Source organism: Nyctereutes procyonoides, unplaced genomic scaffold (assembly GCF_905146905.1).
Source record: "Nyctereutes procyonoides isolate TBG_1078 unplaced genomic scaffold, NYPRO_anot_genome, whole genome shotgun sequence".
In the NCBI taxonomy this organism is placed as follows: domain Eukaryota; kingdom Metazoa; phylum Chordata; class Mammalia; order Carnivora; family Canidae; genus Nyctereutes; species Nyctereutes procyonoides.
The window spans coordinates 13,275,551-13,347,314 of NW_026575046.1; the positions used below are offsets into that span (position 1 = coordinate 13,275,551).

The 71,764-nt window shown below is 42.6% G+C and overlaps 2 protein-coding genes across 2 annotated transcripts; one reads left to right on the forward strand and one right to left on the reverse strand.

The window, feature by feature from the left end:
• Nucleotides 1-8,645: 8,645 nt before the first annotated feature.
• LOC129509741 (60S ribosomal protein L21-like) lies at nucleotides 8,646-9,122 on the reverse strand. Its single transcript, XM_055325579.1, has one exon. The coding sequence runs from the start codon at nucleotides 9,120-9,122 to the stop codon at nucleotides 8,646-8,648; it is 477 nt and encodes a 158-aa protein (XP_055181554.1).
• A 14,273-nt stretch (nucleotides 9,123-23,395) lies between these two features.
• Nucleotides 23,396-44,874, forward strand: SUB1 (SUB1 regulator of transcription). The gene is made up of 5 exons (XM_055325547.1): nucleotides 23,396-23,471; nucleotides 26,016-26,088; nucleotides 27,949-28,071; nucleotides 40,066-40,174; nucleotides 41,866-44,874. Exons 2-5 carry the CDS (start codon nucleotides 26,017-26,019, stop codon nucleotides 41,943-41,945), a joined length of 384 nt encoding a protein of 127 aa, XP_055181522.1. The 5' UTR covers nucleotides 23,396-23,471; nucleotide 26,016; the 3' UTR covers nucleotides 41,946-44,874.
• The last annotated feature ends 26,890 nt before the right edge of the window (nucleotides 44,875-71,764 follow it).

Here is a 71,764-nt window from a genome sequence, read left to right on the forward strand (position 1 = left end):
CTTTAGCATTTTGCAAGGAGGTTACTCATCAGCTGTTTGTTTATGGTCTCTAGTGATTGTTTTGCACATTATCAATGAGTAGCGTGCAATTACATCATTATAATGGCAAGTATAAATGGAATTCTCAGTAGGGCATTTCTGGGAGAATAGATGGCCTCTTTCTAGGCCCAGTGCCCCAAAGAGACTCCACAGTTAGACAAACCAGTGGCTGCAGGGAGATGAGGGCCCTGTGGTCATATTGCCAAAACTAAGGGCTTCTAGCAACCCTCCTTCAGGCCATTAGCCAACAAATCTCAAATGTTGATGGCACACCAAGACAGGTTTGCCAAGAAGACCCATCTGAACCTCTTGCTACCCATATTTCTGATCCAAATTATTCATGACAAACCTCCCTTCTCCTGGAATTGACACTGAATTAAAACGATCCCAATGTTCTGGATGTAATTAAAACCTCATTTGTTCATGCATTTTTAAACAACAGCTTTTATTGAGATATGATTTACATATCGTAAAAGTCACTCTTTTAAAGTGTACAGTTCAGTAGCTTTTAGTGTATTCATGGAGTTATCATCTCTACTCTTGTTTGAATTTTAGAACATTTCCATCACCCCAAAGAGAAACCTTGTACCCATTAGTGATCATGCACCATTGCCTCTCATTCCCCATCTTCTTCTGATCTCTGTAAACTACTCTTCTACATTCTGACTCCAACTTTGCCTCTTCTGGGCATTTGATACAAACAGAATCATACAATGTGGTCTTTTGTCACTGGCTTCATTCACGTTGAAACATGTATCAGTACATTCATTCACTTAGATTTTTTATTTTTATTTATTTTTTAAGATTTTATTTATTTATTCATGACAGACACAGAGAGAGAGAGGCAGAGACACAGGCGGAGGGAGAAGCAGGCTCCACGCAGGGAGCCTGATGTGGGACTCGATCCTGGGTCTTCAAGATCATGCCCTGGGTAGAAGGGGGCACTAAACTGCTGAGCCACCCGGGCTGCCCTTAAAAATTTTTTAATTGTGGGGGCACTTGGGTGGCTCAGTGGTTGAGCATCTGCCTTTGGCTCAGGTCATGATCCAAAGGGATGGAGTCCCGCATTGTGGTCCCTGTGAGGAGTCTGCTTTTCCCTCTGCCTGTGTCTCTGCCTCTCTCTGTGTCTCTCATGAATAAATAAATGAAATCTTAAAAATTAAAAAAATAAGTTGTAGTAAAATACACATAACACAAAACTTATCATCTTCACTCTTTTTAGGTCTATATTTCAATAGGGTTAAGTGTGTTCATGTTGTTCTGCAACCAATCTCCAAAACTCTTTCAACTTGCAAAGCCGAAAATCTATATCCATTAAACAACAATCCCTCATTCTGCACTCCTTGTGGCTCCTGGCAACCCCCATTCTCTTCCTGTATCTATGAATTTGACTCTTCTGGGTGCCTCATGTGTGTGGAACCATACACTATCTGTCTTTTTGTGACTGGCTTATTTAACTTAGCATAATATCCTCAAGGGTCATCCACGTTGTAGCATGTGTGAGGATTTTCTGCCTTTTTAGAGCTGAATAATATTCCTCTGTGTGTGTGTGTGTGTGTGTGTATAATATACCAATCACACTTTGTTTACATATTCTTCTGTTGATGGACACTTGGGTTGCTTCCATCTTTTGGCTATTGTGGATAATGTTCTGATCATGGGTGGCTGCTTTCAATTCTTCGGGAATTGAAACAGAATTGCTGGTCATATGGTAGTTCTCTTTTTAGTTTATTGAGGAACTACCATACTGTTTTCCATGGTGGTGGTGGCATCATTTTACATTCCTGCCAGCAGTACATAAGGGATTCAATTTCTCCTATATGTCTCCAACATTTGATGTTTACTGTAATTATTATTTTTTGACAGTAGTTATCCTCGGGGGTGTGAGGTGGCATTCATTCATTTTCAATGCTAGCTGGGAAGAGGGGCTGTCAGCAAGAGAAAAATATATACAAGATAGTAGACATAATCTTTGCTTCAATCTTAAAATTCAATTAGGGAAGTAAGATCATAATTTTAATTTTGACATTTTTAAAGCAATTACAATGCTCCAGGCACTGTGCTAAATGCTTCTCTAATCCAGAACATTTTCAGCAGCCCTGTGTGGTAGGTCGGATTACCACCATCATGGAGGACAGGAGCCTGGGATGTCCCAGTGCTTTGCCAGCTGTCTCCAGGTCAGAGTTGAAAGCCTAGATGAACCACCTCTCATTCTGAAGACTCTGTTCTCTCTCTAAATCAGAGGATGAGGTTAGCTTGATCTTGTTAGCCCAATCTTGCAGGGCTGGAGAAACTGGCGTGGCCTGCCGAGGTAAGGGCAGGTGGTGCTAGGCTTACACTGGAAACGTTAGTCATCTGTTGTTACACACTTTTACCCACTGTCTAGAACTGGAACAGAATTTGTAAGTGGAAGGGATGGAGAATCCACCTGTGGATGTTCTCTCTCCTCCCCACTGTGATTTTTTATAGAGGAAGGAAAAGGACCCCCGAGGTCTCTAGCCGATGACATCTAACCGATGTCATAGAGATGGATATAGCAGGAGAAGTGAAATACCAGGAGAGGTGGCGCACCAGGACCTGAATGCTGGCCTATTGACAAATCTGATTCTTGTTTATTCTAGGACCATGTTGCTGTTTAATGCCCCCACCGAATCTCTATTCTCTCTCTGTCTCTAGGTTCCCCACATTGCCACTGAAATAATTTTTGGCCCAGACCTACTTGAAGGGGCTCACCAACCCTCCTAACTTTGAACTAGTGACAAAACCCAGCAGGCCCTCATAGAGGGAATGGGGGCTCCAGCAGGAGTTATAGTTTTAGAACAAGCATGAGCAAGACGAGAGTGGGGAGGCATGTGGAAGGCAGAAGCTATCATTTATCCAGTTGGGTTCTCGAGACCATTGCAGAGGGGCTCCCTAGGGGCAGTCACCTGTATCTCAGCTCTGATTCAAGCCCTCTTGAATCCAGTTCTATTCCTCTAGGCAGGATTTTAGGACTACAGTGATGGTCAATTTTATGTATCAACCTGGCTAGGCGATGGCTGTATTAACCACAAGCCTAGATGTTGCGGTGAAGGTGTTTTCAGATGTGATTACCATTTAGATAAGTAGACTTTGAGTAAAGCAGACCACCCTCCATAATATGGGTGGGCCCCATCTAATCAATTGAAAGCCTTAAGAGCAAAAATAGAAGTTCCCCAAGAAAGAGGGAATTGTGTCTGCCGTTTGCCTTTGCACTCAAGACGGCAACATCAGCTCTTCCCAGCCTGCCTTGCAGACTTCAGACGTTCCAGCCTTCACAATCATGTGAGTCAATTCCTTAAAATCTCTCTTGCTATCCATACATGTGCGCACACACACACATACAAACTCTTGGTTGTGTGTGTATGTGTTTTGAGAACCCTAATGCAACTACCTCAATGTCCAAAGATATATGGCCTTGGTGCTCCTGTAATTTGGTATTAGGGTGGAATTTACAGCTGGTGGGGGTAGCTTAGCTCTCAGGCCCCGTCTCATTGGGGACAAGGTTTTAGGAAAAACCAAAGGAGGCACAGAAGGAAATACATTGCACACGGACAGCCCAATTTAAACAGTACCCACCATCCTTATAGCAGCTTGTTTTGAAAGAACCTTTTTTTAAAAATCACGGTCTTTCCCCCCCATTATAGCTTTTTGTCTGTTTCCCTCTCTGATGCTGTTTGTTTTTCTCACTCTTGTGAGGCATCTGCAAGATACCAGCCCCCATCCCCGGGCTTATTCATTGGCGGGGGTGGGTGGGGGTGTCAGTCAAGGATGCAACGGTCCATCTCTGTGCTCTAGCAGAGCTCATCACCCCACCGGGTGGACAGGAGACAGCAGGGGAGGCACTTTACTGATTTTCAGAGGCTGGCTTGAAGCAGTTGAAATTGAGGTTCTGGGAGGAGAGAGCTGCAGAGGCAGCTGCAGGCAGAACCAGTAGGAGAGGGGATGGGCTGGAAGCAGGAGAGAAGATGGGTTGGGCCGGAAAGCCTGGCCTCCTTTAAGCAACACCATTACCTGGAAAGCCACGAGACAGAGTGCAAGGGCTGCAGAGGGGGATGGTCCTGACAGGTGATGTCTCTCCAGGGGCCCTGTACATCCTCTCTGCTGACAGAGGTAGTTAGGGGCCTATTGTCCTTGGGAACGTTCTGGATGCAAAATACACAAGAAATGGCACTAATCACTTTCCTGCCTTGTTGTGAACATCCCGAGAGCTGCTGTGTGTGGAAGCACCCGAAGCTATACCAACAGCACCCATTTTACCATTACCTTTGATACCTGGAGAAAATGAACTCCTATAGCCAGGTTGCTATGCCAACTGGAACAATACATATGTCATCTCTCTATATGCTTCTCTATGGATAGACAACTATTTATAATTATCTAATTATTCACTACATTATAAATTTTATAAGGTTATTATTTGGGGCACCTGGGTGGCTCAGTCGAGTAAGCGTTTGCCTTGGACCTAGGTCATGATCCCAAGGTCTTGGGATCAAGCCCCACATCAGGCTCTCTGCACAGCAGGGAGTCTGCTTCTCCCTCTCTCTCTGCCTCCCCTACCCTGCACGTGCTCTCTCTCTCTCTCACATAAATAAATAAAATATTAAAACAAAAAGTAATTAGTTATAGCCACTGGCATAATTTTCAGACAAGAAGGGAACATTTGCAGGTGAGCGTTTGTGTACAGAGATGTGAGGGTACAGTAAGGCCCCTTGCTCCCTCCCCCTACACTAAGTCAGGGCTCCTACATAACATGTAAAATATACCATTGTAATATACTTCCGGATATAATTTTAGGATCACTCGAATGATGAGTTATTGCTCTGTGATACGTCATCTTTCTTCTTATTCAGAATTCCCAGGAATGAATGTCCTAGGATGGCAAAGTCACTCTGATTAAGTCAGCTCCCCAAAGCTGCAATTCTCAAGTGGGGAATGTTTTGCCTCCTGGAGGATATGTGGCAATGTTTGGAGCTGTTTTTTGGTTGTCAGGACTGGGGGAGGGGTGTCATTGGCATCCAGTAGAAGCTAGGGATGCTGCTTCCCATTTTATAATGCACAGAAGAGCCCCACAACAAAGGATTACTTCTCCCATGGGGCACCCAGGTGGCTCAGTGGTTGAGCATCTGCCTTTGGCACAGGTCGTGATCCCAGGGTCCTAGGATGGAGTCTCGCATCGGGCTCCCTGCGTGGAGCCTGCTTCTCCTCTCCCTATGTCTCTGCCTCTCTCTCTGTGTCTCTCATGAATAAATAAACTCTTAAAAAAAAAAAGAAAAAGAAAAAGAATTACTCCACCCCATACGCAATAGTTTCTGGGTTGAGAAACTCTGCCCAAGGGCCAATCAGCAATCCTCCAGACTGGCCCCTCTTCCCAGTCTTTGTGGGCAACAGGCATATCCCTGGGCTTCTTTCTTCTGCATTTTAGGGACGCTTTGTCCTTTCCCTGGGATAACTTCCTCAGGAGAAACAACATGTTTTTTTTTTTTAAGATTTTATTTTTATTTCTTTATTATGAGAGACACAGAGACAGGCAGAGACACAGGCAGAGGGAGAAGCAGATTCCCTGCAGGGAGCAGGATGAAGGACTCGATCCCACGACCCCGGGATCACAACCTGAGTGTGGAAGGCAGATGCTCAACCACTGAGCCATCCAGGTGCCCGCAACATATTTTTAAAAGTAATGAAAACAAGCACTCCTGTTCAGACTTGGAGAGCTGCAACCCTTATTTCTTCTTCAGCTTGCCTCGTTTCACCACCACGTTAACCTGTGGGGCGTGCAGGGCCAGTCCACAGGAGGAGGCTCACACAGGGCTGTGAGGTCCCGGCCTCCTATGCAACTCCCTTAGTCCTCAGAGAGACCTGCTTGAGGTCAGGGGGGCCCCTGTGCAGGAGGGGATCCAGCCGGCTGGGGCCTCCTTTTACATCTTTGAGGGACATGGACTGTGAAGGGAGTTAACTGAAAGCAAATGGCGGGAAACCAGCGTCTGTTTGAGGGCTCCCCTGCGTGAGGGAACGTCTTGCTTCAGCACGATTGTCTAGGCTCAGAAACTAAAGTGTCTGCAAGGGGCAGGAGGAAGGTAGGAGGAAGGTTGATAAAGTATACAGTTTAAAACGTCATCCTGGGGTCCTGGGATGGAGTCCCGCATGGGCTCCCCTCAGGGAGCCTGCTTCTCCCTCTGCCCATGTCTCTGCCTCTCTCTCTATGTCTCTCATGAATAAATAAATAAAATCTTTTTAAAAAATAAAATAAAAAAAAATAAAACGTCCTACATTGTTCAGGTGTTACCGGTCAAGGCCCAGACAAGCCTTGCTCATCTAGAAGCTCCCCAGGCCTGGGTTTAGGAGAGGAGCTAGCAAGGGGCCTAGGGCACGGAATGCACAGAGCCGCTCCCTCTTGGGGTCCTGCGATTTCAGGGGCAGTGCAGCACCACCTTGAGAGCGCTCCAGCTAGCTCTCTTGCCTCCCCTCCGCCTGGCCTGTGGGTCCCCCAGCTTCAGAGGGGCAGGAGCTGCCTATGCTACTGGAAAGGGTACAGCAGGTCACAGGATGCTTGTGAGCAGACGTCCCCAGGGGCCTGAGTGATCTTGAATCTCCTTTTGTCCAGCTTTAGAGATAAACCCTCACAAAGTCTCCTGGTCTCAGATTCTTCCTTCCAGCTCTGCCCCAGCCTATTCTTAGTCCGGATTATTTGCCTTGCTTCCCTGGAATGTCCGCAGTACTTTTCTCATTTCCAAATCGTGTGTGCTCCTCTTTCTGCCTAGCCAAGCAGTATCTCTCTTTCGACCCTCTGAATCCTATGGTTCGCCGTGAGCTCTCTTAACAATAATTTTTTTTTTAATTACAAAAAATGTGTTGTTGAAGTACACTTCACATACAATCTTATATTAGTTTTGGGTGTACAATGTACTGATTCAACAATTTTGTGCACCGTGCTCACCATGACAAGTGTCATCGCCATCTGTCACCATACCACGTTATTATATTTTTTACTATATTCTCTATGCTGCACTTTTCATCTCCATGGCTTATTTATTTTACGACTGGAAGCTTGTGTCTCTTAATCCCTTCCATCAACCTTACCTACCCACCTCTTTCCGTGGTATTGATTACGTGGCTCGATTGTTCTCTGTATTTAAGAGTCTGGTTTTGTTTGTTTGTTTTAAGATTCTACATGTTACTTTAGCATTTTATTCAAAGCACTTGCCAATGCTGTCATCCTTTTTCTCTTGCACTTATTAATTTATAATGTACTGTTTGTGGCAGGCTGAATAATGGCCTCTGAGGATAGCCACATCCGAATCCCTGGAGCCTGTGAATGTACGTCACGTGGCAAGAAGGACTTGGCCATCGTGATTCAGCTAAAGACCTTGAGATGAGGAGGTTTTCCTGGATTATCCAGATGGGCTGCAAGTGGGATCCCAAGGCCCCTACAAGACGGAGGCAGAGGGAGAATTGACTACAGCAGGAGGTGTGATGTTGCAGGGACTCCAGAGGGGGCCATGGGCTAAGGACTGTGAGTGGCCCTCAGAAGCTGGAAGCCAAGACGACCGGGGAACATGGTCTCCTTTCAGAACCTCCAAAAGGAAACATCCCTTCCAACACCTTGCACTTAAACTCCGTGAGACGTGTGGCCACCACAACTGTAAAAGAAGAAATCTGTGTTATATCACCTAGTTTGTGGTTATTAGTTTCAGCAGCGATAGGAAGCTGGTATGCTATCCTTGTGTTCTGGTAAACAGTACGCACGTTTTTCTAGACTAAACATGCATGAAGGAGTCAGTGTGGTTTGGGATTAAGAGTAATGGCTCTGGAGCAATCAAACCTGGGTTCAAATTCTGGCCGCCCCTTGTAGTGGACATTTGCCAATGTTTTGTCCCCTCAGGCTTTTGGACTTTCTTCCTCTGTGAGGCAGACCGTGTGACCTAATATTCATTTTCCACTTTCCATTACTAAGAGAACTCTGATTTTGTGAATGTGGAACACGTGACCGTCTTAAAACCAATCACATTTCACTCTCTCCTTTGAAGCTACAGCAGCCACTGACAGTTCTGGCCTTGTGGTCCTTTCTAGGAGGGGCTTCAGAGGAAGCTCTTTAAAAAGGATTGATTCTGATTAGCATGAGCCTTTGCCCTTTGACTTGAAGGCCACAAGCTAAGGATGGCGGAGTGGAAAGGTAGACATATGTGGGGTCCCAGGTGGAATCATGGAGACAGCATTCCAGCCTGATTCTCACACTTCCAGGCTTGTTACTTTGTAGGAAGAATAAGCCCTTTGTTTCGGGAAGCCTCTGTTTTCTCTTTGTTTTTGCTTTAAATATTTCTTTGGGGGAGGGGCTATCACACTTCTCTTAGGAGAAACATTTTACAGTTTAGAGGTCTTTTTTTTTTTTTAAGGTTTTATTTATTTATTCATGAGAGACACACAGAGAGAGGCAGAGACACAGGCAGAGGGAGAAGCAGGCACCACGCAGGGAGCCCAATGCGGGGACCGGATCCCAGGACCCCAGGATCACCACCTGAGCCAAAGGCAGATGCTCAACGGCTGAGCCACCCAGACTTCCCTCTTTTTTTTTTTTTTTATACACTTTATCATGCCATGAATTTGTAGGGAGTGGGTTTCAGCAGCTTAAGCTCCTTTCTGTTGGTTCTCACAAAGTGTGCTTCTTGGATGGAGCCACCAGGCACTTCAGTTGAACCCAAGTAACTTCTCTTTGGCTTCCTTTTTTTCTGGTCCTTTTCCTTCAGAGGCTTCAGCAATCTATCTCTGCTCTTAGAGTGCTTAATATGCTCACTACGCACATCGATTCTCTTGGCAAGCCTCCTGCCCTTAACTTGTTTGTTTACAGCAATGCCAACAGCATGCTGGGTACCATTGTAGACTTTTCCAGTTTTGCCATGGTAACGTTTGTGGGGCATTTCATTTTGAACAGTGTTCACTCCCTTGATGGCCACCGTATCACCTGTTTTGTACACTTGCATGGATGCGGCTGAAAGAACAAATCTATCTTCCAAAAGGCCTAGAGAACATATAGCCGGAGCCCTTCCTCTTTTCTTCTCGTTGGTCATCTTGGTGTGTTACTGGAAGATGGAGGATCTGGCTAAAAGGCTAACCCACTGTTTTTTTTTGTGTCCTCTATTACATTAACCCTATGATTTATCATTTCTTTCACTTTATGGAACTTAGCCATTTTTATCTTTGATTCTAGTATATTCTAGTCTGTTGTACATGTATCTGTGACCAGACTCTAAACTTCTTGAAAGAGGCAAATTACCAGCGGGTAGGAACATAGTCTCTGGAGTTCCATAGCCCTGGCATATTTGTTAGGATAAGTGGTACCAGTGGGATAGCAGACAAAACTCAAGTTTTCTGTGGCTCCATGCAATAGAAGCTTATTGTTCACATGAAGCCCTTTCTGGTGTGCACTGTCATTCAGGGAGCTAGGCTCTGGCTGTCTCATAGTTCTTTATTGCCTTGTCTCCCCAAAGTGGTTTTCCCACGTGCACCGTTAGGAACTTGGACAGATATAGCTACTCATTAGATTGAGCTGTAAGAAACTGATGATGTTTGAACACAAAAATAGCCTACAAAATGGCAGTTTCACATGATTCTGCTTAATTTTACATGTGTGATTTTAAGCAAGAGACTCTAAATCCATTTCCTCAGCTGTAAAATGGGGTACCAATACTCCCTCCCTCTAGGGAGGTTATACAGATTAAATAAGAGGATGAATGCAAAGGACCTAGTAAAGGGTCTGACACATAGTAGGTGGCTCAAAAGGCTAGTGCTTAGCTCAGGCTCTTTGGCACATACTAGCTACTCTTTAACTATCTTTAAAGAAATTGAGATACAATTCACATACCATAAAATTCACCTCTTTAAAGTGTATAATTCAGTGGTTTTTAGTATATTCATAAAGTTGTGCAACAATCACCACCAATTCCAGAACATGTTCACCATCCCAAAATGAAACCTCATATCCAATTAGCAGTCACTTTAATTATCTTCTAACTGCTACTCTAGTCCTGGATTCAATAATCTCTTTTCCTTAATATTATTATTTATTAACTTACTTTTAATTGAGGTATAGTGGACACACAATGTTACACTGGATTCAGGTGTAAAACAACATGATTCGATAACTAGATGTTACGCTATGCTCAACCCGAGTGTAGCTACCATCTGTCACCATCCAAGGCTATTACAATACCATTGACTGAATCCCCTGTACCTTTTATCTCTGTGACTTTATTTATTTCATAATTGGAATCAATTATTTTTTGAAAGAATAAACTTTGTTGAGAGTACCTTGCTTAGAGTACTTGGTTATAGGACTCACTCAGTATTTATTAATTTTAACTCCTTTAGAGTTAAATAAACATTACTTGTTTATTCATCAATTGAGAGCCCAATTTCATGTGTGTGCGCATGTGTGTGTTAAGTGTATATAATCATGGACATCTCACATTGAAGCTCAGGAAATCAGATTCTCCTACACCAGAATAATAAAAAAGACAAAGATAACAACAACAATAATAACATGGGTAACAATCCTGGCTGTGTATTTAGGAAGACATAAGGAAGTCATTGCGATGCTGTGCGGCTGTGGGGATCTCTACCTCCAGGTCTGGGAGAGAATCATGGGAGAGAGTGGAATCCTTCTCGAATGCAGTGACCTTCTTCATACTCCTCCGCTCTTGGATCCTCAAGAGAACAAACAGAACCAGTGTTTAGGAGGGTGCCTAGAAAGTTCCTCAGTTGTATTTAATTTTTTATTTTAGAGCACTCTACAAATAGCACTATTTTGGGCACACACAAAGCAGGGCAAGTCAAAATGAAATAGTCTTTCACAGCTAAGAATGTCTACTTTCCACACCTGTCAGATTGGACAGGATGTGTCACTGGGGGAGTTGGCTTGATTCTGTTCAGTCACAGCTGTAGAAGCAGATGCATTTTTGCCTACTTTACATTCTTAAAGAAAGGTCATCCTGGAAAACAACCCACTTGGGTATTTACATTACTCTGCATGGTGGATGGTTTCAATAGTTAATCACTGAACTATATTTATTTTGGAGACGGTTCATTGCTCTGATTTCGAAACAGTTCTGCTGTTGCACCTGCTGTGGCTACCAGCGCATTGTTCCGGCTTGGGTCCTTCCTTAAAAGTGTGAGCTGCTGTCACCTCGGAAGGAGCAAGAAATACTGTGCCACTATATGGAAATCAAAATAGTTCCATTATTTTAATTTCTGATGCCTAGGAATGAACAGAGAGATACAAGAAAGGAATCTTTAAATGTGAATGTGACCAATCTGGTGATAAAACATTTTAAAAAATGAATAATCAAAATAAAACTTGCAGACCAAATGGAGGAACAAAAGTGAAAATAAAAACAGCCCATGGTGGGTCAGTGGGTCCTGCCAGCTGGTTACACAGTTGTCTGGAATCACATGGAATACTTAGTTCGACTGCTGACAGAGCAGGAAACTGAGAGGCAGAAAGGTGAAATGACTTGCCCTAGCCCTATTCTGGTGGATATCACGACTGGTCTCTGCACTTGGCTGTTCAGCATTCTTTCTGTCACCCTATACAGCCACCCATGTGTCAATTCTGAGTGACAATAACACGGAGTTTGGGCACCTGTAACTCTTACCTTGAATTCTGCAGGCTTAACACTTCTACTTAGCTTATGAAGTCTGGAGCAACCCTGAGTAGGTTTGGGAATCAAGTAACAACAAATACCACCCTTGAGAGCATGGACTATGGGTTGTGCTTGATATTTGGGATGCAGGCAGTTGAGATCAAACTCTGGTCCCTTTACTCACCAGCTGTGTGATGCTGGTGTCCCAGGGTCGCCTTAACAAATTATTACAAACTGGCTGGCTTGAAACAACAGAAATGTATTCTCTCACAGTTTTGGAGCTAGAAGTCCAAGATCAAGGTGTCAGCGGAGTCATGCTACCTGTGATGGCTTCAGGGAAGAATAATACTTCCTTGCCTTTTCCTAGCTTCTGTGCCTTCCAGCAATCTCTTGGCCATTGTCTTGTAGACACTTCATTCCAGTTTCTGCCGAGGTCATCACATGGCTTTCTTCTCCATTTCTCTGTATCCAAATCTCTGTCTCTTTTCTCTTATAAAGACACCAGTTCTTGGATTTACAGCCTGCTGTAATTTAGTATGATCTCATCTTAATTGGATCACATGTGCAAAGACTCTATTTCCAAATGAACATTGTACATCCACAGGTACTAGGAATAAACCAGTAAACCAGTTTTGGGTCTGAATAGCAAAGAATTAATAAAAATTGCATAAATAACCTAAATAGATGTAAATTTGTGTAGTGTGTTTAAAATAGGCAAGTTTAAAAAAAATAAAAAAAATAGGCAAGTTTTATAACAAAACTATACTGGAGAAGAACCATTCAGTTTCATAGAAGACATCTCATCTTAAAAAAAGATCTAGATTTTCCGGGAAGAGACATTAGTAATCTGAGAATATACTTTTTGCAGAATCTAATGTGGTAAGGGATCTCCAGAAGTTTCTTTAAAGGTAAATCTTGAGCAATGGCGAAGAACAAGAAAAAGCAGAGAAGTAAAACAGCAGAGTTGTTGAAATTGCCAATGATATTCTCAAAAGAATTGAAGTTCTTTTAGAGAATAAATAGAAAAAATATCTGGAGAGGAATCATTTACAATGACTTTTAAGTCATTTAAATTTTAAATCATTTAAAATTGTTCATTCATGTTTTCCATTAAAAATAAAAAGATGATGTCACTGATTTCTTCACCTTGCTATGTCTCTCTGTGTGTAGGTTCCTGTTTTCCTTATTTGGCTTTTTTTTTTTTTAAGGTTTTATTTTTAAGTAATCTTTACACTCAGCATCGGGCTGGAACCCACAACCCTGAGATCACAAGTTGCACGCTCCACTGACTGAGCCAACCCCTTCTTATTTTTTTCTATGTTCCAGTCTGACATAGTTAGATGTGCTTCTATGTAACTCCAAATATTTAATTTAATTAATATCTAATTTAATTTATTTTAGCTTTCCAAACTATTTAAGCTTGCAGTCTAGGCCTAACAACCTAGCAGAAGTCACTGAAGCGCATATGTCCACCTAAGGTGTTATTAAAAAGTAGAACTTTTGGGATCCCTGGGTGGCGCAGCGGTTTGGCCCCTGCCTTTGGCCCAGGGCGCGATCCTGGAGACCCGGGATCGAATCCCACATCGGGCTCCCGGTGCATGGAGCCTGCTTCTCCCTCTGCTATGTCTCTGCGCCCCCTCTCTCTCTCTCTCTCTCTCTCTCTCTCTCTGTGACTATCATAAATAAATAAAAATTAAAAAAAAAGTAGAACTTTTAACAAACAGAGAGAGATACCAGAATCTATATATCTATCTTTATTCCTCAATCATAGTTAAATGTTTGAAACTGAAAGGAAGAAGTTGACTGCTTTTGAACAACATGTATTTACTAAAGATAGAGTGATGTAAAAAGACCACAATTCTAAATGAGATAAAGTAGCATTGCCATGTGGACCCTGATCTATAGGTTTCTGTGATGGTCCAGATCCAATATCCTACATAGCCACCCTGAACTCCATTATTCAGAGGTATTCACTAGATTAGTTGGGTTGCTCAATGCAGGCATCACTCAGCCCTTCGGTCTCTGGTTAGGTGGCTTAACAGGGCTGTGGCAGATGGAGTTCTTGTTTCAGCAGAGACTCTGACAGTATTTGATTGTCATTTCAGTCACTATGCTACCCTGTTGGCCGATATGGCTCATGCTGTGCATACAGATAGTCTTCCTAGGGTGTGATGGCCAATCAGCGAGGTAAACTGGGCCCTAGGGTTGGGCCCTAGGTAAAGAGGAAAATGAAAGAGGAAAATGCTTGGATTGGATTTTCTTTCTTTCTTTTTTTTTTTTGGATTGGATTTTCTTATTGGTTTCTTTCTTTTTTTCTCTATTCCTTTTTTTTTTTTTAAGATTTTATTTATTTATTCATGAGAGATACAGAGAAATAGAGAGGCAGAGACACAGGCAGAAGGAGAAGCAGGCTCCATGCAGGAAGCCCGATGTGGAGCTTGATCCCTGGACTCTAGGATCACGCCCTCAACCAAAGGCAGATGCTCAACCGCTGAGCCACCCAGGCATCCCTCATATTGGTTTCATTGATTATCAAAGGCAACATAGGATGCATGTTAAGTATGGAGCCCTCCAAAAAAGTTTGACTAAGCCATACAACACCTAAATGAACAGTCCTCCATGGTAGTCTCCTTGGGAGGTTATATACTTGTTCAGTGATACCACATTTATGCTGGAATTCTTCTTCTTTTTTTGAGGGGTGGGAGTTGCCACCAGGGCCAGTTAGTCATCCATATAAGGATATCATTTTATTATGAATGTTTTAATGACTCATATAATCATGGATCTGAGACTTCTTTTGCTCTTTACAAATAAAAATTGACCTCAAATGCTAAATATTTCCCGTTACCAGGGACAAATAAAAGACCATGCTTTAAGCTTTGACAGCTATTCTCAAAAGTTCTGAAAGTTAACTCTGACCAATGTCAGAGTCATTGTGATAATCACATAGCTTCTAAGAAGACTTCTGAAGGGGAAAATATTCATTTGGATGTAAGTTATGGCATATTTACTAGAAACTACACCATTTTATAGGGTATTCAATATGTCAGGTATAGGTAGTAAGAGGAGTTATGCTATTCACCCAGTAAAAATGGTATGTATATTTTTGTCATTATAAAATGCATTCTTCTATAAAAGGTGATGTAGCATTTCTAATGAAAGTTTGATCTAAGAATAGCTCTACTACCAAGTTCGGAAAAGTCACCCTAGGGGGAAAAATGCTTAGCAGTTTGTATTTAAATAGCCTCCTTAAATATATTCCTGTTACTCTTTGCATATGACCTTACATATAATTCATATTTATTTATAATTACTTGAGTGAGAAGTATTAAACTTTGGGAACTATAAATTATTAACTTCTTAATGTTCTACTATGAAAGTTAATTTCAGCAGATAAATAGGGGGGAAAAAAAAGCCTGTAGTACCCTGTTTGGTAGAAGAAAATTCGTGTGAGAAGGGCATAGCCCCACACATTCAGGAGCAAACACAACCCTCCCTCTCACCCCACATTCCTATCAGTTTGTCCATTTTGGTCTCTAGCTGTCCACAGAGGAGGAATTTTACTCTTTGCTTTTGATTGCTGTTGGCTTTTTTTTTTTTTTTTTTTTTTGATCTGGTGTTAGGTCTCCCTGAAGCCAGGCCTGCATGACATTGGGTGAATATTCTTTTTTTTTTTTAAAAATATTTATTTATTCATGAGAGACACACAGAGAGAGGCAGAGACATAGGCAGAAGGAGAAGCAGGCTCCCCATGGGGAGCCTGATGCAGGACTCAATCCTGGGACCCTGGGATCAGGATTTGAATCAGAGACAGATGCTCAACCACTGAGTCACCCAGTTGCCCCCATTGGGTGAATATTCTCACTAGTTCCTTCCCTCCCTGTCTCTAGATCTAAGTTCCCAGACTCTTAGCAGGATAGGAAAAGGAGAAAGAAAACTACTTTTTCAACCTTCCTCAAAGCCTGTGAAGTTTTTTCTCACTGTTCTTCCTCTGAGGGATGTAGCTTGTAGCCGGTGAAGATAGATATTTCCAGTGTCTCCTCTTAGGGAGAGGGTGCACCACCCTGTCATGTTGTACCCTCCTCTCCCTTCCCACTTGTCTAGCATCCTTGCACCAAAGGGTGCCCCGGGCTCACTTGCACTTCTTTCCTCATCTGCATGCATGATCCAGATGCCCTCTCCTAGGTGTTCCTGAGACCTCTAGATGTCCGAAGACCCCAATACTTTAATATTCAGATGGAATGGTTGTCACTTCACTTGCTGCAGGATCTCCAGTAGTCTTGCTAAGTTGTCTAAAAATCTTCTGGAGGTCTAATCATTCTGTGCTGTGGTCTGGTTCCCTATCTTAGCCTAGATCCTCTTGACCAGGGAGGTTTTCTATGATTGCGTTTCAGTCACTATTCATTCCATCTAGTGGCAGAAACTTCATCCTGGCCAATTTCAGGTTAAACCCCCGATTTCTTCCCTTCCTACTGTCTCCCCTTCTAAATTCTGTGCAGGGGTGGGGTGGGCTTATGCTGCCAGAGCATCATGAGTGGTGGTGGTGGGATCCAGCCTATTTCCCCCATCTGCCCATGCAAGGTCTTCAGTTAAGAATGGTCATGTCTGGTTCTTGTCTTTCTTGCTTCTTCACACTGGTGTTTGTTGAGATGTCCTTTGTTCTGTGCAGTCTATTCCGATCACGGCTGGTGGGATCTCCTTGCCCTGACCGCAAGGCCTCCACAGATCTCCTGGTTGTCAGCTCCACATCTGGGCAACTCTTGGCAAGTGAGGAAAACATTCTGCTGAGTCCTGTGGCACCTTGGTGGGCCCGGGAAATGAGTGAGGCTGGCATAGGCCTGCCCTTCTTGGCAGACAGACGTCCCTACACCATGTGGGGGTACAGAGGACTTCTGGGAGCTTTCCCACCTGACTAGCAAGTCCCTGGTTTGCTTTGCTCTCAGATCCTCAAATTCTCTGGGGATCTTCCCCCAGGGCTGGTCTAGAAACAGGGCATAGGAGTACTTCTCAAAGACACCAAAGATAACTTTTATCTCATTTCTCTCTGGCTCTCCCTTTCCATAATTTGGAGAACATCTCCAGGGGGTTGGAGTAGGGACAGAAAGAACAGGATTTGACTAATTACATATTGTTTTAAATCTATAATTTATGCCTGGAATCCTAAGATTTCTTTTAAAAATTTTTTCCCCTTTTTTATTTTTTAATATTTTATTTAAATTCAATTTGCCAACATATAGTATAACACCCAGTGCTCATGCCATGCCATCAAGTGCCCTCCTTAGTGCCCGTCACCCAGTCACCCCATCTCCCCACCCTCCTCTCTTTCTGCAACACTTTGTTTCCCACAGTTAGGAATTTCTCATGGTTTGTCTTCCTCTCTAATTTTTCCCTGCTCCTTTCCCCCTCCTTTCCCTTACCCTCCAGCTCCATCTACGTCGAAGCAAATGGTAGGTATTCATCCTTTTTGATGGCTGAGTAATATTCCATTGTGTATATAGATCACATCTTCTTTATCCATTCATCTGTTGAAGGACATTGTGGCTCCTTCCAGTTTGGTTATTGCAGACATTGCTGCGGTGAACCTTGAGGGGCAGGTCATTTCACTACATCTGTATCTTTGGGATAAAAACCCAGTAGTGCAATTGCTGGGTCGTAGGATAGTTTTATTTTTAACTTCTTTTTTTTAAATTTTTTTTATTTTTAACTTCTTGAGGAGCCTCCACACTGTTTTCCAGAGAGGCTGCAGCATCTTGCTTTTCCACCAACAGTGCAAGAGGGGTCCCTTTTCTCTACATCCTTGCCAACATTTGTTGTTTCCTGTCTTGTTCATTTTAGACATTCTTACTGGTGTAAAGTGGTATCTCACTGTGGTTTGGATGGAATCCTAAGACTTTAAAAGTCAAAAGCCCAGAACACAGCCCAGTACTCTGCTTTAACATCCTGCTCCTCATGGAATGCTGTAGCTGGGCAAGTGGGAAGTCAGGAAAGGGTAAGGGTCAGAAAGTGGGAAGTGTGGGGAATGGGCACTACTCTGGGTAACATTTCAAAATAATATCTTGCCGCCTGAACAAATCTTCTTCTGAAGTTTTGGAAGCAATGAGTAACAGGGGGGTTCTCAGCGCAGTGCATGGCAGGGAATCACTGAAAAGTCCACCCCGACCCCCTCCAGGGCTCTAGGAATTTCTCCCATCTCCTCAAGCTCTGGTCTTCCAGGGCAAATAAACTGGTTCCCTCACTCTTTCTTTTCTCTTTTCATCTCTGCTCCCCAAAGTGCCTCCCTTTCTGTCTACCTACAGATACTCCAAATTCAGCTCAGTTTGTATCATCCACTTCTTCCAGAGCAAGACCTGGAGTGAGGAAGGGGGTCCGTTCACATCCAAAGATTCCAAAGATCCAAAAATCCAAAGATTCCCTCTGGGACTTTTCCTATAAAAGGAACAATTCCCAGGACACTTGGCTGGCTCAGTCCAAGGAGCTTGTGGCTCTTGATCTTGGGGTTGTGAGTTTGAGCCCCACATTGGGAGTAGAGATTACTTACAATAAAGAAATAACTTTTTTTTTTAAAGGAGCAATTTCCCACCCCGTTCTGTATAAAGGTACATGAATTCACCTCCCTCCTATTATTTGAAAACAACCACAGTCCTATTTTGCTGTAAATAAAAAAAACTTCCTTCCTCTTTCACCTACATGTAAACATTGATTTTTATTACTGTTTTGAATTATATGCATATTTTTTTAAAAAGTGGAAGTCACTTATTTTCAAGGATTTGCTAACAGTTTCACCAAGTTTCAAAACCCAAGAAAACAGCCAAGTACATTTGCATGCAAAGCCTCACATTTCCCTGCTTCTAAAAATTCATACTTCCTTAACAGTTCTCCTCCTCCCAGAGCTCAGAGAATCGAAATCCAAACCGGCTGCAGGCATATCGCCCAGTTCGCTCAGTGACACAGAAACTGAATGAAAACTTTTGTTAAAGGGGGAGGGAATGGAGACACCGAGGACGCTGTATTTATATGTATTGGTGCTGGATTTACCTAGAATAGTAAGCAAGATTTTGAAGGAGACCAAATATGCCATTCCAGAATATGCCTCGAAATTGATATCAAAACTATTTTGAGCTAAATGTACTTAAAAAAACAAAACAAAACCCATCAGGTACAAGAATGACACTGACTATCCCCCCTTTTCTAACTAAATGCTGAAGATAAAACCCCCATATGGAAGATGTCTTTCCCAAACCAGAAGGAAAGTAACGTTCTTATCAAGACAGGATGTTGAGACTGAGAGGATTCTGTACAAATAGGCCCTGTTCAAATTCTTATCTTTCTTTAGCCTCCCCACATAACTGAGTTACTTTTCCACAATTGCCTCTACTTCAACCTAATATAAAGGCTTGTAGATTTTGCGACTACTTTGAGTGTTCATTTCCTTCTGTGGGCCGCAGTGCCAGGCGAAACTTGCATTAAATTTTTTTTGTATGCTTTTCTCCTCTTTATCTTATGTCAGTTAAATTCTCAGACTCAGTGAAGACCCTAAGAGGGTAGAGAGAATCTTAAGCAGACTCTGGGTCAGTGGATAGCCTGTCATGGGCCTTGATCTCACGACCCCAAGATCATGATCTGAGGCAAAATCAAGAGTCAGATGCTTAGCCTACTGAACCACCCAGGCGCCCCACAAAATATATATTTTTAAGGAATTAACTTGTATTTTTTGTCTACATTTAATCTTTTAAAAGTCAAATAATCCTAGAAGGGAAAGGGTCTGGAGACAGATGTTTCACTGGAGTGTTCAGACTTAGATGCAGCTTTTGGATTCAGCTTGTTCCTCAAACCCTTCACACAGGCCATACATGCTCCCTCCAGCTTCTCCAGAGAAGATACAGCTCCCTTCTTCTGTGTGATGGGGTAGATGGGAACCACTGATCTCCTTGCTCCACATATATAGTCCCAACCATTCCCTGCCCCCTCAACCCTTCCATGGCATCTCAGGCCTAGGATTTTGAGCTTCTCTAGGATTCTGCAGCTACTTTGCCAACTCCTTTGCCATTCTTCTACCTGCTGTTCTTTTTCATGTTTTGAGATTCTGAACCATGTTTCCTGCTAGGGTGACCCTGAGAATGCACATCTCTGTTCTACTTATAGGGAGTGAGGTTGACTCAGGGCCCGGTGACTCAGGGCTGAGTACTATTTTTTACCAAGTGTTGCTCTGCTGGGGTCGTGGCCTCTGCTCTGTTCTGGGTACCGTGTCCTCTCTTATACACTGAGGCCCTCGGAGTTTATTTTTTGGTAGTCACCTTGAGGCCGCACAATTTCACAGTGGTACCATAATCATAAAGAAGGAAGGTCTACTCTGTTTCCTCTGTATTTAATGCAGGCAAATGGGTTTAAAGCAAAGTCACTTGGACCCAGTGGGTTTAAGTTTAGAACAGCTCTTTCTTCTCCTTATTACTCCTGGTGGTCTTGTTGGACTCAGACATGTGCACAGAGAGCTCAGCAGGGGCCGAGCCCATAGACAGTCACTTTGATATTCTAGAAATGTATCACTTCTTATTTTAGGAATCAGAGAAACCTCCTTGACAGTGTTTCTAGCCTCTAGCTCTTTTTTTTCATTCTTCAGCCCTATGTTCATATCATTCCAGACATTCCCAATCATTTTAACTGCCCTGGCTCAAAAATCTTCCACACTTCACTGTTTTTTTCATAAGGGATAATCCAAACTCCTTGGACTTCATTTAGGGCCTTTTCCCATTTGGCTTCATCCTACTTTTCCGAAGAATTTCTTACTCTTCCTCTGTGCTGACTCTACTCCAATTGATTGATACTCGTAATTTCTCAATGTGCATTAGTCATTTTGTGGTTACACCTTGCAGAGTGTTCCTCTTTTCTCACTCCACATGTTCTCTCTCATCCCCCCAGGTCAAGCTTAAGACTGTCTTTCTCTTCAAAGTGTTTCCAGTTTATTCCAATCTGGAGGCCCAGCTATCTGTGGAATTTTATAGTATTTGTGGCAGTAGCTGTCATTTGACAATTATACAGAGCCTTGTGCTACTTCATGTACATCGATATCTCAAAACACAACAGCTTGGCTAGCACAGATCCATTTCTCTGGGCACAGACACCTCTGGAGGGAAGCTGTGGGATTCCTTGGCATTGATTAGTAATCATGAGTAAGGAAAAGGCAGAGGTGCTGTCTTGGATCCTGGAGAAAAGTCAGAACTGGGGCCCTGCAGCTCTGCAGAGCCAGCATTTCCTAGGACTTGGGCATCCCTAGCACTGAGCCTGGGTAGCTGTCATATGGGCCATATCTATTGTAGCCCATGGTCTCTGATGGGCTTCTACATCAAGTGAATTTTTTGATCTTCACTTGTCCGGGCCTTAGGGCCTTTGGTTTCTTTGAAACTCTCAGTACTGGGGAGCCTGGGTGGCAAAGTTGGTTAAGTGGCCGACTTTTGATCTGGACTCAGGTCATGATCTCAAGGTGGTGAGATGGAGCCCCGTATCTGGCTCTGTGCTCAGCACAGAGACTGCTTGAGATTCTCTCTAACCTTTGCCCCTCCAGCTCCTGGGCTCCTCCTGCTTGCACATGTGCAACATCTCGCTCTCCCAAATCAATCAATCAATCTAAAAAAAAAAAAAGAAAGAAAGAAAGAAAGAAAGAAAGAAAGAAAGAAAGAAAGAAAGAAACCTCCAGCACCAACATTTTTAGTCATGCTGTCCCTTTTCATTCAGGTCCATGCCCAAGTAGTTGCATTTCATCCTGAATCATATCTAAATTAACCTCACCCAACAGTCTGTATGGCATCATCCTGTTTTTTTTTTTTCATAGCACATATATGAAAAATATTTGTTCATGTGTTTACAGCAGTTCATGTGTTGTTTCATGTGTTTACAGCAGCCCTATCAATCTTGTTTATTCCTGCATTCCCAGCACTTAGAATAGTGCTAACATATAGTAGGTGCTAAACACATGTTTATTGAATGAGTGCATAAACTGGAGAAGGACCTTTGGACCGTTTCTTGCATTTGAGCAAAGAGAGTTGTAACTCTATTGTGAAGAAGAAGGAGGAGAGGTTGGGTGGCAGAAGGCTACAACCAGAGCTCTGCACCCTGTCCCTTCTCAGCCAGCCCCAGGTTTCCAGGGAGAGCCACATTCATGGCTTTCAGGGCCTGGGAAGCCCAGTGATCCTCTAGTTACCCCAGTATTGAGTTCAGTACAACCACAATGCCCCCCACAATGCCCTAGGGCACTGTTGGCCTCAGGGGAACTCTGGTCAGCGGGCCATAGTGTTGATGAGGGAGCTCCCCAAACTTCCTTTGGGTATGCAAGCTCTAGGCTAGCAAGCAACCATGCTGGAACAGTGGCTGTTAAGTATGTTCTTTTTTTTTTTTTTTTTTTTACAAATTAAGTACTTTTTACCTTTTCAACTTTCTCATTGAAGTGTATCTTGTGTATTGTGAAATGTACAAATATTAAGTGAAATCTTACATCTGTGTACACCTGTGTAACTGTCACCCAGACCAAGACGTATTCAGCATCCTAGCAGATTCCTTCATGCTTGAAGTGATATCCCCTGAGGGTAACCTGACCTAGATCCCCATAGATTATTTTTGCCTTTTTTGGGGAACATCATATAAAAGGAATTATACAGTAAGCGTTTCATTTTTTGAAAGTGGTTATCTAGCCTGACGCTGCATGAACGGGGAAGGGATAAGAACTTTTGCATTCTCCCTCCGTCTGCAGTAGTGTGAGTCAGGCAGCGGGGCGTTTGAATCGTGACTCACTCCCTGTATAACCTCCAGCTGCTTATTCAGCCTTGTTGAACCTTGGTTTTTCTTCATTAGGAAATAGAGTAATTAATTATTCCTACTTTGGAAAGTGCTTGTTAAGATGAGTAATGTATGCAAAGTGCCTCATGCAGTGCCTGGCACATAGTGGGTGCTTGATAAATGTGTGTTGGATAAATAAAGCTTTATATATATTCTTGGCTAGAGTAGGCATTCATTAAACATACACTCAAATAGGAATTATCTCTTGGCCGTGTTCTTGCTTGTACTATAGATTTCTCTTGTCTTCTGCGAACTACCTCTAGGAATCAGTTTAAACATAAGGGTGTGTGTGGCCAAGGACTTCTGTCAAGATTTCTTATACTTTCTGGAATTAAATGTGTGACTTTGGCTTACTTCCTTCGGATTTTACAAACCAGAGTTAAATACTGGGGATGGGGGTAAGGGCCATAAAATGGGCTTTTTCAGTATGGACATTTCACTTTAGTACAAGAAACATTTGGGCGGCCCCGGGTGGCTCAGAGGTTTAGCGCCTGCCTTCGGCCCAGGGCGTGATCCCGGGGTCCTGGAATCGAGTCCTGCATCGGGCTCCCTGCAGGGAGCCTGCTTCTCCCTCTCCCTCTGCCTGTGTCTCTGCCTCTCTCTCCGTGTCTCTCATAAATAAATAAAATCTTAAAAAAAAAAAGAAATATTTGTGGAACACGTGCAAAGCTCAGTGTTGCTCCTTCCTGTTTCATTCGCGCCCTCATCCACTCACGGGTGAGACTCCATCGGCAGAGCACCTCACTTTCAAGGGACCGGCTCAGGGCGAGGGCCGGTCCCTTTAAGGCCCTGGAAAGGGTTTCGGTGTTGGTTTCGGCGGCGAGGCCACGCCCCGTCACGTGTGCGCAGCCCCAAAGGGGCGGGGCCGGCGTCTCCGGGCTTCCGTCACTTCCGTTTCTCTGTCAGTTGCAAGCGAGCGAGCAGAAGGCAGTTCGGCCGCGAGAGTGGAGCGTGAGTGTGGCTCCCCGCCCCCACCCCTCCAACCCCGCCTGGCCACCCCGGCCCCCGCCCCCGCCTCGGGCCGCGAGCCGCCCGCGGCCTCTCCCCCGCCCGCAGGCCGCGGCCGCGCGAACGGCGGCGCCGCCGGGCCTCGCCCGCCTCCGTCGGCGACCCGCGCCCGGGCGCTGCAGGCCCCTCGGCGCCACACGCTGGCTCCGGGCTTGGCTCTGGCGCGGCGGCCGCGGGCGGCGGGGCGCGGCCGGGCGGGGGCGGGGAGCCGCGAGGACGGGGCCGGGACGACCCCCGGGACAATGCAGCGGCGGCGCGGACGCCGGGCCCCCCCCCCCCGAGGCCTGGCTGGGGCTCCCGGGCCGGCGCCCAGGGTGGGGGGGGGCGGCTGGGGGAGGGCGAGGGCGGCCCCGTCGGAGCGGGGCTGAGGGGGCGGGGGGAGGGCGGCCGGCGCGCGGGGGAGCTCACGCTTCGAGAGGAGAAAATGGCGCTTGGTGCAAGTCCCTCCCCTTCCACACGGTCTCCTCCGCACTTGGCCGCCTCCCACGCCCCCTGCGACCGGCCTGCCTCCCCCTCCTCAGCCGCCGCGGCCCGGCGTTCCGGCGGCGTCCTCGCGCGCGCCCCCCTCGCGGCCGTGGGGCCCCGCACGCTCGCCTGGCCCCAGTCAGTCCCGGTTGATTCTCACCTCGGCTTTTCCAATCCTCCCTCCACGCCATTCCTCAAAGACCGAAGATCCTACCCCCCCCCCACCCCGTGGCGTTTTTGTATATTATTCTACGCTTTAGCATTGTAGTATCACCTGCCTGAATTACTGGCCTTCCTCCTCTTTCTTTTGAAGGGTGAAGATTCATGCAGTAAACGTGGAAATGTATCTTGTCCAGAGTTCAGAGTGGCTTCAGTTAGCATTACCTCCTCCTCCTCCTCCTTTTTTTTAATGTTTTGTTTTGGTTTTGGTTTTTGTTGAATGGCCTTCTAATTTGGGTTAATTACGAGGTCGTTCTTTGAAATGATCTTAGGCTGCCCTCCCCCCCTCCCTCCCCCCCCCCCGCCTCGCCCGCAGCTTTTATTAATAGACCGTATAGTTATGCTTGACTGTTTCAAAGTGAAAAAATAAAGGTTATGTCTAATTTAATTACCTTTTAAAAAAATGATTGTTGACGTTATTAGCTACTAGCGTAGAGAAACCTGAATTGCTTTTGGAGTTCCGGTTGTAAAATGGAGCAGTAGCAGCCATAGGATATAAAATGTGGTTCTGAACGCTGCTGGTTCACCCCCCCCCCCCCCGAATTTACTGTTCTCATCAAGAAATTACCAGTTAAAATCAGCATGGCTGGTTGAGCATGTTTGAGCTTTTTGAAATTAGTGGCTAGGATCGGGATGGATGGCCCACTTCTTTTACCTTGACCTCCTCTTGTGGAACACATTTAGCGTTGGTGCCAAGGCTAGTTTAATCTGGAGAGCTGGATTCCTTAGTATTCTTTGAGGAGAAAATGAAGTTTTTTTTCTTTTTTTTCCCCTTTTATTCAACATTTACAGACTGTGTGCTGCATATATGGGGCCCTTTAGGGAGTACAAAAACTAATAGGACTCAGTCTTTTTGGAGATGGAGACAGCCTAAGATACTTTGATAATTCAGACTCACCTGGTATTATAAAGTGCCTTGAAAAGAGTGTCTTGGAATGCTCTGAAATTTGGGCTTTAGCTTTTTTTTTTTTTTTAAAGTCTGCAAACGTAGATATGCACAGGACTCTGTCCTGCTGTGCTCAGGCACCCAGTAAAAGTCTACTGGAAAGCAGGATACTGGGTTATGTACTATGTACCTCTGGGGGAGCTAGGGTCACAGTATGAATTTGAAAAAAGATTTTGCCCCTCCCCTAAGCAGATTCTTCAAAATTTAGTTATATTTCAGAGTGGAACATCAGTGTGAAATGTAATGAACTGTAAAAAATTATGTACAGCCGTGTGAACTCTGAATTAGTGCTTATTTTGATGGCATGGTCGAAAAGCCAAGGAAAATTAAGAACTTAAACAAAATATGAAAAAATAGGATTATACGGGCAAATGAATTACATCTGTACAGTGCAGCTGTTCCTGTGTTCTCTGAATGTTGAGGTCAGTTCATGCAATGAATAATGCTGTTAGGTCTCATCAGTGAGAAATAGAAAGCAGTGCTGAGAATTTTCCTATTCCTGGTTTTAACAGAGATTGCTGTCAGCTGCCTTGTAATTTATCTTACTCATAAATCTCTAATTCTTCTAAAATAAAGTATAAAAAGACCCAATGGGGTTTGAGAAAGGGGTGTAGGAGTGTGAGATGTGTATGACATTGAATTCTTTCTCTTTGCGGGATTCTCCTGGCTAGTTCTGGGTGTTCTTTTCAATTGGAAGAGTATAGACTAAGAGTTTTAGCATTGTGCTTAGCATAACAACTCCAGTACCACAAAATGGTAGAACCATGGAACTTCCTGAATTTATGCTTCGGAAGGAGTTAAGTCGAAGGTAATAGAACAATTTGTAAATTATTGTGTATAATGTATTTTTCTTTCAGAATGCCTAAATCAAAGGAACTTGTTTCTTCAAGCTCTTCTGGCAGCGATTCTGACAGTGAGGTTGACAAAAAGGTGACTATTAATGCAAGTCATTTCTCTGATACTTCATTCAGCAGTATTTCTCGCATTCAGGTCTGAAGGACAGTAAGGCGTATGGTAATGGTAATGGGAGAGCCTAGATGGGGGTTTCTGAAAGTGCACATGGCTCCTGGACCACTTGATCAAGGTGCCTAGGGTACTTGGATGAGCAGGCTCCTGGCCCCTACGCCTGACTTGAGCAAATCTTTAGACTTAAAGGAGTGTCACATCGAGGACTTCTAGGAACCCTAAAGCTATAGAATCACCACCTTATTCCCTAAGGGGAGTAGCATTAGAATTAGGCCAGAGCCTCTGCCTTTATTCAGAAATTTGCCTAATCTCTAGGTATCGTGTTGTACCTGCAGAAGTCCATTTTGACTGCCTTCTCAGCCACTGATCTTTATCCAGCCCACTAGGATTACTTAAAATGTACCATGCTTACATTTTAGGTTAGATTATTATTTACTCTGGTCCTCTCCTTTTAGTTACATCAAGACCCAGCAAAGCTAACATGAAATTACTCATTTTGACAGCGGGCTTTTTTAACATGAGATGACAACTCTGCTGAAAGTGTTGTATTCCGCCTAACTGAGCAACTCACACTGTAGTCAGAGCTTCCTTCAATGCGGAATTGTTTTTTATTTCCTAGGAGCTTGCATAATGATGTCTCAAGTTCATTTGGCAGTTTTAAGTGAGCTTATGGGAAACTCTTGGAGAAGATGGACCTTTAGGGAAATACAGAATATTAACCTAAAGGTTGGAATAAGACCTCAAAGAGCATACATAGCTATACTCCAGAAAAAAAATATCTTACTAGTTTTTTTTATATTTGCACTAAGTATGGCTTTTGAATATTCATTTAATAAATTTTTACTGAGCTCTTATGTGCCAGTCCATAGAGAATATACAGGCCCTGATGTAAAGAAAAATCACTTTCTGCTTTATTGAGCTAATTTTTGCTGTTTGTCCAGAATATTACTATTAATCCTATAAACACATTAAATACATTCATTTTTTTCAGTTTATATACATGTGTATATTTTACCTACTTCCATCTAATTTAGTAATATACTAACATTGGTTTTTACTTGCCATTAGGGAACAGGACTGCCCTCTGCTGTTTAGGTTTGGAACTCTGCTGGTTTTCATTGGCTGTTAGGTTGTATTAAGAATGAGGCTATATAAAGTTTTTACAATGCTGCTTTATTTAAAACATTGTTTTGATTTTGAATGCTAATCTAGCATATTGCTGTCCACTAACAGTGAAATTTTCTTTTTTTTTTTTTTTTGTGATAAGGGAGTTCTTGAGTTGTTGACTTCTAATGCCCAGTAGTAAATAGCATTCTTAGCTTAGCATATTCCTAAGTTTTCAAAGTCAATTTAAGTCCCTTTTGAAATAGGCAGGGCGTAAATAACATCCTAGATTAGAGTTAGTTGGTTATGTTTTTTTCTAATTAATACATATCTTTTATAAGAAACAAGTTGCTAACTTTAGTAGACTTACGGCTTCCAAAAGCTTATTCAAAAGCAGCAGGCCTTCATTTCTATCTTTTTTACCCCCTTCCAAGGAATCATATGTGGGATACTGGTCTAGAAAAGAATTGTTTCTCTGGTTATTACTGTGATGCCTGAAGTGGTTTTTTTTGGCTTCTGAGAACATATTTTGAAAACAGTTAGATCTTAGCTCCATAGTTATATCGTCAAGTGAAACTTGCCTGTGTATATATTTATGGTTTTCTTTCTTCATAAATGCAGTCCTTTGATCTTTTAAGTCTTAAAAAGTAATGAAATGTTGAACCTGAGATGTGTCTTATGTGTGCACATTTTAACCATTATGCTTGTTTTTCTTTCAAGTTAAAGAGGAAAAAGCAAGTTACGCCAGAGAAACCTGTGAAGAAGCAAAAGACTGGTGAAACTTCAAGAGCCCTGTCATCCTCTAAGCAGAGCAGCAGCAGCAGAGATGATAACATGTTTCAGGTAATTTCCTTAGATCCAGAGGAATTGATCTGACAGATGTTAAAAGTAATCTAACATGTATCATATTAAGGATATTCATTGAAATATACAAACAAGTTCATAGAAATAATTTATAAGATGCTAGATTATTGTTAAAGTCTAGAAGCCTGTAGTTTGGCTAAGTGTAAAACAATTTAAAAGTTACATCCAGGGATCCCTGGGTGGCGCAGCGGTTTGGTGCCTGCCTTTGGCCCAGGGCGCGATCCTGGAGACCCGGGATGGAATCCCACGTTGGGCTCCCGGTGCATGGAGCCTGCTTCTCCCTCTGCCTGTGTCTCTGCCTCTCTCTCTCTGTATGACTATTGTAAAAAAAAAAAAAAAAAAAAAAAAAAGTTACATCCAAAAAGATTGATAACTGCACATTTATTAGGAAGCAGTTTGGAGGAGGTAGGTCTAGTATTGGGCTGTGCGATATGGATGGGATATTACTGGAGAAGCAGCACCAATTTGACCTACATAGTTTGGGCTTGATAAGAAGAGGTGATGGGCACCTGGGTGACTCAGTAGGTTAAGCGTTAGACTCTTGATTTCTGCTCAGGGTTCTGGGATGGAGCCTGTGTTGGGCTCTGCCCTCAGCAGAGGTGCTTGCTTGAGATTCTCTCTCTCCTCCTCTCTCTGCCCCTCCCCCCACTCATGCTTGCTCATGCTCTAAAATAAACCTTAAAAAGAAAACAAAAACAAAAAACAGGAGAGGCAAATGGATTTACTGAAATTGGCCCTCTGTATATTATGGGGAATAAAATAAGATTGAAAATCTAGGTAAAGCAAGGGAAATGTTTCGGGGGGGGGGGGACAAATATTAGTTGAAGCCAAAATGTTGGACAGATTGAAGCAGCAAACATTTGACTTGTATACATGTATGCATATATGTACACACATGTATGTATTTATAAAACACATAATTATATTATTTCATAATACATATTTTAAACTACATATTTTTAACTTTCTGATGGCCTTGAAAAATAATGCCAGGATTGAGGTTAAATACATATTTTTATACATATTTTTAACTTCCTGATGGCCTTGAAAGATAATGCAGGATTAAGGTTAGAATGGGAAAATAGGGGTGTCTGGGTCACTCAGTTAGTTAAGGGTGTGCCTTTGTCCAAGGGCCTCAGGGTTGGCCCTGGGATCGAGCCAGTCAGGCTTCCAGGAGGAGTCTGCTTTTCCCTTTTCTCTCCCCCTGCTTTTTTTTTTCTCCTTGTCTCTCAAATAAGTAAAATCTTTTTTAAAAAAAAGGATTGGGAAAATAGAAGTTGGATATTTTTACTTGCTTTTGCTTAGTTCTGTGTGTGGATAAGGAAAACACATAATGGCTATATATAATACGATGGAACACAGAATATGCTTGTAAGACAGATTTCAGGTACACTGATCCCATGATAAATGGTAACTAAACTGATACTGTAATTTTCTTGACTAGTAATCATTTCACTATGACTATATCAAGTCATGTATTTCTTTGTCAAAAAATATTAAAAGTATAGACAAAATGCAGATGAATTCTTTAGTTATGGGTAGAATAGGGGAGGAGACTAATTTGGTAGAGAACATCAGTCACTGTATATAAGGAAGAATTATGAAAGGGCCCTCATTTCTTTGAGTTGATAATAAGTTGAATGATTACTGTATTTCATCAGACCTTGCTGAATTCTGGGTGTGTAGTGATGAACCAAGTAGATGTGGTCTCTGGTCCCATGGAATTTATGAGGATAAATATTATAGTCATAAAACACATAATTTAAGTTATGATAGGGGCTGAGAAGTAAAAAGGCAGATTGTTTTAACAGAGAAGTTGCTCTAGGAATCTCTTTCTAAAGAAGTGATACTTGAAGCTTAAGGCATAAAGGAGGAGCCAGTCACACGAAGAGGGAATCCTTTTCAGAGTAGAGAGACTTGTGCAAATATTTTGTGGCTGGAGCTTGGGAATTCTGGTTGAGTGTAGATCTAGTTGGTAAGGAGGTTGAGGGGAAGGTCTTGTGCCATTTTCCTGTTGGAAGGTCATTTTTAAGAGTTTGAGTTTTATTCTAAGTGCTGTGGGAAGCTCTCTTAAGGGGCAGAATGAAATGTGATATCTGTAAGAGGCTGTCCCTTCCTTTCATAGACTCTGTTATGTAGAATGAAGTGCTGTGTTGGAATATTTTAACTTAATATGTGCCATGGAGGTAAAAACTTTCAGGTACCTGGGCAACTATCTTGGGCTTTTCTCTGATCTGTTCTTGTTCACCATACACCTACCTTTGCCTGTGTAATAAGAGTATCTGTGTCATTTTAATGGGTTTTATCTTGTACATTGAAGAAACCAGGACCCACATTTAGAGATTGTATTCTGTTAGAACAGCTTGGGGAAAACCAGATCTATTATTATTATTTTTTTTAATTTTTATTTATTTATGATAGTCACAGAGAGAGAGGCAGAGACACAGGCAGAGGGAGAAGCAGGCTCCATGCACCGGGAGCCCGACGTGGGATTCGATCCCGGGTCTCCAGGATCGCGCCCTGGGCCAAAGGCAGGCGCTAAACCGCTGCGCCACCCAGGGATCCCCAGATCTATTTTTAGGGGATGGTTATTTCACCAAATAAAGTGAGTTCAATTTTAAAATCTTACTTGGAAAGCTTCTTGAACATCATACAACTACGAGGCTCCTCACCCATTTGAAAGTGCCTCTAGGAGGAACCAGGTATTTTATTTTTAAAGTGACTTTTCAGAGATCTTAGTAGTGATAGGCATTCTAAGAGATATATATATATTTTTTTCCTAAGAGATAATCTTTAGTTTGTTGCCATTGTAGCTTTTTCCTTGTAATGGTATTTTGGCTACAGAAAAATAGCTGGGTAGTAATACTTAATTTTAATTGGTTTAAGAGCATGTTAGAATACATTGGTTGTATAATATAAAACAAGGGCTTCATTTTCATTTGTAATAATGGTTTGATAATTTTATTAGCCAGGTGAAGGGTGAGGTTTTGGAAGGAAAAATTAAACTCGTGTTTTGTAAAGGGGTGTGTGTGTTTATAAATAGAACTATGTGTTTTGTTTTTGTTTTTTGTTTTTTTTTTTACACCAAGAAAGGGCCTTGAAGACCGCTCACCAAATGGAACTTGTTAAGACATTGCTAGCATCTGTCAGAACTCAAGTCTCAGTTATACTTTATGTCAAAAACAAATAGATCTAAAATCTAAATTAGAACTGTTTGGCTAGGGATCCCTGGGTGGCACAGCGGTTTGGCGCCTGCCTTTGGCCCAGGGCGTGATCCTGGAGACCCCGGATCGAATCCCACGTCGGGCTCCCGGTGCATGGAGCCTGCTTCTCCCTCTGCCTGTGTCTCTGCCTCTCTCTCTCTCTCTCTCTCTCTCTCTCTCTCTGACTATCATAAATAAATAAAAATTTAAAAAAAAACTGGCTATTAGTAACTCTAAGACAAGATTTTTTTTTTAACCTCCATATCCATCACTTGAGAAATAATCGTCTGGTAAGCAGCGTACATAAACATAAGCAGCTCTTTAAATGTAATACTTGAAGAGAATTGTACCCAAGGGAAGTCATTGCACTGATCATTCAAACTCCAGAATGATTTGGGCAGAATCTTGACTAGAGAGGAAATACTACTAGATGCTTGGCTTGTGTCTGGTTCCTTCAGCTCTGAATTTAAGAACTTGGTTTCACAGAGACGTCATCTCCTTGAGGTAGGACTTACGTGATCTTAAAGACAGTCCAGAGACCTATTTGTAAAGATTTAGAACCTGTGTCCTAAAAGATTAGAATGTTAGAATGGTTGAGACAGGGGACTTGGATCTGTATGTTTCTTCAAAGGTAAACAAGGGTAAGTAATACTACCCTAGTTGATTTAATTATTTAAGGATAAACCTGATCCTTTAAAATTCTGTCATTACAGAGACAATTTTTTTTTTTTAAGATTTTATTTATTTATTCATGAGAGACACATAGAGAAGCAGAGACGCAGGCACAGGGAGAAGCAGGCTCCATGCAGGGAGCCTGACTTGGGACTCGATTCCAGGTCTCCAGGATCACGCCCTGGGCTGAAGGCGGCGCTAAACCGCTGAGCTACCGGGGCTGCCCAGGACAATTTTTTAAAAAAAGATTTTATTTATTGGACAGAGAGCAAGTGCACGCACACAAGTTGGGAGTGGGAAAGGGAGCCCGATGTGAAACTCGACCCCAGGACCTTAGGATCATGACCTGAGCCTAGGGAAGACACTTACTGACTGAGCTACTCAGGAACCCCAACAGAGACCATTCTTAAGCTGGTGTGGTGTTGAGGGTTCAGATATGTATTCTAGGAACTCATGAAATTATTTTCTTCTTTGAATTTTTTTTTCGTATATGAAAGAATTATTCATAACTTTCATCAGATCTCTAAAGGAGAAGTTAATCAAAAAAAATTAAGAATCAGTGTTCAATAAAATGTACATGCTTTTTTTCCCCCTTGTTAAATTCCACATTATATGCATGTAAGATTATATGCATTCTGTCATCTGATTTTATTATTTCCTCTCCTAACACAATTGTAGAGATATTTATGATTTTCTTTTTTTAAAGAGTTTATTTATTCATGAGAGACACAGGCAGAGGGAGAAGCAGGCTTCATGCAGGGAGCCTGATGCTGGGACCCTGGGATCACGCCTGAAGGCAGACCCCCAACTGCTGGGCCACGCAGCCATCCCTCTTTATTTATCTTGTGTATATATTATTCCTTCTCTTGTTTCTTTTTTTTTTTTCTTTTGGTGGCGGGAAGGGAGTTGGTGACTGTCAGCTTCATTCATGTCTCCTCAAGGGAGTGATGACTGTTGGGCAAGTTCCTTTCTTTTTTTTTTTTTTATTTATGATAGTCACACAGAAAGAGAGAGAGAGAGAGGCAGAGACATAGGCAGAGGGAGAAGCAGGCTCCATGCACCGGAGCCCGACGTGGGATTCGATCCTGGGTCTCCAGGATCGCGCCCTGGGCCAAAGGCGGGCGCCAAACCGCTGCGCCACCCAGGGATCCCCCTTTCTTTTATTAATAAACGTTATTGAGAGATAGTTTATATATATAATGAAATGTGCACATTAAGCATAATTTGGTGAGCTGTGGTAAATGAACACAGTTTTTTTTTTTTTTTTAAGATTTTATTTATTCATAGAGACACAGAGAGAGGGGGCCAGAGACACAGGCAGAGGGAGAAGCAGGCTCCATGCAGAGAGCCTGATGTGGGACTCGATCCAGGGTCTCCAGGATCACGCCCTGGGCTGCAGGCGGCGCTAAACCGCTGCGCCACCGGGGCTGCCCATGAACACACTCTTGTAACAAGGCTATATTATCCCAGAAAGTTCCCTCTTGCCTTCCCTTTGCAGGCATTCCCCCATCTGAGGTAACTACTGATCTGATTTTATCACTATAGATTTTTTTTTGCTTGTTCTAGAAGCTCGTATAAACAGAATCCTACGATTTGTATTGTTTTGGGCCTGGTTTTTGCTCAGCATAACATTTTGGGGCCAGTTCTTATTGTATCAGTAGTTCCATTTTATTGCTGAGTGGTATTCCAGTGTAGGATTATATAGCAGTTTGTTTATCCATTCACTTTGGATAGACCTTGGGCTATTAGGAATAAAGCTGATGGGAACATTCTTGTTCAAGTTTTGTGGATTTATTTTTTTCCTTGTTGGGTCAGTATCAGATGCATTTACTGGGCCATAGGCTAAGTGTATGTTTAGCTTTATAAGAAGCTGTCAAAACTCTTTTCTGTAGTAGCTGTACCATTTTATGTGCCCACCAGCAACATGTGAGATTCTAGTTGCTTCATATCCTCATTGGGTTTTGTCAGGGTTTAATGCTACTCCCTTAAGTTAATGGATGTGTAGTAGGAGCTTCTTATAGTTTACTTTGCATTTGTCTCCTGTCTTAATCTTTTTTGGAAGATTTTGTTCAAGTCTTTTTTGCCCATTAAAAAAATAGAGGTCATTTGATTTATTGAGTTGAAAGAGTTCTTAATGTATTTTAGATACAAGTTCTTTGTCAGCCATCAGTATAGTGGATATTTTCTTTAGGTCTATGGCTTGCCTGTTAATTTTCTTAGGCATTTTTAGGAAGTTTTAATTTTGATTAAATCAGTTTTTATCACTTTTCTTTTTTTGTTAATTCTTTTTTTAAGATTTTATTTATTCATGAGAGAGAGAGAGACAGAGACATAGGCAGAGGGAGAAGCAAGCTCCATGCAGGGAGCCTGACGTGGGACTCGATCCCGGGCTCTAGGATCATGCCCTGGGCCGAAGGTGGCTCTAAACCCGCTGAGCTACCTGGGCTACCCTGGGTAATGCTTTTTAATGACATTTCTCTACCTGCTCCGGAGGCCACAAATATTTTGCCAGTTTTTTTTTTTTTCCCTAGAATTTTTATAGTTTTAACTTTCATGTTTAGGTGTGTGATCCATGTAGAATTTAGTTTTTCTGTGTGTGGTGTGAAATAGAGGTTGAGCTCATTTCTGCCCCCACAGAGCTATCTATCCATGGTTCTATACCATTTGTTGAAAAGACATTGACTCATGTTGGATTTTAGTTTTTTGTTGTTGTTTTGGTTTTTAAAGGTTTTCATTTTATTCATTTATTCATTTATGAGAAAGGCAGAGACAGCAGGCAGAGGAAGAAGCAGTCTCCTTGTGGGAGCCTGATGCAGGACTCAATCCCAGGACCCTGGGATCACGACCTGAGCCAAGCGCAGATGCTCAACCACTGAGCCACCCAGGCGTCCCTCACGTTGGGTCTTTGTAATGAAAATCTGTAAATATGTAAAGTATGTGTCTATTTCTGATCTCTTTTATTCCATTGGCCTTGGATGTCTTTTACTTCAGTATCACAGTCATAATTACTGCACTTTTATAGTGAGTCTTGAAATCAGGTAGCAAAGGTTCTTTGACATTATTCTTCACCTTCAGGATGATTTTTGCTCTTCTTTGAATTTTGTATTTCTATACACATTATGGAATCAGGCTTGTCAAGTTTTATTGTAAACCTACTTGGGATTTTGATTGGGATTGGGTAAAGCTGAAGATCAATTTGGGAATAGGCAGGTTGGCTGTGCTGAGTCTTCCAGTTCATGAATATGGTGTCTCTGCATTTATTTAGATCTTCTTGAATTTCTGTTTTGTGAATTTCATTGTAGAGGTCTTGTTAAACTTATTCTTAAGTATTTTATATATATATTTTAAGGTCTATTTATTGAGAGAGTGTGCACATGCTGTGTGGGGGACCAAGGGAGGGGCAGAGGGAAAGAAGCAGACTTCCTGCTGAATGCAGAGCTCAGAGGAGCTCCATCCCATGATCCTGAAATTGGGACATGAGCTGAAACCAAGAATTTCAACTGATTGAGCCACCCAGGTACCCCAACTATTTTATGTTTTTTGATACTATCATAAATGTATTCTCTCTTCATTTTCCAGTTTACTGCCAGAAAAAATGTTATTATATAATTTAGTGTAAATATATGTGTATTGTATGTATAAGTCTCTAAACTTATACATACTCTGTATGGGCTCTAAAAAGGGCTTTTAGAGACTTATAACTTTCTGTGGTGGTGTTGATTTGTGAGTTTTAATCATCCTTTTCTTTTTCTTTATTGTTCGTATCCCACTATAATACTGAAAACAGGTAGTGAGCATAGACATTCATGCCTTGTTTTTGATCTTAGGGGCAAAGCATCCTTCTAACTCTCTCCTTCCTCTGATGCCATCCACTGTTGTGTAAACTCTGGAGCAAATATGTTACTGCTGTAGTTTTGCTGGTGTGGTATCAGAGAATGAAAAGCCATAGGGATAAACATGGTGCATATTCCTGTAAGGCCCCCTCTTTGGAGATGTTCATTAAAACTTTCTATGTTAAAATGAACACTGATACCCTGGGGATTAGTTACAAAATGCACAGTAAATTTTAGATTATAATAAGAGACTCAAATTTTGGTAGAGCACTATTAGTCTGTGTTTCCACATTTTCGCTTCCATCCAGCCCCACAGCTCTTCAGTGCTGCTGTTCTCTGAAACGTTAGCAAATTTTAGATTATCATTTTACTGATCTATACTTTTTTCTTACTTTGAATAGTTTCTTGTTTACTATATACATCAAAAACAAGGTATTTGGAAAGTGGTTAAGGACATTAAATTGTAAATTCACAAAGTTTTGGCTATGGATGGTCAGCCTTTTTTTTTAAAATTTCAACTTTATTTGGCTAATGTGTTCAATTCCAGTATCATGGTAGAAATGGCTGAAGAATAGCCTTCATGTGGTTCAGCTCAAGCACCCTTGGGAGGAAGAAAATGCCGCTTCTGTTAATCTGTAGCAAACAAAAATATTTATAATACACCTCGATGAAATCATGGGTAAAGGAGCTTCTGAGAAGTTTCTAGGGAGCAAGGGTAGAAATTAAAGTACCTAGCTATCCATTTTTTTAAAATTTTTATTTTATTTTTTAAAATTTATTTATGATAGTCACAGAGAGAGAGAGAGAGAGAGAGAGAGGCAGAGACACAGGCAGAGGGAGAAGCAGGCTCCATGCACCGGGAGCCTGATGTGGGATTCGATCCCAGGTCTCCAGGATCGTGCCCTGGGCCAAAGGCAGGCGCCAAACCGCTGAGCCACCCAGGGATCCCCTAGCTATCCATTTGTTGTGTGTTCATTGTATTGTTCTATGTTCTTTAAAATAGTTGAATAGTTGTTTGTAGTAATTTGAGTAGTAAAATGCCATTAATATACTTACAACATGTTTGTCTCTTTAAAAGAAAGGTTTGTTTTCAATCTTGAGTTTTATTCTTTTTCTAGTGAGATTTTAATGTTTTAAGTCTATTTTCATATTTTATTTTTTTTAAGGATTTTTTTTAATTTATTTATGATAGACATATATATAGAGATATAGAGAGAGGCAGAGACACAGGCAGAGGGAGAAGCAGCTCCATGCCAGGACCCCGACGCAGGACTCTATCCCAGGACTCCAGGATCGCGCCCTGGGTCAAAGGCAGGCGCGAAACCACTGAGCCACCCAGGGATCCCCTATTTTCATATTTTAGATTCTCAGGAATACAAGCCTTGCAGAAGAGAGTAGTGGCGGTATTTTTTCTGCCTCTGTGCTTTTTTTTTTTTTTTTTTTTTTTTTTGTCCTTAGCTCAAGAACCTACAAAGGCTCCAGAGTTCTCTTCCTGGTTTTTCAAGTCCTCTTCAGTATAGCTCCATCTGTTCAACCTGTCTTGAGTCTCAGCAGTGTTGTATCTTTCTGTTAGTCCCTTCTATGCCTTTGTCATTTTTTTCTTTTACTTAATGAGCTGTCATGTTCAAGGTTACCTAAGGTCTCTGTCACTTGCTCAAGGTTACCTAAGGTCTCTGTCACTTGCTCAAGCCCACTCCGAACTGTTACTTGACTTAATCAGTATCACTTTATTTACTAGGGTTTCAATACATTTTAATATATATATTCAGGTAGCTGGTGGCCTTACTAGCTAGAGGGCTTTACTACAGAGTGGGTTTACTGTAAAAACCAAAATGAAACAATGTGTACAGTTCAGTGCTTAGCTACCTAAGATACTTCTACATTTCTTAGTTACTAAATCAGCATTATAAATCACAATGAACAATTTCACTATGATAATTGTTTTGTTCCTATTTAATTTATCCATTAAAACAGTTTACTGGGAACCCAGTATTGATAGGCACTGGGGGGGGGGCGGTGCAAAGAAGACTGTATAAAAATTAAGCCATTAAAACTGACAATAAGATCACTGGTGGCTTTAGGCAGTGGGAGTTCAATGATTAAAAACAGTATTTTTTTCCTTTTAAAATTTAGCAATAAAAGGAAGAAGGAAACATGGAGAAAGTTATAAAACGGAGCAGTATAGAGAAATGCTTTATTGAAAAAGGAGAATGAGCATGTTAGCAAATGGTAGATAAGAATTTCTCCAATGGAAAGAGAATTCATATGCAAGAAATGGCATAGGGAAAGTAAAGAAATTTTAAGAACTGATCATGATGTGAGTACAGAGAAGAGAGATTTGAAGGCACTTACCCATACGCATTGGACTTCATTTTCTCCATAAAGCATGGGGCATACCCTGGAAGTAGGGGTATGAAACTTACGTGAGGGTAGAAAACTAAAGGAAAATGAACCAGATCTAGCTGGGATAAGGAAAAGCAGTCTAAGAGGACATAGGCAAGATGGATGCCAAATAAAATTTACTGATCAGCACAGCTGTGGTCTACAGTAATATTTGGTATCCCAATAAAAAGGATTATTTAATAATCAATGGACCCAGTTGGAAGAGAAAGGAGCAGGTTAAATCCAGAATCTTTACATGTTAATGTGTTCCAAGCACAAATATCACAGCCAGTTTTTAGTTAGAATTAAAGAATAGTCTTAGAATGAGTTAAAAGTTATGATCAGAAAGTATGATTTCTTAGTTGAGGTGTTAGTATATTACAGTAGCGTACGATATCCTGGAAAGTGCTTCCAGACATTTTGTTGAGTAAAGCCTTTTCCTTCCCTGTGAAATTTGTAGTTGTTAAACACAATATAAGGTTTGTGAAAAATGGTTTTCTATGGATAGTTTTAAGTTCTTAATTTGCGACTGGGTGAAGTATTAAAGATGTTATTTGAAATGAATGTCTAAAAGGAAAAGCTTTCTCGTGTTCTGTTGGCTGGGTATCTGGATTCTTAGAATGGTATATAGCTAGTGGGGCCTGGATTCCTTGTGGTTGTAGTTGGTACTGCAAAAGTTTATTACTTCCTAAAGATTTTTATTGTAAAAAAGACGACATAAAATTTACTATCTTAACCATTTTTAAGCATACAATAATAGTGTTACATATGTTCATATTACTGTGAAACAGATCTCCAGAACTCTTTCCATCTAGCAATACTTAAATAACTCCCCTTACCTCCTCCCCTGGCCCCTGATAACCACCTTTCTGCTTTCTGTCTCTGAATCTGACTAGTCTAGGCTCTTTTGTATAGTGGAATCATACAATATGCATCTTTTAAAAAAAAGATTTATTTATTTTAGAGTGAGAGTTTGAGTGTGGCGGGGAGGGGCAGAGGGAGAATCTCAAGCAGACTCCCCACCCAGTGTGGAGCCTTATATGGGACTCCATCTCATGACCCTCATGACCTGAGCCGAAATCAAGAGTCGGATGCTCAACTGACTGAGCCACCCAAGTGCCCCAATATGCATTTTTTTGTGAGTGGTTTATTTCACTTAGCATAGGTCAGCAAAGTTATCCATGTGATGGCATTTTCTTTTTAAAGGCTGAATAATATTCCACGGCATGTATATATACCACATTTTGTTTATCCATTCATCTGACAATGGACATTTGGGCTGTTTCCATCTTTGGGCTGTTGTGAGTAATGCTGCTGTGAACATAGGTATATAAATAAATATCTTTTCAAGACTTTTCATTTCTTTGAGGTACATACCCAGAAGTGGGGTTGCTGGATCATTTTGAGATCATATATTCTATTTTTAATTTTTTGAAGAACCTCCATACTGTTTTTCATAGTATTGCTCTGTTTTACTAATGATTCCTTTAACGTGAATGTGATTGAAAGTATGAGATGTACTTTAATTCCATCTTTTTAAGAAAGGTTTCTTCTTAACAGTGACCTTTCCTTTGGTTGTAGTTTTGATACTGAGAATAGTAGTTATTTTCATGATTAAAAGTAGAAGGAATGTGCAGCAAGTTGTGAATATAAGTATGGACACCACTGTTGAAAATGAATACCTTGGGATGCCTGGGTGGCTCAGCGGCTGAGCGTCTACCTTCAGCTCAGGGTGTGATCCTGGTCCCCACCCACATGGGGCTCCCTGTAGGGGGCCTGTTTCTTCCTCTATGTCTCTGCCTCTCTTTCTGTGTGTCTCGTGAATGAATAAATAAAATCTTAAAAAAAATGAATACCTTTCCATGTTTTTATTTCTTTTGCAGATTGGGAAAATGAGGTACGTCAGTGTTCGGGACTTTAAAGGGAAAGTCCTAATTGATATTAGAGAATATTGGATGGATCCAGAAGGTGAAATGAAACCTGGAAGAAAAGGTGAGATTTAATTTCCTGAATTTGGTCCTAATATGAGGACTAAACTAAAAATAAAGTAACCTACCTTATTTGAAACAAATAATGTTGGCAGTGCATTTGGAGCATCCTCATTCAGTTCATGAGTAGTGGTAATCTTTTAGACATGTTATTTAACTTATTTTAGTGACATCTTAAATAGCTGTTGGAATACAACCCAGAAAAAATTATACCCCTAATATCACTTCATTTGGCTGCTAATTTGCTTGGATAGAACTTAAAAAAAAATTTACATGAGTTCTTGGGTAGACATTATCTGGGAAGTTGTAAAATTAGGAATCAAAAATTCTGGTTTACAGTGTTTCCTTTGGGTTCGTCTCCTGAAGGATATCCGTTGGGGGGGGGGTGGTGGTGGTGAGTATCCTTTTAGTGGATCTTTGTCCTTTTTCTGTTGTGCTTCACCCAGTCCCAGGCATATCCGCATCGTAGAAGCATACTTATCATATAGCTAGAGAATGCTTATGTGCTAACAAATTCATATATTTGGGTAGTTGGCTGTTACAGGTTGATCTTTAGCTAATAAAAAAATACCTCCTTATCATCTTCTACTCTGCCTGTTTGTCATATTGAAGGACCTCTTGTTTGCTTCATACAGATCTTAGGTTAATTGATCCTAACCTCTTTTCTTATTCAGGGCTACTGCTGGATTGCTCATTCAAGTCATTTCGTTGTGCCCTATGCCGGATTTCTTTTTGTTCCTGCAAATGTTTACTAAAACAATTTGATAGCTTTAAAGTCCTTCCAAAGTGTTGACCCACTATGTTCTTCTGCCTTCCTCTCAATTTCATGGTCTCCCAGCAGTTTTCTGAGAAATACAGTAATTCTTCCACTTCTGGTTTATTTCTCTGTTTAGTTTATTTCTCTGTATGGGTCAAGTATTAGAATATTAGAAGTTCCAAGTGCAAAGTACTTTCTCTTCACATTTTTACCTCTTAAATAGAAAAGACCTGTTATTAGCTGACATTTTAAATGTTTACTTTTGTGTCAGATGATACACTAGGCTTTTTATTCAGAGTAGCTCATTTATTGACTCACAACACCACTTTGAGGTGTAAATACCATTTTACTAGTGAGGAGACTGAGGCTCAGATAATATCTCCCCCCCCCCCCTTTTTTTAAGGTCATATAGTTAGTGATAAGGAGGCTGGTATTTGAACCCGGACAGCAGGACTTCAGAATGCATTTTTAACCACTGTGTACATTCTGAGAACTCCTGTATGGGTCACATCCCAGGAATTTTTCCAAAATGAATGCTTCTGGGAGAACTTAGCACAAAGTTGTTCACCTTGAATTCCTATAGAAATTTTGAGCAAATGTTGGAACCAATTAGATACAGAAATGGAGTGTCACATGCCAAATCTGGACCTGGCCACTTAGGCCTGCTTGGTTGCAAGCTTTTGTGAGTTACATCTTCAAATCATTTGTTCTCACAGGCTATAGTAAGTATTATGCAGGATACAATGTTGGAAATAAAAATGAAACATAAGACTGGTCTGCCACTCGGGTAATTGTGATGAATCTGTAACAGATTAAGATTTGACTCTCAGTATGGTACCATCGGCATTTGTCTATAAAAAAGTATTTTAGTTGGAAGTATGAAAATTGTCAAAGCTTAAATAGATTTCTGACTTTTAACTTTTAAAACTTTTTTTTAGGTATTTCTTTAAATCCTGAGCAATGGAGCCAGCTGAAGGAACAGATTTCTGACATTGATGATGCAGTAAGAAAACTGTAAAATCAGAGCCATATAAAACCTGTACTGTTCTAGTTGTTTTAATCTGTCTTTTTACATTGGCTTTTGTTTTCTAAACGTTGTTTTCCAAGCTATTGTATATTTGGATTGCAGAACAATTTGTAAGATTGAATACTTTTTTTTTATGTGCATTATTAAAAGTGTTCTGAGTGAAGCTAATTGTCAACTTGATTAAGGAGGATTGCTTTGTGCCCGCCACCTAGTGTAAAATAAAATCAAGTAATACAATCTTAACTGTTGTGGCCTTTTTTCAAAAGAATTGGTACTGTTTAAGGCCAAAAGTAACAGTTTATAGACCTGTTAGTTTCACCTTGGCTTTTACATTCAAAAGGATTTGTATTGCATTGAATTTATAAACTCTGACTTGTGAAAACCATAGTTGATCTATTTTCTTCCAGCCCAATGTCTAGACTTGTTGGTATTTCCAGTGATATTTCCCTTCCCCCCCCTTTTTTCTTTACATTGTTTTCCTTTAGTAACTTGTCATGTTCCGTTTTCATTTCACTTTTTGCTCTTTTTCTTGAATATATTATACTAATTTGGAAAGTCAGTGAAACTGTCAAAATGTTAGTTATCTCAATAAGGTACTTGTAATTAAAATATATGAGAACTACAATCACTAATTCTACTGTATTAAATATTAGGAGATATAGTTTGATAAACATGGCTTGTATGAAAACTGAGCAAGTAAGTGTATGTCGTTACCTGTAGTGTTCTGTGTAGTTACCTTATTGCTTAGTCTGCAGAGAATAATGACTTAGATGTCTGATTTGCTTTCACTTATTAAACTTGTTCACCATGGGATGATGTCTATAAAAAATCAGATACTGTTATATTAGATTAGGATTTAATAAAAATTGTGAAAGCTTACTGGCCTAACATTTTATTTTGTAACATTGAGTATGGATTATATATAGCCAGGTATATCACTGAGCTTTACTGTCATAGTAGGTCATGCGGTTAGTTTTTGGAAGAAAGAGTATATGGAACATATACTTCTGTTTTTTTTTGGCCTTTTCTTAGTAGACTTGATTCCTTTGCAGTTAGTCTACTGAACAGTAGTATTCTAGACTTAATGTTACGAAGTTTTAGCAGGCACTCTGAAATCATTTTCATTGAAGCATAGTGATAAGCAGATCCAGATTGAGGCACAGATTTCAGGGGCTTTGCAGCAATAAACATGGCATAGTGTGCCTTACGAGAATTTAAGGGAACTACAACTGAAATGAAAGAAAGTGGCAGTGAAGAAGAAGGAATTCTCTTCAAACTAAGTGAAACACATGATATTTTGATCACGTTTATAGAACACAATTCTAGATGGAATAGTTGAAAGGTTTAAAGACCTGTAAAAAAAAATTCTTGGTAACATTGTTTTTGGTAGCTAATCTTAAATGGTTTATTGCCATATCAGAGAGTTGCACTATTATACCAAGTTTGATTACTGCGTCTAAAACATTTTATAGTAGAATTGTCGAGGACTTGATTTCAAAACTAGTTGCCAGGATACACATAGTTACTACATTTTTTTTTTCTGGCAGCTATTCTGTTTTGAGTATGTTTTTACAGTTTTTAGATAATTTTTCTAGTGTTTTTAGCAGTAACCCTAATAGGTGCATAATTGGGGGAATCTCTCCTGGTATTTTAGCCTCCTTCAAATAATAGGTATCAAAAATGTTCAAAATGGTATTTTAGACAAACTATACTTGATTGAAAACTTTCCCCTTATTTGGGAACATATATATGTGTTCTGTTAACTTAATTGGATGGATTTTTAAAGTATTCCTTTACTACATATACAGAAAGGATATTAGAACTCAGAACTTTGATTTTGGTGTAGTTGAAGAGGAGAGAGGATGGGTAAATTTCCTAGGTATATATGAATTCAGGGTGTATGCACATTTTGAAGCAATCTGCTAATACAGGGATGGTGCTGAAATCTCTTACCTAGGCATTTTCTTAGCTGTATAGCATGTTATTAAAACCTTCATATAAGGAGTGCTTCCCTGACATATTTTGATAAGTTGACTGCTAAATTCATTTGAATCTATTACTGGATATGCAATATACAGAAATTTTTGTCCTTTTTTGGGTATAGGAAATGAAAAGGTTTAAAAGAAGAGACTGGTTAATTGTACTGAGAAGTTAGAGGACTGAGGTTTCCTGTTTAAACTTCCCTTCTTGGTAAGATTTCTTCCAGGAAGAAAACTTGTCATTTTAAGGCAGCGGTTTCTTACTTTGTAATGCCAGAATGAATTTAATTAATGCCAGCCCTGAGTGTACTTGTAGAAGAGTTTTCCTAATGGGGTTATCTTCTTTATCTTTTAAAGTATGAGTAGCTTTTGAGCAATTTCCAGTGCTGTTGGCATTTTACTTAAAGAACAACCACTAAAAAAGAAAAACTATAATTTGATTATTCTCTTTTGCTTTGCTTCATAACTGCTTTTGAAGACTACTCCTACCTCATTAGCTCGTCAAGTTACTGTGATGATGTACATATTTCTACTTAGGAAAAAAAGACTTAGGGGAAAAAAAAGTATGTACATCCTGGCTTGGCTGTTGAGGGGAGAGAGAACTGAGTGTTTCTTATGTGTTTCTGATTAGGGATGTCAGGAGAGCACTATAAAGTTTGAAATTTTTAAAAAGTGCTGGCTAATCTTTAGGTATCTCCTAAAATTCTTTGCTATTTACTTTTCATAGAAAGTAATCCAGTGAAACACTTAAATTTTTTTTTTAAGTGTTATTTTCCAGATAAAGTCTAAGGGTATAAACATTGGCTTAGTCACAAATATGTAATTCTGTAATCGTGGAATAACCTGTGTGCTTTGTTCGGTGCATCTTCCATGGAGATGTCAATGAATATAGTATTCCATCTGTGAATATTTTAAATGTTCAAATAAAAATCAGAAATGTGCCCTATGTGTCATCCCAGTTTCACAGACCTAAAGACGAATGGCTTAGTTACCTGTTGAATGGGTTTTGTTTAACAAATAGAATGCCTTCCTGCGTGAATGCTTTTGGAATGTGAATTCTTAGCATAAATCTTCTGAAGACCTCTGGGACTGGACTGGACCGGACTGGACTGGATGGAACAGGGTGGGGTAGGATGTGCAGGTTGAGGTGGTGTGGGCCTGTTTTCCCCATCTGTCTAATCCAGATGGAACAATGCAAATTCTAAGGTGTACAGAGTCTCTTTTCTCTCTTTTTTTAACCTTTTTGTTTTGTAGTCTGATTATTCCTTGTTATATTTAACTACATTGAATGCTAGACTCCATTGAGTATTTTAAACTTACATTTTCATTTAGAAAGTGTCTCTCTTTTCTTAGTACTTTTGCTTTGTTATATTTTGAAATCTCATTGTTCAGATTTCTGTTCAGGGAAACTTAGGGATAGAAAGATCCATGGAAGACTACCCATGACTCTTCTTGGTCCATCCAATCAACTGTAAATTTGTAGAGCATACTGACTCAGTCCAGTCAAGAAGGAATTTGGAATTTACACAGTTAAATCACTGACTTTATAGTTTTGTATGTCTCAAGTTACGGGATTAAAAATGGATTTAAAAAGCATAAAACATTAAAAAATTATGGAATTATTTACTGTGTAACACTTCATCCAAGACTTAATACGTTTTAAGGTACAAGGTCTTGCTACACAGGACTTTTTCCCCAACTCGCTTTTTGTAAGTCCTTTACAGAATTTAGACCATCCTGTACCTGCTTTTAAAGCCATTTCAGCCCTAGAGTAACAATGACGTGTTTCTGAGGAAAGGAAAACACTCCTTTCACTCTTGGGCTCTTGATCAAGTTTAAATAGTTTATCTTTCTTCTTGGGTGACTTATTTTAGCTTGGAAATGATTTTAGCACCCTTTCTTACTCTAGCTCAGCCAGGAAAAACACTTATTCTGAATCTCAGCAGTTGGATTCCATATCCCAGGGTAACAAAAGCACTGTGTAGAAAGTGCTTCCTCCTACCAGCCATACCAGAACTTCACTAAAATTGTGTATGTCGTAGCTCATGTGTGTTGAAAGCCATGTGAAGTTCCGATTTGCCCTATTCTAATAACACCAAGTCTTCTGATAGCTCCTACTCTGACTCCCCCCCACCATACATAGTTATTGCAATAGTGGTACATATGTAAATATATTCTCTCCATGGTAACCTCGCTTAACCTAGAGGCCCCATTCAAATTCTGCCGATTATTCCAATAATGTCTTTATAGCAAAAGCTTCTTAACCCATTTGATAGTTGTCTCTTTAGTCTTTGTTCTGACACAGTTCTTCAGCCTTTCCTTGATTTTTACAACCTTGCCATTTCTGCAGATCTGTCTTTTGTAGGTTGCTGGTGATGGTGACAGTGGGGAAGGCAGAGGCTGGTTGAATAAGAAGCAGAGACTCAGCAGCTTGGCTGTAAAGGATAAAGAGAAATGAGGGGTGATGGTAGCCGGGTGGCTCAGCAGTTGAGCATCTGCCTTTGGTTCAGGGTGTGATCCCAGGGTTCTGGGATCAAGTCCCCCATTGGGCTCCCTGCAGGGAACCTGCTTCTCCCTCTGCCTGTGTCTCTGCCTCTCTGTGTCTCTCATGAATAAATAAATAAAATCTTAAAAAAAAAATTAAATGACAGGTGGGAGGATGTGGGGTCAGGGGAAATCAGTGTGTGATCGAAACAGTGCAACATCTGGGTGTGGCTACGTTCAGTATATGTTTAAATTGACCTTTGTGTGTCAGCTGCAGTTTCAGTCACTTCCCAGTTCAGTTTTCTGGTAACTTCTTCCTAAGTGCCACCTGAATTGTGAATACTTTCAGTTTTTTTAAGGAAAAAATCTCTGTCTACTCCATTTTAATGTGAATGAGATCATTTGGTTCTCACTTTTTGCTCTTCTGAGCAGCTCAGCTGTTCAAGTTCAGAGCATGGACTTGTCCAGCAGTGCGTGTTGGCCACTGTGCAGTCATCCCTGGTGCGTGAGCCAGTCACGAGCCTCTCCTGTTTATTGTTTTTTGAGGCATGAGCTCTGTTTCCTCTGTTCACTGTTGATCTTGGAAGATGAAGAGAGAGAACGTTTTCATGGATTCACGCTTGAGTGATACAAAAGGATGAAAGGGTAGTGAGAAGGTGTATGGTAGTAGCAATCTGAAGATTTTCAGGAATTTGAGGGTTTCAACCTCAATCTAGGGTCAAGAGTATCTCCTGGTGGTCAGGTTTGAAGACCAACCCTTTATGTTATTAATTGGGAAGTAATTTCAGAAGCTTTATGATTTTCCTTAAAATTCTTAATTTAAAAAAAAAAACAAAAAATTCTTAATTTTTTAAGATTTTATTTTTTCATGAGTGACACAGAGAGGCGGAGACATAGGCAGAGGCAGAAGCAGGCTCCCTGCAGGGAACCTGATGCGGGACTCCATCCAGGATCTCAGGATCACGCTCTGAGCCACCCAGGCTTCCCTCCTTAAAATTCTTTGTTCAGAAACAAAGGTTTTTTTTTTTTTTTTTTTTTTGTCATCCAAAAAAATCTGTCACTCAAATCTGTCTTTGATCTATGACTTTTTTTTTTTTTTTACCACCCCCCCCCCCCAAATACAGGGAAATGCTTCTTGCTCAGCATAGAGTCATTAACTGGTAGGCAGAGAAAGCTCTCAAACAATTGAGAACATTTTCAACGCATTAGAGTCCTGTAACAGTGGTTCTTAAATTTTTAAACAGAAAGGAAGCTATTAACTTGCTGTAAAGCAATGTTCAGAGCAGTGTTGTCTCAAGCCACTTCCATTAGAAAACCACCTCCAGAAGGTCAATGGGTGTGAGAACTTGGAAAGAAATTTAAAAATGCACTGAAGTCTGGGTCTGTAAGCTTTTCAACTCCAGCAATCTCCAGGAGGGAGAAAAGGAACCGGAGTACTTACATTTCTTTCCTGTACGTATTGAAAAAAATTTGGGTTAGACTCCTTTTTAGAAATTTTTTTTATCTTCGGAAAGGCGGAAGCACTAAGTTGAATTATGAAGTTCATGTACACCGTCCCTTCCTGTAAACTACCCAGTGGAGTAGTAACCACTTGGATTCGTTGAGTGCCAGGATGGAGAAGTGTGGTGAGTGGTGGGCATTTTCCTTCTCTTCCCATCTAATATTCATCATGCCATGAAAGGGTTCTCTTCTCACTTTACAAGTGACAGTGGAGGTTTCCAGAGAGCAGCTCACTTGGTAAAGCAACAAAGAACATGGCAGAAGCAGAATTTGAATCCATGTCTGGCTAACTCCAAACCTGAGACTGTTTACCTCAGTATGTTCCTCTGATGCAGGCCTTGGCGAGTGGCGGAATTCTCTCTCGCTTCATCGATTGGGCGGTGGACCTGACTGCAGAACCATCGTCCTGATGTTCACTGGCATCATAAGCTTGGGTTGTTGTCTGACCCAGTGAATCTTGTTCACTGTCTTCAAACCACATTCACAGCACCAACGGGAAGGGCAGTCGTTCATCCTTGCACCCCAGCACGTAGTAGCGTGCATGCTAGGGTTAGGTTGACTTTGCCGAACCCTTTAATCAAGGCTGAACTCCCCCAAAGAGTCTGTGCTGGATTGCACCTGTTAGGTTTTGCCACTGGCCAGAGCTCCTAAAATTGAGACAGGTTGAATTTTTTTTAAAGGATTTTAAGTAATCTCCACACCCAACATGGGGCTCAAATTCAGGACCCCAAGATCAAGAGTCACATGCTCCACCAACTGAGCCATCTGCGCACCCCAGGTCGAACTATTCTTGAGTATAGGGACTAGGATTTCGTTTTGTCTTGGTCTCCACTAACTTCAGGCACCATGGGCTTTGTGATAGTGTAGGAAAAACAACCGGTGATGATAATACTGGGGAAAAGAAGAGAATTATATGAGATTTGGCCTTATGATCTCTTTTCCCTCCTCTCAACTTTTTTTTTTTTAATTTTTTTAAAATTTATTTATGATAGTCACAGAGAGAGAGAGAGAGAGAGAGAGGCAGAGACACAGGCAGAGGGAGAAGCAGGCTCCATGGACCGGGAGCCCGACGTGGGATTCGATCCCGGGTCTCCAGGATCGCGCCCTGGGCCAAAGGCAGGCGCCAAACCGCTGCGCCACCCAGGGATCCCTCCTCTCAACTTTTTAATGGGTCTAATGAAATTGGACCTGGAGGCTCTCCACTGTATGTGGGCTGTCTTCCGATGCTCTTCTAAATCCACTCGGCTCTCTGGCCCTGCAGGCTGGCCGGATGGCCACAGCCCCAGGCGCCCCTGCGCTCTGGCTTCTGGCTGGTGCAGAGCCTCACTAGGAGATTGAAGAGACTTAAGAATAGAGGTCCCGTATCTGTTCCCTTGAGTTCCTCCCTCCCTCCCAGGTCCCCTTGGGCTGGCTGTGTCCCTCCACTAAAGGTGACCTCTCAAGGAGCTTTACCCAGTTCTCTCCTGATTTCTAGTAGTCACCCCCTTACCTCGTCCCTTTGGGCCTAATGTTAACTATCTGTGGTCTTATACTCGACTCGTGTTTGTAAACAGTCTCTATTAAACCCTTCTCATGCTGCGGTGGGAGGGTGCCACCTGCTTCCTGTTGGCCCTGTGACTGCTCTGGGAATGGGTACCAGAACGGCCCCAGGAAACACCCTCGCAGTTGTGTAGCGGGCACATGTATCTGGAGAGGACAGGGCGAGTGTCGGTGGGGGCAGTGAGACCTGAGGAAAGCGTGGTCTGCGGCTGTGCCACAACTACCGACTCCCAGTGTGGTGGCGTGGAGGTGCAGTTGAGGGGCAAGGCTTCAGGGACCAAGCCGCTGGGGCTTGGGACCCTTTATCGATGCGGCAAGTGGGACTGACAGCCCGGAGAGAAGGTACAGAGGGAAAGAAAAAGTAAAAGCCACGCACATAAAACTAAGATACTGAAAGAGCTAGAGAGGCTCCTTGGCAGCTTTGGAGGAGCCTCATCTGTGGGGGCAGAGCAGTGCTGGAACGAGCCCAGGACTGGCCGGGGAGGGGGGGGGCTGCACCATTGTGGCTCCAGTTCGATGCTTAGTGCTCCTAGATCTCTTAAGGGTGCTCACTGGGGAAGGAGGCGGCATTGAGCTGAGGACTTGGAACCTCCAAATTTCCCTGGACCTCTGTTGCTTGCAGAGGCAGCCACAGCACCTCCTGCTGCCTCCAGCTCCACAGCCAGAGTGAGATCCTGTTGTACCCGTTAAGAGTTACAGGGCCTGCTGGGGGAGGAGAGCCTATAAACAAATGGAGGAGGGGCTGAGAGGGCGTTTGTGGGGGGAGCTCTAAGCATCTAAGACCAAAAGGGGTCCTAGATGGGAGTGGTCCCTCTCACTCTCACATCCAGTAACCAGGAGAAGAGTGTTTGCCTTCCATCCCATGACCTTGGACTTGAAACCCCTCACCCCCCAGCAAACACACATTTTTATTTGGGGAATTTTCAGACCTACAGAAACATTGAAGGAACAGTAAAAAGAACCTCCTTATATCCTTTACCTATTATTTTGCAACATTCTTTTTTTTTTTTTTTTTTTTTGCTGAATTGTTTGAAAATAAATTGCAGATACATATGTATACGAACACACACTCATTTATACATAATGCACAAATCTTTCTGGATGGACTATTTGAAGCGAACCAAACCATAGATAGGCTATTATCTCGATACCTCAGTATGCATTTCTTAGGAATAAAGACATGCTAAACACAAATAACAGTTTTAAAAGAAAAATAACCATGTTTTCCAAAACAAAAAATGAGAAGGGGTCACATTACCTATTACCATTCTCTTTAATAGAAGAAAGTGGGGTTTATCCTACCTGCTTCTGTGATACGTTGTTTGGGTTGAAGTATGTGAAGAGAACTCCACCTCAGAGAAATAAGTGATTGGAAAAGAAAGGAGTATTTTAGTAGCCTTTGCAGATAAGGTTTCATAAGAGCCACCAAACTTGACAAGTGGTAGTTTCTGGAGGGTTAGTTGCACTGTGTGATTTTTGCTTGAAAGCTTGAATCCCACCAGTGGCAACAAATGTGGTTTTTCCTTGAAATGAGAGACCCAGTTTATTTATATTTGAGAATGTCTGCAGATTCACAAGTCTGAATAATCATAGTTTGGCAGTCATTCCTGCAAGCAAAAATGGTGCTCCATGGAGGGCAACAGCAGTTTGGGTTCATAATCCAAACAGTCGTGTTTATGCTTTTCCTTGAGACAGCCATTGGCCCTCAGTATGCACCTCCTAAAAAGAAAAATATTCTCCTGCCTAACTTCACTACCTATTACCACACCTTAGAAAAATTCACTCACTTTATTCAGTATTCAGTTTATATTCAAAGTTCTCGAATTGTTCCCCAGGGTGTTCTCGTTTCTTCCCCTGATGCAGTCAGTATCTGGTTGAGGTTCACGCCCTTCAGTTGGTTATTAGTGTCTTTTTTTTTTTTTTTAAGATTTTATTGATTCATGAGAGACACACACAGAGAGAGAGGGGCAGAGACACAGGCAGAGGGAGAAGCAGGCTCCCTGCAGGGAGCCCGATGTGGGAATCAGCCCGGGACCCCAGGACCACAACCTGAGCCAAAGGCAGATGCTCAACCACTGAGCCACCCAGGTATCCCTATTAATGTCTTTTAATCTAGAATAACTACCTACTATTTCTGTTTTCCAAAACACTGTTTTTTAAAGAGTTCAAGCCTAGTATAGTATATCTTACAGTATATCTCACCTTCTGGATTTGTCTTTTCATTTTCCTCATGGCTCCCTTCAGGTAAAATGTCTTTGGCAAGAAAACTACATAGGTGAGGTTCTGTACGTGCGGCACGCAGCACGCCCTCAGGCCCATCGGGCCAGGTTGCTTCACTCTGATCACTAGGTTAGTTAAGGTAATTGCCAGATCTTTCATTTAAGGCTGCCTTCCCCCACTCTTAATTCTTTGAGAAGCAGCTAAGTTTGGGGGACTTAGTGTGGGAGGGAGGAATGGTTCCAGTGAATTGGTGGTGGACATTGCCCTTGGCCGTCTTGGACTTATGCCACTGAACCAGTGGACTTGTCGTGTCAGCTGAGTTAACTGATCTTGATTGTCTAGAGGAAGCTGGGAACTATGGAAACCTAAGATTTATTGATGACCTTTTATATCCCCTTGACCAGTTGTCCTGGTGAATGAAAAATTGCAACAACCCATAAAATACTCCCAAGTGTCCCAGACGCTGTAGCGACGCAGAGTTTGAATCCTGGTCTGGCCAAGGTGCTGGGAGAGGTTAAGGAGCCCATGAGTGGACAGTGGGAAAGGGCAGCCACAGTGACCCAACACAGGCCTCGCAGACGTCAGGAGCGTCGCAGCAGTGCTTTATGTTACTCGGTGGTTTCTTGTCTCCCTTCTCTTTTTTTTTTTTTTCAAGTTTTAATTTAAATTACAGTTAGTTCACATATAGTGTGATATTAGTTTCAGGCCTTTTCTCTGAAATAAGTTATACGGGTAAAACCAGTGTTGGCTAAAGCTTTAGGTTTAGGTGGGAGTGTGAGAAAAGTCAGTATCAACTTGTAACGACATGGTTGTTGATAGAACTTCATGCCCACCCTGTGATGGGGGCTTAGTCCTCCTACCTGATGAAGGACCAGAGAGGATGATGGTGTGTGTGTGTGTGTGTGTGTGTGTGTGTGTGTGTGTGTGACATGTTCCATCTCCCTCCAGATCCATTGTACCTTGTTCTGTGTCCTGGGAGGCTGATACGTATGTCTGGATCACATCAACAGGCCATCCTCTCTAGTTTCTGGTTGGGTTTGGTCCATCATGGAAGGAGAAAGGGGTGGAAAGGAATCGCTTCAGGCCTGCTGTGCTTCTCATCACTGCTCTTCTCAAGGTGACTTCTATGTGAATTTCTTCTTTTGGGTTCCGGTAACTGCTCTTTTCCCTCTTTTGGCTGTGGACGGTAACAGTTCCTCCATTGCTACCAGTTCCGTGTTAGAGCATGGCGACCTTTGGTTTTCCCGTGCCTTTTGCCCACACCTTTATAAATAATCTATTTTAATGAACACACTGCTTGAATTAGCCTAATTTGCGTGCGTCTTTTCAAACTGGGAACCTGAGTGATAACAGGCAGATAGGGTTAGAGAGAACTAGTACTGGGATGAAAGCTCTGTTGCTTGGTCCTCTGGATTAAAGTCAAAGGAAGATCAAGTGAGTGTGTCTTCAAACCTTTGCCTTTGGCCTTGCAAAGAACTTCCTTCAGTTATTTTCTCCGTGTGTGTTCTCCTGGCGAAGAGTGGCCTCTAAAAACAGTCATATTAATGACCAGAGACAACTGCTAAAGTCATCAACTGAAAACGATCGATTTCCCAAGGTAAGAAAAGTTCTTCAAAGTTGGGTCCACCAATTTAATTGGGCAAACTCCTCTCTACTCAGGCCGCAAATTTTCACCATCTCAGTACCAGAGAATCAAGGTCGTGAGGAGGAACCTGAGATCAGCGGCAATCTCATGTTGCTGTGCATAAATGATTAGAAGTCGCCTGCCACTGCCACTGCCACTGCCACTGCCACTCGACCAGGAAGAGTTTCCCAGCACATCCAGCCTCCACAGTGGTTTGCCAGGTGGCTCTGGCAAACGGAGAGGAAGAGGAGGATGTTTTGGTGCAGGTATCTTCTGCTTTTCAAAAGGTCGCAGTAGGCCACTTCGCTTTTACAAGAGACCTTGTACCTGTTTTGGCTAACTGAAAGAAATTCAAAGAAGATTTTCTTTTATATATCTATATAAAAAGACAAAAAGCAAAAATAGTGCTCAGTGTTTTGCTGCAAGCTCTTACAGAGGCCCTGTGCACCCAGAGCAGTGAGGGTGGCGCCACCCAGCGGCCTCCCTGGGAACTACATGCAGCATCTCCGCATCAAGCTGCCAGAGCTTTGAACTGTGTCTGTGAGCATCTGTGCTTTATCTTGATAGATTCTGTGCAGCTGTTAGCAAGATGGGTACTGAGGTATCAGAAAAGCTTAAGGCTATTTTTTGGGCCTGGGAATGCTCCAGATTTTTTCTATTATAAATTAATGGTGATCGCTTCTTTGCTTTCCACCCTTTTGGCTTATGAAAGGTTTCAGAGGAGTGCTCTGTTTCGTGAGGGAATCTATACTTGGAAGCGGTGGGAGATGTTGGCAACTTTGGAAAAATGGCCAGAGTAAATTGTCAAGGCAGGTAGACAAGTTGGACATCAGCTTGTAGTCGCAAGTGGCAGGCTTGGAAGCCTTGACAGTTCATCACGTGAGAAGTCAACTTCTGCCGTAGACAGATTTTTATTCTCTTTGCTGTCTGCCCCACTGGTGCAAATCGTTTTGCAAGGAAGGAATGTATTGAAAGGTAAAGGACTTGGCAACTTATAAAAGTGTTGGTGGTAAGGAAGTCTTCGTTATGACCCTGCCGGTGTGGCCAAAGGAACGGTTTGCTTTGGTGAACTTTGATGTCTGTCATAGGTTATGGCTGGGCTCATCGGGGATGGCTTTCCATACCTGTGAATGGAAAGCTTTACATACTTCATTTGTGTTTTTAATAGAATCCTGCATATCTTTAAATATCGGACTATTCTGTTGTGAGTAGCTCCTGAGGGAACAGCAGTGAGTGTCGTGGGCCATCTATTACTGTGGGGAGATTGTCTTTCTATTGGCCATGGATCTCATATTTGTGAGAGCTACATGCAAGGCACGTGGCCTCTTGAATCTGTTCTGTGGACTAATTTCAGCCAGTTATTTTTCAGAATTCTCTCCCACTGTTCCACTGTCCTGCTGATTCTGGGAGCTGTGAACACTGAAAAGGCTTTGTTAGAGACTTCCTTTGTAATTTGACCTGGATGTAGTTGGCTTCTGTTATTACTGGACAAAGAATCTCAAAGAGAATCTTCTTGATGACAGTTGTTCTAACAGCTTTAGTGTAGAGACATGCTTCAGTTCATGCAGGAAGCCTATTAGCAACAATTAGCAAAATGTATTTATATGAAAATACACATCTTCATTTGGGTCCATCTCAACATTTACAAATGTCTCGTACAAGGGAGACTGAATTGCCTTCTCTGTGGGCTTGACAATTAGGAAAGTTATGACAATATTGCCAGATAACGCTGGAAAAGTTCATAGCAAAGTGCCTGTTCCTTCTCAGTTGGAGATGCCATTCCAAAGGCCAAGAGGGGCAAAGTCGATGAGGAGATCCTTGGACACCACCTAGTGGCCATCTAGGGACTGTCAAAGGCGACAGCCGCGCTGCTCAAATTATCTGTGGTGAAAGACATGTCATCTCTCCAATTGGTTGTGCACCAGTACTTTTGTAAAATACAACAAAAAAATTATTAGAAAAGTTATATAAAAATACACGCAGAATACAAGTCACAATTCTTAATTATTAGATTCAACAAAGAATATAATTTTAATAAATATAATCAGAACAAAAAGTAGAAAGAAAATAAAAAATATCCATCATTCACTGCAAATGTAAATAAAACTGAACAAACTGTTAGGGTGGGATAGCTATCTTCCCATGTTAAGTGCCTAAATGCAGTTGTGAACAAATTCTACAGACACTAGCATTTTAGTTTTGTATCAAATGTTTGTTATAAATGTACTAATATTTGCTATGCACAAATATTAAATTTTTAACGTGATAAGTGAACTTGTTTTCTCACTTGTTCAAATTTATCTAACCTAGATTGAAAATTTGTCTAATCTAGATTTATCTGATCACTTCTTAAGATGTATCTAGTCTAGATGATGATGTTACTCTGGGGATAATGTATATTATGCTGTTTCTATGTTTTGTTTTTAATAACTTACATAATAGGAGAATCAGCTCACAGGGGCTAGTTTGAGATGCTCATTTCTTACTTTTATGGAGATTGAGACAAGGGAGTTTATATTTTCAAAAGTCATCACCAATCCTTCACAAGTAATCAATTTTAACAATATTTCCTGTATTGCTATAGTTAAAATTAAATCATCTTTTGATGAAATGAATTCAAGACCCATTTCCATCTTTTGGTGGAAAATAAAATTCAAAATATTCTATCTAGTATCTAAAGTATTGGTAATTATTGTTAAATTATGGTAAATGTTATTATGGTCTGTAAATTTTGTCTTTCCAAATTATAACTTTCGTTTTTGCCCTCAGATCTTATTTGTAGCTGGAGAACATGTTGCATAAAACTATTAAAATCATTAAAAGTATTGATGTTACCAGGCAAAGAAGTAAGTAAGGCTGTTCAAGTCACATCTTTAAAAAGTAGGAACCAATTTCTTTTTTTTTTTAAACTAAGAGCTTGTTCCTGACTTTGTCAGTGAAACTCCCCTCTTGATACTATCATATCCAGTAAGAGATAATGATTGTTTACAATCAGCTTCTATATTATCACATCATAGTATTTATCATGTCGAAATATTAGCTTTTATGTCATTCACGATTTTTGCTACGTAATAAACATACTATTAGGATTATCTTTTTTTTTTTTTTAATATAGCAAGACCTTCTTAATTAAAGGGGCAGCACACTGCACTGATTTAAAAGGGTAAATACAGGAGGGTAAGGGGTAAGGGAGGTTGGCTTCCAGGGGTCATACACACACACACACACACACACACACACACACAGAAAATTATAAAGCAAATGGGCAAAATGTTAAAAATTGGTAAATCTGGGTAAGGGGTAAAAGTCTTTATATATTCTTGCAACTCTTCTGAAAGTTTGAAATTATTTCAAACTAAAAAAAGAAAAGGAAAAAGATCATTATTTGACTGGGAAGTAACCACACCGCCAAAATCTATCTCATGATTACAAGTATTATTAAATCTTTAAACCAGGTAAAAATAAATAAGTAAATTAATAAACAACATAAATTACTTCCTAATTTAGCTGGTAGTATGAACCATAAATTTAAAAGAAAGCTACCTTGACTAAAAATTAAAATTATTGTATTATTGTATAACAAGTTGTGAAAAGAAATGCTTACATTTTCTAAGATTTGCACATGCTTTTTTTTTACAGCTGACAAAGAAATGTAAAACAGTGCATCTTGTAATATGGTTCTGCTGCTCAGGACTCCTACTCATCTCTGGCACACAGCTCACCAGCGAGTGGGACAGCCCTGGAATGTTCTTTGCCCTTTGCCACATACCCAGTGCTTGGATGTTGCACCAATGGAGTTACTTCAAGTTACTTGAAGTGTTCCTGGCACCTCCTTTCAACTTCTGTACTTGATTTGTTTTGGACCAGTACCACCCTTCGATCAGCACTGGTGTAAGGGACTCTGGAAGGAAAAATGTTGTTTTCCTTCTCTACACACAACACTCACATTTCTGGTCTCTAAGTATGTGGGGCTTTTCCTGTATACCGAGTGATTCTCCAGTTGTCCGGACAGCAGTGAGGTGTCCTGCTGTGAGGTTCAGTTCCGACACTACCTGGAGTTAGCATCAGGTCCCACAGGTTAAGGGCTCAGTCCCACAGGACTGACCCCGTCCCTACTTCAGATGCTGGCAAGTCCAAGGTGTTACCTGGGCTTCCAGAAAGTTCTATAATTTGCCAGAATGGCTCACAGACCTCGGGAAAACAGTTTACATACTAGATTATCAGTTTAGTATATAAGGATATAATAACTCAGGAACAGCCAGATGAAAGAGCTGCATAGGGCGAGGTGTGGGGAATGGGGGCTCCATACTCTCTCCAGACATACCGCCTGCCCACCGTCTCCACATATTCACTGACCTGGAAGCTCTCCAAACCCCTTCAGTTAAGGTTGTTAGGGTTTTTATGGAGACTTCATCACTGTAGACATGATTGATTAAGTCATCGGCCATGAGCGATTATCTCAATTTCTCCCCTCTCCCCTTCCAGGAAGTGGATGGGGGTAAGGGGGGTAGGGCAGGAAATTCTAACCTAATTGTATGCCCAGTTCCCCTGGCAGCCAGGCCCAGTCCTGACGCTAGCCAGGAGCCCCCAGCCACTAGTCAGCTCATGAGCATTCAAAAAGACACTCACTTCAGAGATTCCAGGGGCCAGGAAATGAGACAGACACCAAATATATATTTCTTATGTCACTGACATCCTGTTGTTTTTCAAGAGTCTTCTCTGAATTTGAGACTTGATTTCGGAGCACAGCAACCAGCTAAGGGACACTGGTTGGTGCATGTGAATAAAGACAAGAGTTGCCCTAAAACTTGCAGAATTCATTTTGCAAAGTCCTGGTAATTTTTCTTTTTTGGTTCCGTTTGCATGGTGACAGTACAATTATTCAGATGAAAAAGAAAGTAAACCACAAAGACATTCTGTGCCCAACTTTCACTTTCTCCCAGCAATTATTGGAATGCCAGCAATGAAGTCTCTTTGAAAATACTGATCTAAACACAACCCAAGCTTGGTTTCTTCAATGGTGGGATTGCATATTTATCAGGGACATGAAGAAGGGTTTTCTGGTCGTGTTAGTGCCTGTTCGAATATTACTGCCCACCTATGTTCACGATTTCCAATGGCACCAATCAGCATGTTAGTATGATCCCCCCCCCCCCCCCAGCAACATTGAGCTGTTTGGGTAGATAGTGAGTTTCTGTGACATTGAGTTTTGCAGGTAAGTAGAACAGAGGGTGAGATGGTCAAGGGGTTGAATGTTTGAATGTTTGCAAGAGAGCATTTAAAGTGTTGGACATGGGATATACGGTGGGTGAAGCAGGCAGACAGTGTATGGTGCTGGGGGCGAGGGTAGGTGATGGATCCTGGAAAAATGGTCATGTCAGTAAATTGGGGGTCCCAACTCAATGTTTTTGGAGTGGGACTTGGGGTCAATAAACTATAGTTTGGGTACTTTAGTTCAAGATTTGAGAGGTGGCTGAGAAGTGGAGGAGATTTTTAGATGAGAGGGTTGGGGAAAGGAGGGAAGAGGATATTGAACGGATGAAGTCATCTTTGAGGCATGAAGAAAGGGTGACCAGGGGCGCTTGGGTGGCTCAGTGGTTGAGCATCTGCCGTTGGCTCAGGTCATGATCCTGGGGGGATCGAGTCCCGCATCGGGCTCCCGCAGGGATCCTGCTTCTCGCTCTGCCCATGTTTCTGCCTCTCTCTCTCGGTCTCTCATAAATAAATAAATAAAGAATCTTAAAAAAAAGAAAGGGTGACCAGAAGGTCAGTAAGTGACACTAACACAGAGGCTTAGTGAGGGCTCTTTAAAATAATCTGACTTCAAAATAATCTGTAGTTTAAAAAAACCTTTTGTTTGTGAAATAATTTCGGACTTTAAAAAGTTACAAGAACAGCACAAAGGATTGGGGTAAGCACCTACTCAGGTTCTTACAGCGTTAATATCTTACATAACCACAGTATAATCGTCAGAATCAGGAAATACGTAGTCTTATAGACATTCCTTGAATTTCACTACTGTCCCACCGAAGTCCTTATTTTTGGTGAAGGTTCCAGTCCAGGATCACACACTGCATTTTCTCGTCCTGTCTTCTTTGTTTCCTCTAATTTGAAGCACTTACTCAATCCTTCTTGACCTTGATATTTGGGAAATACACTGGCCAATTATTTTGTAGGGTATCTCTCGATTTGGGTTGTGTAATGTGCGCTGATGATTAAATTCAGGCCCTGCGTTTTTGGCAAGGATGTAGCCTAATTTTAGTACATCTTATCAGGAGGTCCGTGGTGTTTATTTGTCCCACTATTGGCGATCACTTTGACAGTTTGGTTAAGGTGGTGTCTGCTGGAGGTCCCCTGTGCCGTTACCCAAGGGGAAGGAGGAATATACGGGTGGGACAAGGAGCACACTTTGGAAGGAGCAAGGAGGACCCTATCCTCCACCCCTCAAGTGAGGGAAGCCCCAGCATCGGTGAAGAGGCCTGGGGTGGTGGTGTCCTCAGAGGGCACCGTGCCTCTTGTAAGACAGGGATGAAGGGGCACCTGGGAGCTCAGTGGTTAAGTGTCTGCCCTCAGCTCGGTCATGATCTCCAGGTCCTGGGATCGAGCCCCATGTCAGGCTCCCTGCTCAGTGGGGAGCCTGCTTCTCCTCTCCCTCTGCCACTCTCCCTGCTTGTGTTCTCTCTCAAATAAATAAATAAATAAATAAATAAATAAATAAAATCTTTAAAAAATAATAATAAAACATGGGCATGATGGGATCACTTGGAGGAGAAGCTGGCAATGCTAGAGGATTTGCTGCCAGCAGAAGCTGATTCCGGAGGACCCAGGGAAGAAAGGGAAATTGGGTGAGATGGGGTGCAGTGCAGGGCCACCTGGGGGTATGGACTGTGATGACAGGCGGCCTGGGGGCTCGGCCTGCAGGTGGTGGCTGAGGGGAGAAGGCTGGTGGGGTGTGGTGGGCTCAGGCCCATGGCCAAGCCACCGAGAGCTCATCGGAAGTGTGAAATTTGGGCCCAACTTCAGACACTGAGAAGCAGAATCTCCAGTTTTCATGAGATGTCTGAGTAGTATGTAAACATCTTTTCTTTTTTACAATTTATTTATTTGAGAGAGAGCGCCGGTGCGAGTGGGGTGAGGGGCAGGGGAGAGAGAATCTCAAGCAGACTCCCCGCTGAGCATGGGGCCCCATGAGGGGCTCAATCTTACCACCGTGAGATCGTGACCTGAGTGGAAATCAAGAGTCAGATGCTTTACCCTACTGAGGTGGCCAGGTGCCCTAGAGTCTTTTTCTTTAGCCGTCTCAGCGATTCGGAGATACAGACCTACAAACAAATCTCTTTTTACCTAAACCGAGTGGGCCGGATTCTGTTGCCTGCCACTGGGAAGCTTGACCAGTATACCTCCTCTCCCCGAGCTGGTAAGTCACAGCAATGCTCCATGGTGAGGTGAAGGAGGAAGCCAACTGTGGGTGTGTCCTGCTTCATGGATTTTCTCCTAATGGGACCACAGACAAAGGGGATCAAGAGATGGGATCTAGCCCATTCACAGACTGGAGGCCATGAGACTCCACCCATGAGCTGGCCTCACTCCTGTTATGAGCTGAATGTGTTCTCACAATATTCAGATGTCGAAGCCCTAACCCCCAGGGTGGCTTTATTTGAAGATGGAACTTCTAAGGAAGCGAGTAAGGGTAATGAGGTTGTCATTAGAGTGGGGCCTTGATCCAATAGGATTAGTGTCCTTATAAGAAGAAGCACCAGAGCTTGCTCACATTCTCACTCTCTCTCTCTGTCTCTCACTTGCACCGAGAAGAGGTCATGTGAGCACACAGAGAGATGTAGAAGCTAAGAGAAGAGGTCTAGGAATGAAACCTACTTTACTAACACCTTGATCTTGGACTTTCCAGCTTCCAGAACTGTGAGAAATAAGATGTCTGTGTTTTAAACCATCCAGTGTATGGTATTTTGTTTTAGCAACCCAAGCTGACTAACACGATTACCGTAGCTGTCCCCACACATGACCTTCTGCAGAATCAGTACTGTTCATGCTGCACAATGAGGTCTTTTTCATAGTGAGTAATGAATAACATGGTTCTGTATTATGCTATTTTTCAGTAGGTAAAGATTTTGTCACAGAATTGATGCCCATATACATCAAGAATTTATATAAAACTATGTATATATAATATTTATTTATATATAAGTTATAAATGCATTATTTTTATATAAATATATGTCATATACATATTTATATATTTTAATGTCGATAAGAAGGGAAAGCCTTGAGTGGAAATATCAGGAGTCGAACTCTGGGAAACAAAAAAGGGGGTGGTGGAAAGGGAGGTGGGTGCGGTGGGGGTGACTGGGTGATGGGCACTGAGGGGAGCACTTGATGGGATGAGCACTGAGTGTTATGCTATATGTTGGCAAATTGAACTCCAATTAAAAAAAAAAAGAATATATCAGGAGTCTGGGGGCGGAGCTGTTCCCCAGACCCAGCCTGGTCCCTACAGGGTTGTCAGCGCTGACTTGTCACAGCAGAGTCTGGTTTTGCCTGCGTGGCTTTAATGACCCGTAGCTTTCTACAGTATGCGTCCTTTTCCATCCGACTTCTTGGCCTCAGCATTTGGCTTGTGAATCCATCCACGTTGTGATGTGTAGGTATAGACTGCTCATGGTCATTGTGTTGGTAGTCTGTGTGCCGTTTCTCTGCATGTTATTTATGTTTAATGTGGGAATTCTGTGAAAACCTAATTCCTCTTATATGTAGCATGTGGGTAAATCTTCCTTGACATTTGCTCATCTTGTGTAGGGTCTATTTATCTTGCTTCCTTTGAGTGACAGTTGAATGGCTGGGTATTCTTTCCCTTCCTTTTGCTGTGTTACAATATGTTTTCCTTGTGGAGGGCAGGGTAGGGAGGGCAGGGTGTGGAGGGCAAGGTCAGATCTTGGGACTAAGTGAAGCCATTGGTGAGGATCCTGATCTTTCATTCTCTTCTGAGCCATTGAAATGTCCAGGACAGATTCACACAGTCATTGGTGTGTCCCACCCCAATGGGCATAAGTTCGGTCTCCTGACTCAACCTGTTGCCCTGGATGAGCTACGGCAACACTTCTTGCTTTTGTTTTTAACCTTGACAGGTTAAAACAGGTGAAGTAAATAAGTATAGAACATGAATGAAACAAAATTGTGGAAACTCATTCTAGTCAAAGATCGTAAGATGTTCATTATTTTGCCAGAAGGTGGTAGCAAAGTTACAATCAGAACGTGAGTAAAAATTTCAACACTCCATGAAAAGCAAACAACCAAATAAAAACAAAACAAAACAAAAAAACAGGAACTAGGAAAATTGTAAAATGGCACCTGCTTATTTGATACGTAATTTTTACCTTATAATCCAGTTATTAGAACTCAGTATTATTAGAAGAAAATACTCTACAAAATAAAGATAATTCTTACCTCTTAAGTCTGATGAAATGAATGTAACGAAAAAATTCTTGACGAGTCCAAAGTCTTTATCAGACTAAACTTCTTTTTTTTTTTTTTTTTTTTAATTTTTTTTTTATTTATGTATGATAGTCACACACAGAGAGGCAGAGACACAGGCAGAGGGAGAAGCAGGCTCCATGCACCAGGAGCCCAACGTGGGACTCGATCCCGGGACTCCAGGATCACGCCCTGGGCCAAAGGCAGGCGCCAAGCTGCTGCGCCACCCAGGGATCCCTCAGACTAAACTTCTATCCTCTCAACAGCATTTGCTACTGAATTAAGAGATTGGAAACGAAAGTGGTAAAGTAATAAAGTTCACAACATGCTACAAACTCTCAGTGGTATCCCATTTGGTGTCCATTTACATTATTCAACACATTGTCCAACAGGACAATGCTGGGAAAGAAGCTAAAATCTAATAACTAACAGGGTCTCTGTTGAGACGATCATGATTAATTTATGAAAATTGAAGTAAAGAAATGAGAAAAACCTAAACAGACACTTCTCTTGCTCCTTTTTTCTCTCCTGTTCAGGATACTTTCAATGTTCCTTCATTTCCTTTCCCACCTAATGAACTTAAGTTCATTCATTCATTTGTTCATTCATTCCTTCATTCCTTATTCTTCACTGAGTCTACCATATGCCAGGCACTGTTCTAGAGGCTACAGAAATCATGGTGACCAAGACAAATAAGGACTCTGGCTATAGTCATGCTGGTATATTACTAGTTTTTAATAGACTGAAACAGCAAATGTTGTCTTTAAGATTTTCAGAGGCTAAGCCTGTTACCTAACACATTATATGACACGAACTTTGAAAAAATTTTACAAAACCTAGTCTCTTTTTGCTGTCAAGCAACAAACAAGTTCCTGTTGAAGGTATGATCGGACCTCTCTGTGCTCTAGCCATGAACGCAAGAACCGGCTCCACGTGGGGATCTTTCTTTCCTTCTATTTGTTAACGTTTTTCTTCAGAGCTGGCCAATTCGTCATGGGGTTTGGAGGGCAGAGTAGGGATGAGAAATGCCTTTTAGCTAGGCAGAGAGAAACACAGAAGGGGAGTTGTTAAGAAAAAGTGCCCCGAAGTTTTAGAACAACCTATCTCAAAGGATGGCTTCCTGAAGTGCACTTTCCCTGCTCTGTTTCTCTAAACCATACAGGCCAACCAGTGAAAACACACACCGGATCCAAGAGCCCCCTTTCTCCCTTGCCTGACGGATCTGCTTTGTCTTTGAACGTTTGAAGCAAGACGAGGTCACTGTGACTTCCTGAGGCCAACAATTCCATTTGTGGAAGTCAGGAAGTCTTCAAGGGTCTCTCCATCTATCGAGCTGTAGTTTGTTGCTCTGTAAGATCACCCTAATTTGATACTTTGAGAGCTAAAAAAAGGAAAGATCTGCTTTTCCTTTCACAGGAGGAAATTCATATGTTGGGAAACCCATGGACACACTGGGTGAAATCCACTCGACATTCTCCAGGGCGCTGGAGTCTCTCCGGGGCAGAAGCTGCTTCCCTGGGGGTACATTTCTCTGAGACCCCCTTACTAATTACAGCCGTCATCACCTTGTCGGCCTTAGGAGGGCCTTGACCCCAACCTATGGGTCAAGACCAAGAGCAATCACCTCCCATCGTCCCCACAATTTTTTTTGGTAAACAGTGATTTCCAACAATGTCTTTTGCTTGCTCTCTGGAAGTCCCCTTCCCATCAGATCCTCCCAGGAGGCCAAGGAAAGACGCACGCTCAAAGATTTGATCCCTAACGCCTTTCTCTTTGAAATTCTGTCTTGCTCTTACCTTCCTTGCAGCTTCTGGGCAAGGGCCCTGCAGTGTGAGCAATGGATCCAAAGGCAAGGGCAGTTGCTGTTGCTCCAGACCATTGTTTCCCCCTCAGGCTCAGAGGTGGCTCTCTGGGGTTCCGAGGAGATGGGAGCCAGAGGCACAGGAGGCAGCCAGGCAGCCGGGCTGGGTCCCCACCAGCCTCCTGCCCACCCACATTCTTAGTCACATCACAGTTACTTTTGCATTCACTCCTTTTCTTGATTTGGCAAGGGCAAGGTGAGGTCTACTTAGGAAACCTGTTACGGCCTAGTTACTCTTTCCGAAAGGAAAATAAATAATACAGTGAGAAGATGAAGAAGAGAATCGAGCAAAGAAAACGTTTGGGGGGTGAGAGACACGGGACAGGAAGGAGCAGCATGTTCACAGGTGCGCGTCTATCAGAGGAGCTTGGTCTGGCCCAGCCCCTGGCAAGCATGGACTTGGGAGGTTTCCTTTAGCCTTGAGATTCTGTAATTCTATTTCCACCGAGCAAAATCCACAGACTCCTCTGGCAACTTCCAACATCTAACAAACCTTAGAGTCAGGAAATTTCATGGAAATCCTCAGGAGAGAAGTTATAATCCGTGGCACACTTCTGAGCCTTGCACACAGCAAGGTGTCCTTAGCGTGTGGGGATGTGGGCCCAGGCGAGACCCAGGAATTAAAGGACACTTCTCTGCATTGATGAACTTCTTCTGTGTGAATTCTCAGCCTGGAAGTGGGAATGTTTTAAGGGAAGGGAAGAACACCTCTGCCCCTGAACCTCAAGTCACTGCACGTGCTTTGCTTCCCGGTGGCGGGACCTCCCTGCCATGTGCAGAGGGGAGCCTCGATCTGCAGGGACTTAGGGCGGAGGATGGGCGCTCCCCGGGTAGCACAGAGGCCCCGTGTGGACCTTGGTGCCTCGCACCAGCCCTGCCTTTCAAAACACTAGCATGCTCAGGACACCTGATAATCCATCCAGTAGCTTCCGTGGTGCTCGCTCTCAGAAATGGCTCCGTGGCGCACGAGAGGACAGCCGGCTTGCTTGTACAGGGCTGTCTTCCTAACGACGGCCTCACCGGCCGTGAGCATGGTGTTTGGAGTCAGGGGACTTGGATTTCAGTCTTAGATCCTGGTTAGCAGGGGGGCCTTTATCAGGTCGCCTAACTTTGCAGAGCCACGATTTTCTCATCTGCGAAAGGGGATGATACTAGCAATAGTGTTTGCTGTTGGAATGAAATGAATATTTCATCATCTATGATATGTCATAAATGTATCGTAGATACTGTATAAGGGACGCTGCAATGACCAGTTGGACACAGCAAGACAAGCCCGTTATGTGGTTCACCAGCCACACTCCTGGTGTTCACGGCTCGTCCTCTTAGTTCGTGGTGGTTGGAGTGTGTCTTGTAACCGCCCAGAGGGTTGGAGAGGAGAGCCCGGGTCCTATTTTAGGAGCAGAAGGAGGCGGTAGAAAAGAGCTCTGGTTCTAAGTATTTTGATGGAAGCGCAGGTGCCACCAACTTCAGGAGACCACAGCTGCTGGCTCAGGCGGAGGGTCAAGTGGTCTTGCCTTTGGTCATTCCTCCTCACTAAGCGCCCTGCCCTGGCGTCTGTCCCCTCTCCCTGAGGCTCCCTGTCTTCCACGGCGTCCAAATCAGGCCCTGGACTCTCTCAGGAAGGGCTCCGAGATCACACTGTGCCCCCTCGGAGGAAAGCTCTTTGTTCCTTTCTTTCAAAGGTTTGCTGTGCTTTCCAAGCTGGTGAGGTGGGGCCACTGCGGCGTCTCCCAGTTCCCTTCCATGCCGTGTGACAGATGTCCTCCCTAGTCGGGGTGCCTGGGAGGCAAGAGGGCCGGCAGGCAGAGGGGGAGGCTCTGGAGAGGGGGAGCCAGCACAGGAAGGGCGCGCTGCGGACTCCTGTGTGCTGCTCAGTGGGGGCCGGAGGGACCAGCCCGGGGACTGGGCGTCGTTGGGCCTGCTTGGCTTCTCTGTTCCGAAGAGGGGAGCACTGTGGCAGCAGGAGCTGTAAGGCAGGAGCACCCAGAATGAAGACGCCGGCTCTGGGGGACGTGGGTGGCTCAGCGGTTGAGCGTCTGCCTTCAGCCCAGGACGTGATCCTGGGGTCCTGGGATCGAGTCCTGCATCGGGCTCCCTCCAGGGAGCCTGCTTCTCCCTCTGCTGTGTCTCTGCCTCTCTCTCTGTGTCTCCCATGAATAAATAAATAAAATATTAAAAAAAAAAAAAAAGAAGCCTGCTCTGATCCTATGGAATGTCATAGACTGACATTTTCCAGTGGAGGACAGATTCTTTCAATCCTATTATCTCTCTTGGTCTAGACCAGCACTATCCAGGAGAACTTTATGCTGTTATTTTAAACAACTATGAAAAATTAAATTAAAAAGAATTTTAAAGTCTAATTTGTGGTCCCATGAACCACATTCCCAGCACTCAGTACGTACGTGTAGCTACTGGCTACCATTTTGGAAGCCCAGGTCCAGACCAGCCACCCTGTGGATGTGGGATGGACATTACTGTGCTCCTTGGATCTGCTGGTCCATGTCCTGATTGAGAGAAGAGAGCGTGGACTCGAAGGCCCTCAGGAGCCAGGCGGGTGAAGAAAGGGAGTGTGGTGGGTGGGTGAGCTGTGGGAGTGGGGGGCCCTGGGCCAGACCCCAGAGTATGCGCCTTGTCCTAAGAGCAGCTGTTACTTGGCTTTGGGTAATTGCTGCCATTTGGAACTGTAGGTCGGGCTGGGTGGGGGTGGCGGGGGGTGGAGCAGATCTTTCTTTTCTGACATTGATAGATGAATTTTAAAAAATTCAACACTATACAGGTTAGAGACAACAAAAACTGAAAAGCCAAAAAAAAAAAAAAACAAAAAAAAAACCCTAACCACATTGGAGCCTTGACATAGTCCAGGAGCCCCCAATTTCACATTCTGCAGATGGACTACACCACTGTACCCGAAACAGCCTCGTGGAGGCAGGACTGCGGGAATGTAGGCTGTAGGAGGCCGGAGCTTGGATGTGAGCTTCTAGAAATGGGTAGACTGAATGAAGGAGATTGTGGTAGGAGTAAAAAGGAACGAAGAAACAAAACACGTTTTTTTTTTTTTTTTCTTTTAAAGGCCAAAAGTCAGAGAAACCTCCAATATGTACACAGGCTGATGGAGAAGAGGGCTAGGGATTGGCCTCCAGCTACCAAGAGTCTCTCATTAGGGGCAGCAGGTTTCCCCAGTGATCCCAGTTTCCCCCATGTCAGCATTTTGTAAGTGCTGTGGGCTCGTCCACGGGCAAGGAGGGGAAACGTGTTTCCTTGCCCCAGGGCACACAGCCATCGGGTTTGAGCCCCCAAATCTCCCCTGTGGGGATCCAAAGCCATAGCACAGCTCAGCATCTCAAAATGACAATACTAACGTTTTAGTGAAAGGAATGGATGGTGGGGTGGGAGTGGGGTGGGGCGAGATTTAGTTTAGTTATAGAGACGCCAGTTATCTTAATGGATAATTGTCCTGCTGTTCCTTGGTGAACGTTAACCATATTCAATTCATTTTTTAAAAGATTTTATTTATTTATTCATGAAAGACAGAGAGAGAGAGAGGCAGAGAGAGGAGCAGAGGGAGAAGCAGGCTCCATGCAAGGAGCCCCATGTGGGACTCGGGGATCACACCCTGAGCTCAACCGCTGAGCCACCCAGGTGTCCCAACCATATTCAATCCGATCAATTCTTCTGACATATAAGGGTTAGAGACAGCTTTCAAATGATCAAAAAATAAAGTGCATCATGCTGAATGTATCTGTTCTACAAATTCAAGACTGCAAAAAAACGGCCTTTTTAAAAAAGATGTATTTATTTATTTCAGAGAGAATGAGCATGAGCAGGGGGAGGGGCAGAGGGAGAGAATCTCAAGTAGGCTCCCCACAGAGCACGGAGCCTCCCTGGGGCTTGGTCTCAGGACCCTGAGATCATGACCTGAGCCAAAATCAAGAGTTGGACGCTTAATGGCCTGAGCCATCCAGGCCCCCCCAACCCCGCAAAATGCTGTGTTTTAAAAGTTCCAGTCTCTTTGACCATCTGTGTTGCTAGATTGCATTCACTATGTGTTTTGGTTCAGATGCTTCAAGAAAAATGATTTATCTATGATTCAAAGTCCTGGGTTATGTTTTAGTTATGATCAGATGTTCTGCTGATTGTATTCACACTGCGGTCTTTTTTTTTTTTTAAAGATTTTATTCATTTATTCATGAGAGACACACACACACACAGAGAGAGGCAGAGACACAGGCAGAGGGAGAAGCAGGCTCCATGCTGGGAGCTTGACATGGGACTTGATCCTGGGGCTTCAGGATCATGACCTGAGCCAAAGGCAGATGCTCAACCGCTGAGCCACCCAGGTGTCCCTCACACTGCAGTCTTACAATGCTTTTCCCACACGATGCCAGGAGTGTTGCAAAAAGCAGCTCGAGAAACGTGAGGCAAACAGAGGCAGACATGAGCAAGCGTCATCCAAATGGAAGTAGGGTTGGCAGTTTTCAACCAGGTGTTTACAGTGGCTGAATTTTGGTTCTGCTAAAGTTCACTGAAGGCAACGTTTATGGAGTGAATATTGTAATCTCTCCTAGGTGCCCTGGGGTTGGGATATCAGGATAAATCCAACACTTTCCTTCTTGTCCTCAGCAAGTGTGAAACCCAGGAATGCAGTCTTGGTGATTTCCGCTGGACGAGGACAAAGGCGGGGGCGCTCTGGGTGGCACGGGAAGCATTTGAAAGTCGCCAGAGGACACAGACGGGAACTTACTGGGTGATATTGTAAAATGCCACCAAGGTGTTTGCAGATCGGAGCAGTAAATTCTCTCTCAGAATGTGGATGTTTTCTGGAAAAGAAAATGCTGTGCAGTGACAAAGAAGTTCTTGCCTGGGGATCGCGGAGCCCCTTTGCTGGTGGAGCCTTGGAGCTCGTACTTTACTTTATTCAAACCATCAGCAAGTTTGCCCCTTTCCCCGAGGAAACATCCTTAGAGGACTTGAGTCCGGGAACACAATGTCTTAATAGGCGCCTCAGCAAAGGGCAAGACTCCTCGGGGAGTGAGGGGCCTGGGCCTCCGTGTTGGTGGTATGAGCTGCCAGGACGAGAGCCACAGACCCAGTGGCCTCAGCAGCAGAAAGGGATTTTTTTTTTCACAGTTTTGAATCCTAGAAGTCCAAGGTCAAGGTTGCTGTCAGGGTTGGTTTCTGGTGAGTCCTCACTCCCTGGCTTGTAGACCGCTACCTCTCTGTGGCTCACTGGAGAGAGATCTCTGGTTTCTTCCTCTTCCTTTTTTTTTTTTTTAATGAAGATAGATAGATAGATAGACAGATAGATAGATTAATTAATTAATTAATTAATTAATTTATTTATTTATTTTAGAGAAAGAAAGCCTGGGGGACGGCAGAGGGAGAGAGAGAAGGACAGAAGCAGACCCCTCACCAAGCATGGAGCCTGACACAGGGTTCGATCTCATGACTCTGAGACCATGACCTGAGTTGAAATCACAAGTCAGACACTTAACCCAGTCACCTCTCTTCCTCTTTTTCTTCTTCTTCTTTTTTTAAAGATTTTATTTATGTATTTGAGAGAGTGCGAGAGACCAGTAGTGATGAGAGGGGCAGAGGGAGAGGGAGAAGCAGGCTCCCCGCTGACCTTGAGACTGGATCCCGGGACCCCGGGGTCATGACTGGAGCCGAAGGCAGATGTCCAACCGACTGAGCCACCCCAGCGCTCCCCTCTTCCTCTTCCTCTCTCTCTCTCTCTCTCTCTTTTTTTTGTTAAAAGATTTTATTTATTTATTCATGAGAGACACAGAGAGAGAGGGAGAGACACAGGCAGAGAGAGAAGCAGGCTCCCTGTAGGGAGCCCCATGTGAGACTCAGTCCCAGGACCCTGGGGTCACGCCCTGAGCCGAAGGCACTCAACCGCTGAGCCACCCAGGCGTTCCTCTTCTTCCTCTTCTTATAAGGACACCAGTCCTATAGCAGTAGGGCCCCATCTGTATGACCTCATTTGACTACGATTATCTTTTTTAAAGTTCTCTCTCCAAATACAGTCAAAATGAGGATTAGGGTTTTAACACGAATTTTAGGGGGAACAAAATTCAGTCCATAAAAACTTCTTTCATTTTAGGTATCAGATCATTTCTTTTAGGAGCCAGTGGTGCCTGGCAGTCATTGCCCACCACCCCTAGTTTAATAAAAAAGAGACCCAAACAAACCAGGTCCTTCAAGGTTCACCCCGGAAAGAGAATCTCCTGGAGAAGAGGAACGGCTGGATCCTATAGCCCCTTTGTTTGTACCCCAAGTTCCACCATCTGGTGGGGGATCTCTTATATGCACCCCTGCTACCAACTCCATGACGACTGGGGTAGCGGTGAGAGTGGCAACGATTGTTTCCCTTTTAACAAAACTGGCCTAAACAGGGAAGTGTGACCTTTCCACGCAGGCCTACAGCACAGTGGAGCCAAGGTCACGTCAGAGAGGCCTTCCTGAGAACTAAGAAGGGACAAAAGGCAGAGAATTACTGACTGCTACAGGAAGCCAATAGGCCCTTGGCCAAGTCTTCTCTGCTTAGGGTCCCCTGGAGCGAGCTGCCTTGCTTCCTAGTTCCTGGGGTACTAAAGATAACCTAACCTTCCAAATTCTATTCCAAGAGAGAATTCCTAAACAACTTTTTTCTATTTCCGGTGCCCCCCCCCTTGCTGGTTACCCCAGCAGTGACCAGCCCTCTGCAGGGGAAGTCATGGAGGCACAACCCTAACGAGACGATATCCCAGCCCTTTGCTGGGAGTTTCCCCCCTTTGTCTCCATGGACGTGGCTAAATGGTGAGTCCCCGTTATCTTCCCAGTTGTTCTAGATTAAGTACCGATGTGTGCTAGGCACCCTTGGCAAGCTAAGTTGCTCACATGCCATCTTTCTGTCAGGTGCTAGATGATCTCTACTTCATTCCAACTGTTTACTCTCGCATCTTTCTTCCTTCCGGATGACACATCCAATGCCCCCCAAAGAGAAGTCAACGGGCTGAGATTCAATAATCCTACCAGACCTTGCTTGCAGAGTCTAATTGTCATAATTACGCAACAACCTCAAATAGCATGAAAACCCACCCTGAAACCCTGAAATTCCTATAGGCTCCCAAGCAGT

Bases quoted from the DNA above. Each gene is read 5' to 3' on its own strand.
- SUB1 (XM_055325547.1), top strand. From the start codon at position 26,017: ATGCCTAAATCAAAGGAACTTGTTTCTTCAAGCTCTTCTGGCAGCGAT. The intron at 26,089-27,948 runs GTGACTATTAAT...TTTTCTTTCAAG, and splicing joins ACAGTGAGGTTGACAAAAAG to TTAAAGAGGAAAAAGCAAGT. The intron at 40,175-41,865 runs GTGAGATTTAAT...ACTTTTTTTTAG, and splicing joins AATGAAACCTGGAAGAAAAG to GTATTTCTTTAAATCCTGAG.
- LOC129509741 (XM_055325579.1), bottom strand. From the start codon at position 9,122: ATGACCAACGAGAAGAAAAGAGGAAGGGCTCCGGCTATATGTTCTCTA.